The sequence below is a fragment of the Alexandromys fortis genome, unplaced genomic scaffold (assembly GCF_014885135.2).
Source record: "Alexandromys fortis isolate MF-2015 unplaced genomic scaffold, M_Fortis_MF-2015_v1.1 scaffold_149, whole genome shotgun sequence".
Classification (NCBI taxonomy): domain Eukaryota; kingdom Metazoa; phylum Chordata; class Mammalia; order Rodentia; family Cricetidae; genus Alexandromys; species Alexandromys fortis.
The window spans coordinates 2,136,128-2,204,500 of NW_026068025.1; the positions used below are offsets into that span (position 1 = coordinate 2,136,128).

The 68,373-nt window shown below is 50.7% G+C and overlaps 1 protein-coding gene across 1 annotated transcript; it reads left to right on the top strand.

Annotated features, from left to right (window-relative positions):
* The first annotated feature begins 13,830 nt into the window (after positions 1–13,830).
* On the top strand, positions 13,831–59,371 carry Kcnj12 (potassium inwardly rectifying channel subfamily J member 12). The gene is made up of 2 exons (XM_050163728.1): positions 13,831–14,063; positions 56,973–59,371. The coding sequence occupies exon 2, from the start codon at positions 57,029–57,031 to the stop codon at positions 58,313–58,315; it is 1,287 nt and encodes a 428-aa protein (XP_050019685.1). The 5' UTR covers positions 13,831–14,063; positions 56,973–57,028; the 3' UTR covers positions 58,316–59,371.
* Positions 59,372–68,373: the final 9,002 nt, after the last annotated feature.

Below are 68,373 nucleotides of genomic sequence, written 5' to 3' on the forward strand. Positions count from 1 at the left end.
AGTGGAAATTAGAAAAAAAGAGTGTGGCTACATTGAGAGAACACATAAAGAGCTCCAGTGGCCCCTGAGTCTATGTTTTGGGTCATGACAGAAGGGTTAGGTTTAGATAGAAAGCAAGAAATATGCATTACTAAGGAATAGTCCCATCCATATGACCCATTACTGCCTAGGCTCAAATCCCCTCCGGAACACTGATGGTTGTGTGAAACCTCTTTATGCAAGAGAATCCCTTTCTGCTTGTCCCAGACTTCAGTTTTTCCTTCTCCCAACATGACATTCCTAAAGAAATTTCATCTGAGGTGGGGAATGGGGAGGAGGCTCTAGTATCTCAACAGTTTGATGCCTTAAGGGAGGGGACAAATACTTATCCTTAGAATATCTTTGTTCCAACCAAGACAGGCTACATTGCTATTTCCATTTTTCGTAGAAAAATCTTGAAGTTTAAACTAATTTGACTTCATGGTTGTGCCTGGTGCTTGAATGGCATCTGGGAAAGGGGATCATGCTGGAGGTGGGGTGGGTTTCAAGAGCAGCAAGAGGTTCCACTTTCTGCTCCATTAAGTTGAGTTGCTAATTTCCCGAGGTCCTGGGCAGGGGGAGGTCTCCAAGGAGAACTGAACTTACTTAGAGCCTCCATCATTGCTGAAAGACACACTAATGGCTGGAGGGACAGGGATGGGAGACAGGAATAGCCTAGCACAGGGGAATAGGGGGCAGCATGGGTGTCCTTGGAGGCCTCCCCACTTTCCCCCCTGCCTCTGCTTGAGGTTCTGAAGCTCAGGAAAGACCTTCGTCTGGGATAGAGAGATTTTGGTGTAGGCAGGAGTGCTGGAAGTGCCCAGAGGCAGAAGAGCAATGAGTTGCCACTAGAGGCCTCTCTGACGTCCTTCACACAGGAGCCACAGTGCCCAATTCATAGGTGAAGCCAGGGTACTGGGAAGGACATGTGAAGAGTTTGCCACCAACAATGAGTGGACGATGGGGATGGAAGGGTGGGTCGATGGATTTGTGGATAGCTAGGTGGGAGGATGGGTGGGTGAGGAAGAGGGTAGGTGGAGAGGCAATTGGTAGGTGAACGAATGGATGAGCAAACAGGTAACGAGCAGGATGATACAGTACTTGCTCTGTGCCTTCTTATGCCCTACTGCAGTTTTCCTAATCTACCTTATTTAAAAGTTCCTACAGTCTTAGATGAGGCTATTTCTGTATCCATTCGCAGATGGGGAAATGGCATCAGGGAGGGATGAAGAAATCTCCTTGGAGGCTTCAGAGTTTAGGAGCAGGTGAGAGCAGGTTTGAATCCAGATGAGGTGGTCTGTCCTGAGAGGCTCTGCTGTTCCTGGAATCCAAGGTGACGGCGGGCTTAGGACATGACTTATTCCATGCTTTCAGCCTGGAAGGGGAAAGGGACAGATTAGAGAGACAGTCCTTAGTGATGAGCTATATGGAATCAAGTGGGAGTCTGAGCCGAAGTAAAAGAAACAAATAAGAAAGAAAGCGAAGACCCTGACTTTCCTCCTGTGTGTAGTCGTCCGTCAAGATGACTGTGGGCATCAAAGATTTGCTTTGTCACAAATCAGTTTGGGGTGCTGGTTATATTCCTTCCTTTTAAAATGGGGAAACAGGTATGGCATGGTGGATGAGGATGGTTTTAACCCCGGCAATGGGGAAACAGAGGCAGATGGATCACTGTGAGTTCAAAGCCATTCTAGTCTATATAGCAAGTTCCAGGACAATCAGTAGGTACAGAGTGAAGTCCTGTCTCAAAAATAACCCAACCAACCAATAACCAACCAACAAAAAGACAGAGTAGTCAGATGTGATGGTACACACGTTTAAGCCCAGCACTCTTCTGGCAGAGTGTAAATCTTAGAAGCCAGCCTGATCTACACAGTGAGTTCCGGGCCAGCCAGAGCTACAAAGGGAGACCCTGTCAAAAAAGAAAACAAAAGAAGAAAGAAAATAGAAAAAAGTCAGGAAATAGGGAAGGTCTTCCCTTGAAGCTTCTTTGTGAAGACTCCGTTCTGACTCCAGTTATCCTGGTACTGATTTAGGCACCAGGGACACAGCAGTCAATACAACAAATATCCCTGGCTTCCTAAAGAAAACTGGCAATTAACACAACAAATGAGGAAATTAGACACCATGTCAGGTCTGGATTAGTGAGCTATAGCAAAACAAAGCCCTGGAAGGAACACAGGGCAGCAATGATACAATTTTATATAAAGTATCCAAAAGAAGCCTCCCCCTGGGAGGGGATGTGTGAGTCATTCAGAAGTCTGCGGTGTGCGGTGTGTGGAGCCGCTGTGAACGCAAAGGCCCTGGGGTAAGGGTCTATGTTGAGAAGACACTAGAAGGGCGAGAAGGAGGGGACGAGGGCCTCCAGGTTGTGGCTAAGCTGGTTTTTTTTGGGGGGATGGGGTTGAACTCAAGGTTACTTAGGTCTGACCAGCATCTCCAGACACAAGGAATAGAGGATTCGGTGGGCTTCCCCAGCCTGTCACATTCCGGGAGAGGCTGCTTGGAGCAGTCACTTCTCATGGTGCTTGGACTCAGCCTGCCCACCGCCTCCCATGTTCTCACCCCTTCATGGCTGTTGTCTCACCAGGTCCAGGCAAGCGCCTGGCCTTAGATGGGCTTGTTTGCTAAAGTGGGATTCCAGCTCTAAAATGAAAGGAGATGGCAAGACGGGCACAGAGGCTACACTGTGGAGTGTGATCAGGGTCCTTGCTGGCCTTCTGAAACCCAATTTTCCATTGGTAATTCTGTGGTCAATGTTTCCCACAACTGGAGTCCCCAAGGGCAGGCACAGCATAGCCGGGCAGAAAGTGAAATCATTCAAAAGCAAATTGACAAACTATCTCCCTCAGTCTCCTGCTGCCCTCTCCAGCTATGGAGAGAGGAGCTGAGGGGCACTGGAGAGGCCGGAGGGGCAGCCTGCACAGTGGGGCTATGTGCTGACACAGCCCTGAATTCCTCATCTGGCTTTGCTCATTGCACTCATTTTGTGCCTAAGCCCTTGCATGGCCAAAGGCCCAGGAGGAAGCCTGGGACAATGGCGCTCAGTTGGTCTCTGACCTCATAGCCCTACCCTGCCTGCCTGATCGCACGATGGCCTCACCCCACATGCCTTGACAAGCTGCCTGGAGCCCCCCCCCAGACCCCGAGACAGAGTCCTGGCTATTGGGACCCTCCTGTAAAGTAGCACTCACTAGCCCCCAAGCCAGCTGTGCCTGGCTCTCAGTTTTTATGTCCACAGGGAGACTGTGTGAAACCCTACCTCAAAATGAAATGGCTTTTTAAAAATTAAGAAGGGTTGGGGTGTAGTTCAGTGGTAGAGAGCTTGCTTGGCTTGGCTTGGCATGTGCCAGACCTCGGGTTCTGTTTCCACACAGCTGCAACGACGGGGACCATAGAATCTGTCTGAGTGTGCACAAGCTGGTGTCTTGTTCCCCAGACAGTATCAGCCGTGGTTCACACAGCATTCATGCTGTGTTCAGTATTGTGTCCATGGATAGACGAGCACACATTTTGTACAAATTCTGCCCTCTCTTCTCTCAGGCAGCTGACACCTGAGGGCTCGGGAGTCCTTGAACGGATCCCCACTGGGCTTCCGGCATCACACAGCAGAGGGCTTTCTGAGCATCTACTTTGGAGGTAGTGATTCCATGGCTGTGCGGCCCTGGGCTTAATGTCTCTGGGCCTCAGTTTCCACATCTTTAAAATGCCATGGCAGGAACGATCTGGTGACCTGGAGAAAATCAGTGTGCTGGCAGTGGGGGTGATCAGAGCTCCATAGGGTTTGGGGTCACCGTGAGGAGGGATGAGGGACCAGGTTCAGCCCGGTCACCAGCTCTGCTGTGGGTGATAGCTACTTCCTCCAGACTAGCTTTTGGCTTCATTCCAGAGTCCTTTCCCTGTGGGTGACCCTGCTGAAGGACCCAATGGAAAGGACCTCACGGATGTCACTCTTTGCTTCTCCTTTGTTCTATGAGTATCCGTTCTGAATACATGATGTGTGTGCTGGGCGGGGGGAAGCTGTTAGAGGGGACTCTGGAGTGGCCAGAGGCATAAAAAGCCTGGCTAGGATGCTGGGGTCAGGCTAGATACTGAAGACTAGATCCCAGACACAAGGTCGGCAGAAGCTGCCTGGCCCCTGGGCTTAGATACGCCCCTCACCCAAGTTCCATGATAGCTATAGAGATTTGAGGGCTTATTCAGGGGGATCTCAAGATGCACAGGAAGATAGACTGACTTGGGTCTTGAAGCACACAGTGACAAGGTCAGGACCAAAGTGGTGGAGTCTGGGCTAAGGGCATCATGGTCAGTGTGTCCAGCACCCCAAGGCTATTGCTTGAGACATTCTGTTCTTTCTCTGTGCTGTTGGCCTTTCTGCAGAATCCTAGTTATCAAACAGTCCTTGGGACTCTAGAAGAGGCCAGGTGTTCATAGGGTTTAGAAATGTTTCTGTAGCTGGTATGGTGGCACTGGCCTATGATCCCAGTTGCACCAGAGGCTAAGACGGGGTATATGAAGGTTTAGGATAGATTAGGCAGATTTCTGAGATTCTATCTTGAAATCCCAAGTAGCTGAGTGGTGAGCACTTGCCTAGCACGTAGGAGGCTCTGGGCTCTGTCTTAAGTGACACATGTATACATACATACACACTCACGCACACATGCACACACACTCACGCATGCATACAAGAAAGAGAGAGAAAGAGAGAAAAAAGAAAATACAGACCCTCTGGGAATGGCACCTTCATCGGCATGTGCTCGGAGTTTGGCCACCGTGAACTGGAAATGAATATGAAGGACATTTGGAATCTACCAGCCCTGGGTAGGTCATGACTTCACTAGGTGGTAGTACCAGGTGCTGCTGACCCTTGGGGCTTGCCACTTTGGTTTATAGTTGGATTTCAGCTTAAGGTTCATAGTAGAAATGATGGAAGCCCCTGGGCTCTACCCTGCACCTCTCTCCAGAGCTTCCTAACCAGAATATCCAGCAGCACCAGCAACTCCACATGCAGCAAATGACAGCGATGGAATAACAGTTTATAGAATTTATGGAGACTTGCTACGTGCCAGCTGCTGGACCCTGCTTCCCCTTCATATGGCCCTCACCATAGCTCCGTGAGGCAGGCACTAATATAGCGTAGTCTGTCTAGCAGAGGAAAACAATGAGACAAAGTGAGGCCTAGTGAGTCTTTGTAGGTCACACAGTTTGTGAATGATGGGGCTAAGGTTTGAACTCAGTCTCCTGGCTCCCAGAGCCCGAGCTATACCTTCCTAGAGGAACAGCTCAGAAGTGGAGTATAAGAGATGGATATGATGACACTGGCCTGTCTAATCCTAGCACTTGGGAGATGGAGGCACAAGAATCATGAGTTCAAGGTTGTGTGTCTACATAGCAAGTTCAAGGCTAGCCTGGGTTCTATGAGGCCGTCTCAAAAAACAAAGCAAAACAAACAAAAAAGAAAAAAAAGAAGACATATTTGACCTACTTACTTGTCCCTGCTGAACCCTTCATGTACAACAAGGTACGTTTCATCTCTAGGTCCCATGGCTCTTTATTCCATCTTTATCTCTAGCCAGGTTAATGGGGTTCAGGTTCCCCCATGCTGTAGCTGGGCCAGCTTGAAGGAGAGCCTCCTTCATTTCAGGAATCCTCAATAGTCCTGTGATCAAAAAAAAAAAAAATCAAGATGCCAACAGGAAGAGCATTTGCAGTCTGGGCGAAAGGGTGGTGGCACCTTGAGTATCCCTGAGGTGAGCAAGCCTCCTGGTCCAGGGGTGTGGGACAAGGGCATCCTTGAGAGAAGACACGGGCTCCCTGGAGTTCCTGTAAGATCCAGGCCATTGTTGTATTTATTAATCACCGCAGACAGGATGGGGACACACAGCTGGCTGCTCCAGGACTTGGGGAGTAAGAAGCCACCAGTTTACGGGGGGCTGGAGCTTGAGGCAAATCCGGGAGGTGAGGCCAAAAGGAGAGACTTGGCTAGGCAGGGAGGACAGAGGAGACAAGTGGAACTGTAGAGGGGTGTTTCCCAAAGCTCTGTGATGGTGGGACAAGCAGAGGGACATGCTGCGGCCTGAGGGCATGTGGGGCCACTAGAGACCACCAGCTGAGGTTCTTCACCAGGCCCTGCTGCTAGGCACTTAGCTGGGGCTTTGGTGTGGTGTCTTCTGGTCTCTTTGTGCTATCTACTCACTTACCCAGTGAGTGGTCAGAGCACTCGACCACTGGGCAGCACCAAAGTACTGGGGTAATGCAGGGACCCCACGGGCCACCACGTCTGTTCTATGGCTGAGGAAAATGAAGCTGTGAAGAAGGCAAAGGCTTGGGCCCTGAAGTTCCATCTCCTTCCTTCCCAGGTCTGTTCCTTAGCCCAGACCAAAGATGCTTATGCAAAGACCATAAACAGGAGCCTCAGCTGGCTCCTGGGACTATGCCTCGGAGGGCCAACTGGCACCTAAGGGGAGGGGTCCTGTGAAGTCAACTCTGACCCAGTTTACGACATCTGTGTTCAAGATAGCTCAACTGATCACCAGCCTCCTTGGACCGTCACAGAGCAGTGGCCCCTCAGGAGGTCAGCCCCTGGCACACTGAGGTCCAGAACGTAGAGGTTCAGAGCTAGCTTTCCCTCCTAAAGCCCCAGTCTGTCTCTAACACAGAGAGAATCACCCTCCGAGAGGGTCCCTGCAGGAGTGGCATCAACCCCCTATTAAAGCAGGGGTTAAGCTGGTAGCCAACTAGCCTGCTTCTCCCCTAAAGATTGCCAAGGCTGTGAGAAGACTGACCAGCCCTCCCAACTTGTCCAGCTCGAGCCTGACCAGCCCTCCCAACTTGTCCAGCTCAATGGAACTCTGCATGCTTAGTCCAGATCAGCTGCCGTGTGCTGTTTCCTGGAGAGAGGTGACCAAAGAGTTCTACTCACAGTGGCTGGGACTCCTGAATAGAAGAAAGAACAATTCCACCAAATCCATGTTGGCGGATTGGTTTATTGGGGTCACCTTCAGGACCATGAATGATTCAAAGGTGGCTGTATCATTAAGAAGGTCCACCCTAGCTGGGCGGTGGTGGTGCACGCCTTTAATCCCAGTACTTGGGAGGCAGAGGCAGGTGGATCTCTATGAGTTTGAGGCCAGCCTGGTCTACAAGAGCTAGTTCCAGTACTACAGAGAAACCCTGTCTCGAAAAACTAAAAAAAAAAAAAAAAAAAAAAAAAAATCCACTCCAGCATGGTGGCAGCTTCCCTTAAAGGAATCTCTACTCTCCAGCAGTTGCTCTTCACTTGTACAGGCTTTGGGAAGGGCCCTGCGAAGCTTGGAACCTTCTAAGAAATGCGCAGATTGCTTCCACTTAGCTGGTTTTAGGAGCCTTTGCTCTCCCAGGGGGAATGTTTCAATATGGAGCAAACAACCCCCATCTTGGGGCACGGACACAAGACTGGCTTTTAGTCTTCCTGGTCCCTCCAGGAAGATTTCTCTCTTCCCATCACTGTTCTATTGGCCTTTATTTCACTAGTAGAGTCACTTGAATGATTAAAAAAAAAATCACTGAAGCAATCTGTGTTCATCGATATCAAATCAAACCAAACGGCCCTGGAGCCACAGGATGTGCCAATGTGTCCTATGCCTGTCACCACCCTGCCCCTCCCCTTTCCTGGCCAACTGAATGAAGCCTATGGGAGGACACCTCATGTGGCAATCCTATCAGTACAATAGGTTCCCATCAGGCAGGTCTAAGTCCAGAGCCCTTAGGAAGAAGGTCAAGACGCAGAAGTGAATGGAGTCAAGGTCCCCTCCCAGGACAAAGTCACGGACACTGGTGTCTGTGAATACGTAGACTTTCAGTTTGCTAATGCAGCTGGACCCCAGCAGCCCCCAGTCGGCCTCCCATCTTCTTCCCCAGGGAAGCAGAGTGTTTTGCATCACCCTCTCCTCATGTCAGGACAAACACAGACCTCTGTTGGCCAGGCCTGGGTAGACTTACCAGGACTTCCACCCTTCTTGAACCCACGCTGAGGAAGGAGGGCCAGGGTTCAGCTGTGGGGGTAGGGGGCACATTGGGGCAGAGGCCTATGTCCTTGGAATGATGGCCCCATGTGGGGACCACCTGGAGGATAGCAAGGAGGAGGCAGTGCCCATAGGGTGGAGAGGGGCTGGATAATTGGCCAGATTAACCCGCAGGAGGCCTCCTCGGGAAGCTATTTTTAACTCTGAGAGACTGAAGCCACTTCCCTCCCTCCCTCCCTTTATTGCCCTTTATTTCTGTCCTCCTGGGGCCTGAAGGCCTGGAAGCTCGTCCCTTTAGAGGAAGAGAGGAAAAGGGAGAGGAGAGTCAGCTCCTCACTGGATCCCTTGTGACTTCATTGGGTCTGCACCTCTCACTCCTTGTAGAGGCAGAGGAGGGAAAGGAAGGAGCGAGAGTGGGAGGGGCCTTTTGGAAGCCTTGATGCTCTTTGCAAACCCATGGCTTCCACAGTCTCTTGAGAATACGGAAACAGTTCCTAAATTAAAGCAGGGTTTTGGTTCACATTCAAAAGCCCAGGGGTAGAGCCATGGGGCTCAAAAGACCTATCTGGAATACAGTTCCTCTCAGAGTCTCGACTCTGCTTTTCTCAAGGTGTGTCACTTCAGGTGGTAGAAGTGTCCACAGCAGCTCCCTGCTCCCAGCAAGCAGCCCAGGATACAGGGCCCCTGCCCTCTGGCACCTGCTACCTATCAGCAGAAGCCCTGGGGTGGGTTCTCTTTTGTTGGCTTCCAACACATGCTGTCCCTCAGCCAATCACTGTCGTGCTCACTGCTGGCCCTGAGGATGGTAGAGGAAAGCAGGAAGTGGGGTGTGAGGTGGGACTAGACAGAGCATGAAGGCTCTCAGAAAGAGGGGTGACTCTAATGGAAGTAGGTAGACTGGTGGCACGTCTTAAAAGTGTCACAGCCTGGACAAGAAGAGGCTTGAAGCCCCTGCCTTTTGATGCCTATGAGTTTGGCTCAAACACGGTAGACAGTCCTGGCTATCAGCCTGGCCCCTGGCTGCTGCATCCTGGAGAGGGGCAGGAGTAGGGCTTAGCCCTGCCCAGGGAAGCAGTCAGCTGCCAGCTCTGCCAGCTCTGCCAGCTGATCAATGTTAGCTTCCGGACAGGTGGGAGGGGCCGTGAACTCAGTGTCCTAGTCTCAGTATAGTAATGGTTCTGAAGTCCGGTGCCTTAAATCAATGCTTTTGGCTCAGCCAGAAGTCCACCGGTACCCAGGCAGGGGAAGGGCGTGTGTGTGTGTGTGTGTGTGTGTGTGTGTGTGTGTGTGTGTGAGATGGCATGTAAGGTTCCAGCCGTCCCCTGTAGCTCTCCTGGAGACAAGACCTCTGTCCCTGCTGAGCTTTACCCGTCTAATTGGGATGGTACCTACCTGCCCATCACCTCCAGTGAAGGTTGGTGGGTGTTTACCTCTACCGTGTGATGCCTGGCAGACAAGCAGCTGGCACTGGCCAATATACACATCACTATTATAGTTGTCAGCAATGTGCATCTTGGGACAAATGGTGCTGAAGAGAGAGGCCAGTTTAAGGGCACAGCTCTTGGGCCTGGGCTCTACTCTGTGGCTCATAGCTGGAACGACAGGCCTCTTCCCACTTGACTGATTGCCTAGACTGTGGACGGGGCTCAGGCAGAATGCGCCCCCCCCCCCCCGTGCCTCTTGACTTCCTGCCCATGGCTCCTACCACAAGAGCTTATCCTGAGGCCCACAAGCACAGTTCTTTCTGACTTCTTAGAAGGTTATCAATCAGAGGCAGGATTAATATTGGAGTAGGAGGCCAGGTGTGTTCCTCAGACAGTCACACACACACACGCACACACACACACACGTACAGTGTCTATGCAGGTGATTTAGATGTGTTTATGAGCACTGGGCAGAGCAGACCTGTCCAAGAGTGGGATTCTCCACCGTGTTCATCATTCTTGTTCTGAAGACATAGCCACATGCCCATGCCAGGTGCCTGCCCTAGTCGGCACAGGAAGCCAGACATCTGGGGAGAAGGCAAAACAAGTCAGGGGAAGAATGGATGTCCTAGTGGTGGCTTTTCCCAGGGGAGTCCTGAGGTGCCCTGAAAGAAAAACAATGGAAAAAACAGCATTTCTGCCTGAAATGTGAGCAGGTGGCCAGGACAGGATCAGGCGGGTGGCTGGCCAGTGTGCCGGAAGGGAGAATGGAGCAGGTGGAGGGCTGAAGGGCAGAGGTTTGGCAACATCTAGGATGGGTAGAAGAAATCCTAAGTGGGCCTCTAGGAGAAGGTGTTCCCCGGGAGCTCCAGGTGCTGCCTGGCCAGCAAAGACACTGAGGGTGGACCATGAGGATGGACCATGAGGATGGACCATGAGCATGGACCATGAGGATGGACCATGAGGATGGGCCGTGAGCATAGACCGTGAGGATGGACCGTTTGGTTTCCATAGGAGTTGGTTGTTAGAATTACTTGGCAGAGAAGCCAACGTTCCAGACTGTTGTTACCTCCTATGGGGACAGCATAGCCAAGCCTTTGGGGCTTTTCTCTGGATGTCTATGATGTTTTTGCTGTCCTCATGACAAGGAAGGAGTCTCCAAATGACCTGATGACTTCCTTTGACTGTCTCAGCCTGAGGCTCTAAGGGTATAGGGCTTGGGACTGAGAGAACAGACAGGGCCCAGATGTATGCGTGCACAGGAGGATTCTCTTAGATTAAGGACAACCAGACAAGGCCCTGGGAATACCTGCAGGCTGCATGCCACGTAAGGCAGAAATTGTCTTCTGTGCTTATGGACATCTGTGCTTTACAGAGAAGGAAGGGGGACATGTGCCCATGGTCCCTGAGCTGGGAGCAGTCTAACTGGGACTGGGTACATTCTTGAACACTCCTCCCCTCTACTCTGGAGGAAGGCAGGATGACGTGTGTGTGTGTGTGTGTGTGTGTGTGTGTGTGTGTGTGACTAGGGATGGCATCTCCACACTTAGAACCCTGGTTAGAGAGAGCCTTCCTGTGTGGCAGCCCTCTCTCTTTGAGCACGGGCGTGCTCCCCATGGGGAGGCTGTGAACATGAGCCTGGTAGAAGACTTGTAACATTCTAGAAGGAGATGTGATTTTGATGAAGAAATGAAGTTGGTCCCTGTTCATAAGCTAGAGGGCGGAATGTGACATCTACAAGGCAGTAGCTATGGAAATCAGGGCCACTTCTCTGGCAGGTGGTTGTTTTTTTTTTTTTTTTTTTTTGGATGACCATGGGCAAGACTCTTGCCCTATACATGAAATGTATCTGTTAATAGGTCCTGGGGGAAGACCCCCAGCACTGACTTTACACAGGCTTCCCTTGTTTATATAGCAGCATCTATGCAGACCCCCAGCACTGACTTTACACAGGCTTCCCTTGTTTATATAGCAGCATCTATGCTCCAGCGTAAGGCCCTCGAACTCATTACAGGAGCTGCTCAAGGTCCTAGACCTGAAGTCAGGCGTGGTGGCGCACGCCTTTAATCCTAGCACTCAGGAGGCAGAGGCAGGCAGATCTCTGAGTTCAGGGCCAGCCTGCTCTGTAAGAGAGTTCCAGGACAGTTAGGGCTGTTACACAGAGAAACACTATCTCAAAAAAACAAAGATGCTAGACCAAGGGAGCATCATAGAGCTCTGTCCATTTTTCTGTCCACCAGCATGCTGTGAGCTCTTTGGCATGTCTGTGGTGGAGTCCCCTGGGTGTGACATGTGTCTGCTCTCCCTGAGAGGGCAGAGAAGATTGTAGGCAAGGGAAGTCTTCTCCTTACTTCTGCCTTTGGCTTCTGTTTTCTGGGCACCAGGGCTGGGTAAAATGGAGCAGGGGGACCTGAGCCATTTTCCTCCTTGGTCACTCAGGAGAAGGTGGAAATCAGGACATCATATGCCTGTCCAAGTTAGGTCTGGGAGCCTGGGAATGGAGTCCCTGGGAATAGCCATATTCTCTCTGTTGTAGTCTGGACAGTTGTTGGTGAGACAGGGAGGCATGGTCGTCTTAAGGATACATTTGGTTTGAGACTCCCTCCACCAGTCTGTCTCTCTGACTAGAAAAGCAACTATCCCTCTGTGCCTCAGTTTCTTTATCTGCAAAGTGGGTCAATGGTTGTACCTTTCAGGGGCACAGCAAAATAACTCCAGCCTTAGCGTAGAGGCCAGCATAGATTGAGTACCCAAGACCCACAAGCTGTTTCACTCAGCCCCTCTCCCAGGTTAAGAATTGTATACACACCGATCTCATTTAATCTTCACTGCAGTCCTGTAACCCAGTAAGCCCATAACATCCACGTGAGCGCAGGGAATCCTGACACTGAGTGTTGAAGTACCTTGTGTGGAGGATTGCTCCGTCAAGGAGGTCGGATATGCACAGCCTGAGGTGGGAGAGTTCTCTGGGGACTCTGGGACCTGGATGAGACATTGGCTCCCTGGAGTTGGGCTGGTGGGTTCTGCAGAGCTCTGGATAAGCCAGCAGAGCCTGGGCATCTGGGTGGCCAGAAAGCCATGCTTCTTGGCTAAGATCCTGCATCTAATGTCTCTGCTATTCAAATGCATAATTCTATTTCACATTATGTGGGAGCTGGAGACCAAGGGGCTGGGGAGTTTTGTGAAGCTTGTGTTCTGGTTGTAGACCTGCCTTCTTGGCCAGATTCTTCAGCCTTAGGGTTGAGCTGGGGGTCAGCCCTGTGTTAAAATGGGATTTCCCTGAGGCCAGCTAAGGCTGATCTGTCTGCCAGGCTGAAAGGTCCAGGCCCTGCAGGAGGCAGAGATGTGAGGCCCAGACAATAGGCTCCAGGAGCCTGGGAGAGCAGAGTACCAGGGGTGCTTTCCAGTCAAGATTGGTCAAGGGGAGGGGAGACACATGGAATAAAATCAGTGGAGAGGCCAGGGGGAGGAGCACGCAGGGGAAAACAAGAGACGAAAGCTAAATACAAGATGGAAAGAAGAGATATGATATTAAAGAAGGCAGAGTATGCATATGACCCCGTGCTTGGTGTGCAAGGGGAATGCATGAGCTTAGAAGCCTTCCTGTGTGGATATGTTGACTGATCCCACTCCACACGTGCATATGTAACTATGCGTGCACCTGTGCACCTTAGCCACTGTGCTCTTCATCACATGCATTTTGTGCAGGTGACGCCTGAGCTTGGTATCCTGCTGCGTGCAGCCGGTCCAGATTCCCTTGCCTGTGTGTGTGTGTGTGTGTGTGTGTGTGTGTGTGTGTGTAGTCTGAGTATATGCTTGCCATGCACCTGTGTGTGCGCGTGTCCCCGAAAAGATGTGTGTGTGTGTGTGTGTGTGCCCCGCGCGTGCGCGTGTATGTGTTCGCGCGCGCGCGCTCCAGTGCGCAAGTGGCTGGTGCGTGTGGGGGGCAGCTGGGGCCAGGAGGGGCCACTGGGCCAGACCAGGGCGGTGGTGGGCGGGATCAGCGGCGCCGCCGCGCAGGGCGGGCGTGCTTTTGGCGGAGAGTTGGAGAAGTTGCCGAGCTGGGCTACTGTGGCAGCGGGGCGCGGAGCTGGGTGCGCGCAGAGCTTCTGCCTCCCGCCGCCTCCTCGCCCTCCATTCCTCGTTCCCCGTCTTCCCCCGGCCACGCCACGACTGCGCTGCCACCGCCTCCCTGGGAACGGTCGCCGGGGGAGGGGGCCCTGTGCGGTCGAAGCCCGTTGGGAGGTGCAGGACACCCACACCCGGTGCAGGGGAGCGCGCCCGGCCCTGCCCGGGATCAGATAACTGCGGCGGGGGAGGGGGTGGGTCGGCGGTGCTTGCCGCGGGACTGAGTGACAGAAGCCAGCGGCGAGCCCGGAGCGAGCGCCGAGTGGCTGGGGGCGCCGTCTGGGCGTGCGCCCCCAACCCATGGCTGGCTGGTGGCGCCCGGCGCCCGGGAGCGACGCGCCCCTCGGCGTGGAGCGCTCCCAGGGGCTGCGCTGAGGCGGCGGCGGCGGCAACGGTGGCAATGCAGCCAGCGCAGCGGCGGCCGGGACCGGGAACGGCCGCGCGGATCTTGGAGGACGCGGGACGCGCCGCGCCCCGGCCACTGACCGAGGTAAGAAGGCGGCCGCGGGCGCACGGCCCACCCGCTCGGCCCCAGCTCTCAGCAGGCAGCTTCCCGCCCCGGGTGAGCGCGGGGTGGTGCAGCAACAGGAAAGGTGAGGCAGAAGGGCTCCTTCTGTTCCTTTTCTTTTTCTCTTCTCCGGTGGTGAACCACCAGATGAAATGCTGACAGCGAGCTTTTCTTCCACTGCCATGTTTCGGGCTACAGCCACCAGGGAACTTTGCTCCGGGCTAACCTCTGTCCCGGGGTATGTGTGTTGCGGGGCAGGGGGGACACTCTGGGAAACTTTGAGGAGCTCTCGATCCCCCTCCTCGGCCGGCTTGATTGAGGGGGCTTGCTAGGCAGCGGGCGGAGCCACTTTTGCGCGCAGCATCGGTCCTAGGTGTGACCTTACCGGAGAGACCTGTGATCAAGAAGGGGTACGGAGTGGGTGCACAGGCATGACCAGCGACCTGAGAATGCCCCTTGCTAAGACCTGGATCTTTGGAGTCATTTCTTTCCTGCCGCCTGTGCTGTCATGGAGTAAAAATATTCTGGACGTGGTTCTTCACCATCCAGTCAGTCTGCAAGTCCAGGGGCACCTTTTGCTTCTTAAAGTCGGTCTTGAGAAACCAACAGGGGGCTCAGGCCAGAGGAATTTCTCCTGGACGCACAAGTCTATTCTGGTGTCCAGTGGGGGACTAGACCCTTTGAAAGAGGCAGCGGAAGTGGAGAGCCCTAGACAGCTTTGTAGGAGGGCCGGAGAGCTGAGGCCCTTGAGACAGCCCCTGCCTTAGTTTGTGCACACGTCTGTCTGAATACCTTAGAATGCTGGGAATGGAGTTCAAAGGCAAGTGTCTCTTTGGTAAAGGCCTCAAATTCTGGGAGGTTCTGCCTCCCTACCGCGTGGACCTGGTGGGATTTGGGGCTGCCCTTCTGCCAGTCCCCAGAGTGTGGTACAGTCTTTGGCCCTTTTCTAGTTGCTTCCTCACTACCTGTACCCAAGCCCGAACCCGGCAGTAATGATCTGGGGACTTTCTGGCCCTGGCATCTGCCTCCCGAGCCCTGGTGAGGCAGCTTCGGCTCTCCGGATTGCCTAGGCGCCCACATGCCACTGAAATCAGCTGCCGCCTCCTCCAAGGTGGGAACCCAGAAGGCTTAGCCTCCCGGCCTTAACACACTTTCTGAGAGATGAGCAAAAGCCCGCCCTGGCTGCTGTCCCTCCCGACTAGATACTAGCTTGGCCCTGCACCAGGTGGCTGATTTGGGACCCCTCACCAAAATCTGCCAGCGTGAAAGGAGAGGGTGAGGGAGGGGAGATCTGAGTACCAGGTTCCTCCTTGAAGACCTCTTCCTCTGTATTCCCAGAATTGTCCCCCCCCTCAGGGCTTGTAGGGGGACCGCCAAAGAGGCTTCTCAGCAAAATCATCCACTGTGTTCAAGAGGTCCCTTCAACTAGCCAGGAGACACAAAGTTCACTGTCATAGCAGGTGACCCCGGATAGGCGGAGCCACTTGTGAGAATAAATGCATAGCTGGGGCATATGGCCCACTGGACCAGCCTCAGCATAGTGGGAACGGGGAGAGGGTCAGACATCCTTGGGGAGAAAGTAGGTGGGACCATCTTCTCCAGGGAGACACGGCTATATGCATGCAGAAAGCCTATTGTTAATGCAGCGCTGGTACAGGCCCAGCATGTGTGAACTTCAAACCCTTGATCACTTAAGAATTCTCCTCTCTCCTGGGTTGGGTGGGCACCATGGGGTGGCGGCTGAGTCCTCTGCCACCAGGCTCCTTCGGCAGGGTTCCCTGTAGGTGTGTGCCTAGTGGAAGGCGAGGTTCAGGAGACCGCTGTACCGGGAGAGGTATCTACAGCAGGTGCTTCCGAGCCATGCAACATGTTGGGCCTCAAATCAAAAGGCCTTGCTACCAGCACTACCCTGTCTCTGCTCTGCCCCAGGAAGGACCAGGTAGCACTAAGTGGTCCTTTAGCGGTGAACTAGCGATGGCAGCAATAACAGTAACAACACTGGTCACAGTGGCACCTCTAGGCTCTGCAACACAGGCCAGTGCAGCCTGCAGACAGTTTCCTCTGGCTCAGCCGGGCTTCCAGTGCTTGGGGCCATAGTTGGCACAACCAGCCGTGGCACCCAAAGGCCTTGGCACATAGCTAGGGTGGAAGCAACTGCGTCATCACTCCCAGCAATCTCTGTGGTCCTTGCCAGCCCCCAAGTAGGTCTGCTACGATGCCGCAAAGCTTGTGCGATAGTTATTCTCAATTCTCTGCTCTCAACTCCTGCTCTGGGCAAGACCCTTCCTGCAACAGATGCAGCTGGTCCCTGTGGCTGGGCCTTGGCCAGGGCTTTGCTGTGAGTGAAACATGGACACATGCCCCTCCCCTCTGGCCTGTCATTGGAGCCCTGCCAGGGACTGACACTGAAGAGAGACAGACAAGGGGCAGCTCACAGACAGCAGGAGGGGCAGGCAGAGCCCACCCCTTAAAAGGGTTGCTGGTGAACAGTGGGTGAGGGGGGCAGGCAGCAGGAGGGTCAGTGGCTAAAGCAAGAATGAAGGGGGCTGTCTGGAACTTCAGACAAGGCCGCAGATACTTCAGAGGCGCGGTGGTGATGATGGGGCTTTTCCAGAGGAACTGGCCCCAGGAAGGAGCTGAGGGCCCAGAGATGGACCAGCTAATTTAATTTGCTAATGGCCTGCCAGTGCAGAGGGCTGTATTGGCTCCATTATACGGATGGGAGTGGAGGCCAGAAGGCTGTGGGGCTTCAGTGTAGCCTGTGTGCTTCTGAGCCAGAGCCTAGGGCTCTCCCAGGGACAGGCCGCACCTCCTGCCACTCACAGACACATTTGCTGGGGGCATTTGTGTGCTGAGCTGGCCTCCACCCCCCGGCAGTTTCCACTAAGCTCCAGGGCTGGCCTGACTTCCTAGCTCCCAGGAAGCTGCCTGCCATGAAGTTAGTGTTCCATAAATGTCCCCTGAGGCCTCAGTGGTGGTGTTTCTGTGATGTAGCATGAGCTGTAGTGGGTGTGATCTGGAGTGTCTAGCATAGACAGACAGTAAGTGACTGTTTAGTAAGTAAGTTTGTGTAGAAAATGTTTGGTTCGAGGGCAAATAGGGTGGTACTAGGGAGGTTGGTGGAGCATCCTGACCTCAGTTTTGTATCCATTAAGTGGAACTGAAGCCCAGGGTATCCCAGGATGGAGGGGCAGCCTTTGAACATGCCTCTAAGAGTAGCGTAGGCTCGGCAAAACTGGGAGTGTTCAGAGGAGACCACATGAAGGAGAATGGTGAACCCTGTGCCCAAGCCTTGGGAATCTCATTGCAGCACAGTCTTCCTTTGGCCTCATGGGAAACTGGATAGAGAGAAGTGGGTTTCCATGGAAGTAGCCTCAGATGCTGGCCTACTACCCTAGGCTGGCCTTTATGTCCATTCTTATCCACAGTGATATCCTAGAGCTCAACTTGTCCTGCTTGGCTGCTGAGGTGACAACCACAGAGGCAGTGTGATGCTCTGGGGACCTAGGAGACGCTGGCCCTACACCCCCATTAGCCTTTCGGCCTCTAGTCCCAGACACAAGCCTGGCTGGCAGGCATAGGAATACTTTTCTCAGCTGCCCTAGGAGCAGCTTTGCTCTTGCTGGGTATCAGCTGCTTCTTGGGTTGGTGGATGAAGCCTTGTGGGTCTGTCTTGGGAGCCCCCTAATGTCCTCATGCAGGCTTTGGGCAGCTGAAGGGTTCTTTGTGCTCCTCACCTGAAGCCTGGTCTCTTGGAAGAACTCAGACTTCGAGATGGCTAAAGGATAGACCGTAATAGGTGTGGAGTGGCCGGCCATTGCTGCTTGAGAACCTACTGTGTGCTCGCCCAGCCGTGGTTCCAGTCCAGCCTCACTCCCTACATGCTCTTCCGTCTGCTTCTCTCCCAGCCCTCCTTGCCCTGCTTTCCACAGGCCAGGCCTGTCCTACATCAAGGCCTACTAGGCACGTATCATTTCCCTATCTGGACCGTTCCTTCCCAGATCTGTACATGACTCTTTCCTTTCCACCTCCATGTGCGGCCCAAATGCTACTTCTTTGCTGAAGCCCCCCGACGCCCGGACCCACTCCTCACAGCAGCAAAGTCATGCTGCTCTCCCCGACCTTCTCCCAGCTCCACTGTTTTCTCTCCGTAGAACTTAGAGCCATCTGCCCCCAGTGTTTTACTTTTCTATTTTTTCTACATTGTCGGGCTATCAACTAGCGTTCAGGGGTTTGGTCCTGTTGTTCCACAGCTGTGCCCCCGGGGCCTGTGGCAATAGTCAGTGGACAGCAGGTGTTCAGTGCATGCAGTGGGCGGGTGTGTGGTCTCAGCTGTGTGCAGCTTTGACGTGCTGGGTTTGTCTTGTAGTGGCAACTGTGGTCCATCTATCTGCAGGTGAGAGTTCAGAACCCCAGGGGGTGCCAGCCTAGTTCCTGAGCTTGTTGTGGAGTTTGTTGAGGCTGAGCTGGGATCCAGAGCTTTGCTCTGAGCCCTTGCCCTGACATCCTGTGCTGATCAGGAAGAGTAGAGTCTGGACCTCTCTGGCTGGAGCCTTTTTTGCTCAGTCTCCTGTATGAGCCTGGCAGTCTCTAGCTAAGTATATCCCCACCCCAGCTACTTGGGAGTAGTCTCATGAGTGTGAGCACTCTGAGGCCAGGAGAGGTGGCGTTTGGCTCCTTGCTGGTCTCTTAGATGATGGGTCTTGCTGGTGGGCCTTCTATCTGCCTTCCTGTCCAGCCTGGCTTTGACCAATGGCATGAGAATATTGTTTCCCACTGGCCTCTGGTTTTTGGGCAGTGTGTCTTGCTTTTCCATTCCAGTCTCTTGAACATGACCTCCATATTTCCTCTATGTTTAACTTCTCAGGTTTTCAGTGCTCAACTTTAGGAGTGTCTGTTGTGAAGAAAACTCTGTTTTCCTGTGGTCAGTGCCTGGCCTTTCTCTTCTCTCCTGGATGTCCCTATGGCTTCTGAAAAGGCCAGGCTTGCAGCCTCTTTAGTGACTGAGTGGGTGGTGCCTGGGGTCCTGTCTTCTGAGGCTCACCTGGAGACAAAGGAGGGATCAAGTCAAGGTTGAACTGGAGCCCTGGGCAGCTCTCCCTGCTTTCATCGTGAGGGGAGTATTCTGGTAGGAAGACATGACATCCCCATTGTGGGAGTAGATCCCCTGAGGCCAGAGAAAGCTTCTCATAGCCGTTAGTAGTGAGTTGGGTATCTCTGCCCTCCATGGCCTCCTTTTAGCTGTATGGAGACTTGGTGATGGGGTGGGGGCGGGGATGAAGGGAAACTGGGGTGCTGGGTTTTGTGGCCCAGTGAGTCTGAGAGGACAGTGGAGAGGTCTAGAGGAGCTATGGGGCCCAGGCCAGAGGCATGCCTTCACCCCTGCTTACCTCCTCCTCCTTCCAGCTGCAGCTCAGGCCCCCCTAAGCTGGCTGCTCCAGCCCTGCAATTCTACAGCACTTAAAGCAAAAATAAATCACCGCCAGCAGCTGGCGTTCTGGGTGGCAGCAGCCGCACCACCCCCCTGCCCCGACCTCTGCCTCTGGGCTTCTGGTTCCAGGCCAAGGCCAGCCTTCCTCTCAGGCCTGTGAGAGGATGTGGAAGCCTGTGGGGGCTTGGCATGGTCTGGTGAGGTCATATGGAAGGCAGAGGCACTGGTGGCCCCTGAGGCTCGAGAGTCTCCAGCAGGAGGGGGAGGTTCCATTTCAACTTGGTAGAAATTGACCTGGGAGGGCTAGGGCAAACTCAGGGTGACCTGGTCACTTGCTGGTCACAGAGGCAACCTCGTCTCGTAGCCACTGCTCTCTGGGCCAGCTCTGGGCGTCTCTCTTCTTTCTCTTCCATCCCTTCCTTTCTCAGAGAATCCTAGAGGTCTTGACTTCTCAAGTGCTATGACGCAGGCCCTGAGGATGTCAAATTTTAGCATCGTTTATACTTTCGACAAATAGCTTTGGGCGCACGCACGTGCTGTGCCCTGTGCCGGGAGGCTGGGGCTGTGGATGTATACAAGCCTTCCCTTTGCCGGGGCCCCCACGGGGATGATATCTCTGAAGGTGGGGGAGTATAAAACAGACAAGCCAAGGAGAAATCATGGACTTGGTCATATTCCTTTGTTAGTTATTACAGTCTTTAATTACAGGAATGTTGCATGGTACAATTAAATAGTAAGAGTAGAAAATGAATCCCTTCTCAGCCGTGTTTCTCTCTCCCCAGAATGTCTCATGTTCTCTGGGCGACTGTCTTTCCCAGTGCTTGTGTGAATGTAGAGGTTCTCTCCCCTTCTCTCCCCTTCCCCCACCCCTGTGTCTCGATCCTGGCCATGTGGTGCTCAGTGCCCACTGGGCCCAGGGTTCCATTCCTGTCTCCAAGACGAGGGCTGAGTCACCGAGTCTGTGGATCCTGGCTGTGGAGCCTTTGAACTCGCCCAGCCATTGACTTCACACATCATGGGTTCTTTGTGAAGTTTTACCGGTCTGAGGCAGGGAACCTGGAATTGCAGAACTGGAGCAGCTTAACCCCCAGAGAAGCTCTAGGGCCTTGCTGGAGACCTCCTTCCTGGGATCCCAGGGGGTTTAGACCATCTCGATTCCAAGAATTCTGGTTCAAAGAGTGTGAGGTCTATGTGTTTTCATTTCCCCCAATAGCTCAGCTCTAGCTGTCCAGCCCCCCCCCCCCCGACTGTGAGATCTAATCTATCTGCGCTGTGGAACTTACTGACCAACTCCCTCAGGACAGAACAAACCTTGCTTGGACTTGAAGGGGGAAGTGCCCAACACTTTTCCTGTTTCCCTGTCTGCCCCTTTCTGGACCTTCCAGAGGAAGGGCCACCCTGATCTTCAGGCAGGGTCCACCTTCTGCCTGGGAGAGGGCCACCTCTGCTGTGAACTCTTCCTCCAGCTGCTCGCCACTTGCTTGGTCCTCTGCCATTCTTGAATCCTGGTTTGAGGTGAAGAAATTTTATGTTGCCCTGGTTCCAGGAGGGGTGATAATGGCCATGCATGTGCTTTTGCTCTAAGCCTCACTTTTCCCTTTTGTGAAATGGGCACTAGAGTTTCCCTTCTCTCAAGATATCATCCTCTCCTGCCCTTTGTACTTGGCTCTGTGGTCAGGGCAGGGCAGGGCAGCTTCCTCTCCTTGTTACCCCCTCCACTGTGCAGCCGGAGGTTTGGCCGTGCCAACTGCTACCTGCTGGGTCTCAAGCTGTTGGCAACACCTGTTTGGTCAAAGCAGCCAGGCCCTTCTCTGGGACTTAGGAAACCTAAAGACCACTAGGAGGGTCCCCGGGAGCCCCTTTGGTATTTTTAGAACGTTCCAAGACCCCAGACCTATGTGACAGAACATACCCACCATCCCCTCTCTTTTGCTAAATGCGAGCTGGACTAGGTCTGGCCAGCACAGCCATAACCAGTCAGGGTCCTGGCCTTAACCTTGTAGTAAATGCCTAGACCCACAGTACCAGGCTTGGTCCTCTCCTGACCCAAATGCCTCCTGCTGGCCTTCGGCCCAGCTGTAGCTGGGCAAAAACCCCCTAAATAGGTACAGGTTGTTAGGGAATAGATTTGGGGAACAAGGGAGTGATGGTGATCAGGAGTTCTGGGAGCCTCAAAATCTGCCTCTATCCAATGGGAACACCAGAGCAAGAAAGGCATTTGTGCCCACGTACCTGGTGTTCTGTCTGGAGCGGGGTGAGGTCTAGAATGTGGACATGGTAACAGTAGGGAACACAAGACCCCGAACTGGTTCGGGTGCTGCCGTGTTGGGCATTAAAACACTATGGCCAGAGCCTCTCGTCCAGAATGCTGAGATTCAACCTGCATTGAATTTCACAACTGGTTTTCAGGTTTTAGAATATATGTGATGAGATATCCAGGGAAGGGACCCAAGCCTAAATATGAAATCCATATATGATTATCTATAGCTTATATATAGAATCTGAATATGAATACATTATCTTTAATAATTTTGTGCAAGCTTTTGTGATAGGGAATGTTCTTTGTCATTCTAATCTCTTTTTCTCTCTCTTCAACTGGGAACAGAACCTAGGGCCTCATGCATGGTAGGCAAATCTTCCTGCACTGATCTCTACCTCCAGCACCAGAAAAATATTGAAAAGAACAAAAACCCGGGCAACAAGATGGGTCAGTTCATAAGGCACTTGCTATGTAAGCCTAGCAACCCGAGCTCAACCCCCAGAACCTGTATAAAAGTGGAAGAACAGAACTGATGACTAAAATTTGTCCTTTGACCTCCAGGTGTGTGTCATGGTACACACTTAAACACACACACACACACACTCCATCATTTAAAAAGAAAGAGAAGACGTACTTTTTGGATGGTGTCCTTTGGAAACACATGGTATTAGAGTTCTATTTTAGTTTTTCCCATGTGTGAGGCTTTGGCAGGTGGCTCTGCTACTGTGTCCAGTCTCTTCTCTGAGGCACAGAGATGGTAGTGGTCCTTTCCTTCTGAAGTGGTTTTGAGCAATCTGAGTTCACACATAGCCCGGGCCCATGGAAGGGTGTGGGAGATGTTACTTTCTATGGCAAGATGGTTTTGAGATTTGCCTGATATTTCAGGCAAGAGACCGAATTTCTGCTTAGCTAACTTGCTCGTTCTGATGCATTAAAACTTCCTAGATCTCTGTCCAGCCCTAGCCATCGCTGTGCCCGGGCCCTCTAAATAGGTTCTACATAGGCTGAAGGGGCTATAGATGTCTTTATGATTTTAGGAGCTCCCCATGGTGTCACACAAGTTTAGGGACACCGCAGCAGAGCCTGTGTACCATAGCCAGCGGATGCCTGTAGTTGACAATACCACCTTTGACAGCAAAGACTTTCACTTCCCTTGGTTTAGATGTGAGACACTGTCCAGGCTGGTATCTTCTTGCAGCTCATGCCGAGTTCAGCTCCTTTGGGGAGGGTGTTCTCAGATCTCTCTCTTACCCCACTAGTTGCTCAGTGAGCCAAGTGGTTAGTGTCTGCCACAGTGTGTCTTTTCCTGTCCTTCTGGATCTTCTCAGCTGACCCAAAGGACAGGGAACTGCTACTTCTCTGCCGGCTTCAAAACCAAGGTGCGGTGAGGTTGTGCGGGGACCAGTCTGTTTCCATCATTCTGTGTGCCCAGAGCCCAATGGTGGCATCCATAGCGTCCGGGTTTCCCCAAAAGCTCATTGTCTTTGGACCTGTGGCCTAAACTATTTCCTCGTCTACCACCAGGCATGTCCCTGTGGAGGTATGCTTATTTGGTGATACCAGTGTCTATGGCCTTCCCCCTACTCCAGGAGGTTTGGGGGGACAGGGAGTGCCAGTGCTTCTTGAGAAGTGGTATGACATCTCCCTGAGATTTGGCATCCACAGATAACAATGAAATGACTGTTACCAGGTCTTTTGGTGCTGGGCACTGTGCTTGGTGCCTTCCAGAAATTATCCTATTTAATTCTCAAAATGTCCTGGACAAGAAAGGGATGAGCAGTTGGGAGGCAGGGGCCCAACCCAGATGTCAATCGATACCCCAAAGCCATGAAGTGAAACCTCAGTGCCCTAAGAAAACTGTGGGCTGGTGGAAGATGCCTGGCCTGAGATCTTCTCCCAGGAGATGGCTAAGGATCATGGGAATAGTGCCAGCCATCAGCACCAGAAGCCGTATTGGCCCAGATTTAAGTGGGGGCTGTCCCTTTTCTGTGTGACTGGAAGGTAGAGTCATCTCTCTAACCCTCGCTTATGTAACTCTGAAAATAGGGCAGAAGCCCTCTTTCACATGAATTGTTCCAGATGAGCGCTTGGCCACACCTTATAGCTGCTTAAAAGCTCTAGATGGCAGAGGGCCATTTCACAGGCAGATAAACTGAGGCTTCATGGTAAAGAGACATGGTCAGGATTCATACCCAGCTTGAGTGATCTGAAGCTTTCTGTCCCCCTGTGATTTCACCTTGTGAATATGGACCGGTCCAGTCAACTTCACCCTTGCTCTGGACCAGGTTGGAGGACAGACACACAGTTTCTCGCGTCCTTTGGAGCTGGGATCCTGGGCAGGGCCGTGCAGGTTCTCAGAGCGCCTCCTCTCTCTATTTTATGTGCTTGACTCTGACGTTTTCGTTTGCTCCATCCTGGGAGCCATTTGGCATTCACAGCTGTGCTCTTCCTAGACCAGGTGGGTGCAGAAGATGGCACAGCAAACTTCTCAAGCATTTGGTCACAAGTGTGCTAGGCTGCTCTGGAACGCTGTGGGGTGGGAGCTGCCCTGCTTGTGGACAAGGTTTCTTCACACTTTTCCCACTTGTGGTCACTTTTACCCTGTGACCCTGGGTATAGAGGTATAGAAGATGGTTAATTAAGCATTTACTGGTAGTAAATCATAAAGAAACTTATTTTATTTGATTATTTTATTTTTGTTTGTTTTTCAAGACAAGGTTTCTCTCTCTCTCTCTCTCTCTCTCTCTCTCTCTCTCTTCTTTCTTTCTTTTTCCTTTGGTTTCTTTCAAGACAGGGTTTCTCTGTGTAGCTTTGGAGCCTGTCGTGGAACTCGCTCTGTAGACAAGGCTGGCCTCGAACTCACAGAGATCTGCCTGCCTTTGCCTCCCAAGTGCTGGGATTAAAGGCATGCGCCACTACCGGCTAAGCAATTTATTTTAAAGCAGCTCTTTGATATGTGTGTAATTTCATCATTTAATAAAGATGAAAAAAATTTGCTTACTAATGAACTGGACATACTACTTTTTACACAAATAATTAAATTTTAGCTGAATATCAGATACTCTAGGATATAGAGTATCTAGTACATAGAGTAACATTTTCAGAATTGATAATATTTTGATTTTATAGCTGTCAAGAGGTGAGAATGTGTTTTTGCATAAATACATAGTAGAAAACGGCACAACTATGTTTAGGGTCTTTTCAGGAATGATTGAAAAAAAATCTGCTCTGATCTCAAACTGAAATTCATTGAACTTTTTAAAAAAATAAAATTCAAACAGCTTTATTTGAAACAGTTTCACTATGCAGCCCTGACTGGCTTGGCCTGGAACTTGCTATAGACCAGGCTAGCCAGAGATCCATCTGTCTCTACCTTCTGAGTGCAGAGATTAAAGGTGTGCATGACCACACCTGGCAACAATTTCTTTTTTGGGACAGGGTTTCTCTGTGTAGCTTTGGAACCTGTCCTGGAACTCACTCTGTAGACCAAGCTGGCCTTGAATTCACAGAGATCCACCTGACTCTGCCTCCCAAATGCTGAGTTTAATGGTGTGCACCACCACCGCCTAGCCTTGCAACAATTTTTGAAGAAAAGATTTATTTTTATTTTATGTGTATGAGTGTTTTGCCTGCATGTATGTATGTGTACCACGGGTATACCTGGTACCCTTGGTGGTCAGAAAAGGGCATTAAATCCCTTGAACTGAAGTTACAGACAGTTGTAAGCCACCCTTTGGGGACTGGGAACCAAACCCAGGTTCTCTGTAAAAGTAGCAAATGCTCTTTAACCGCTGAACCATCTGTCTGGTAACAATTTTTAAAATCAAACATTATTGATTTTATATAGCATAGCACATATACATATATGTGTGTTATATATAAACACATGTGATATATGCTTTATAGCACACACATATATGTGTGTCTATATATATACATATATATATGAAATGTTCATGGTACAATATGTTTTAGTTACTTCTCTGCTGCTGTGAAAAATACCAGGACCAAAAGCAATTTAAGAAAGAAAGAGTTTGTCTGGCTTACATTTTTAGAGGGCTAGAGTCCACAGTGGTGGGGAGGGCACAGCATGGCAGAACGGAAAGGCGAGAGAGAGCGAGCGAGCACACGAGCAGGGAGTAGGGTGAGGCTGTAAACCCTATAAGCCCACCCCCAATATTGTATGTCCTTCAGCAAGGCTCCACCTGCTAAAAATTCCATAATCTTTCAAATACCACCACCAATGGTTGGGCCACGTGTTCAAACATGAACCTAGGAGGGATATTTCTCATTCAAGCCACCATACAATCCAAATATATAAAATACTTATATGCTGAGAAATATATGTTTCTGTAAGATCAGAACATTGTGCGTGCATTAAAAACACCGCAGTTCGTAACATTCATTTGAACCATGATGTTTCAGGCAATGTTTGTTGGTGTTGTGTGGCTCAGTACAGAGTGGGCATGAAGTGTTCAGAATCAAGGCTACAGTGATGTTGTGCAGTACGAGGCAAAGCACTGCCTAAAATGCATGGGATTCATGACTGCTGACTTTGCATTGAGTTTTGATTATTGCCTGTTCAAAATATTTACCGTTGGCAATTTTTGTGACCCATATTGAGTTACCATATGGAGTCACATATGCATCCCGTACTATATGTAAATCTATAGTTTAAGAATCTGATACTTAAGGAAGCATCCATCCATCTATCCACTCCCCCATCCTTCCTTCCTTCCTTCCTTCCTTCCTTCCTTCCTTCCTTCCTTCCATCTATTCATTATCCATCCATCCATCCATCCATCCATCCACCTATCCATCCATCCCTCCATTTGGCTTTAGGGATTCCAGGTCCTGTGGAGAAGCAATTGCATTCACAGACTCCTGAGACCCGATGAAAGGCTCCAAGGTGAGTGTTTCTGGGTCCTGGCTTCTCAAGGGCTACGGTGACATCTGTCTTCTCAGGGGAGGGTTTAGCCCAGGAGGGCCCTTAGAGTACTCTTGAGAGCCATCTCTGGGCTCTAGACAATGAAATTCTTAGTTGACTGCTACCTAAGTCCCCTGGGACTTGCAGAGAACAAGAGCCAAAGGATCCAAAGCCTAAACACAGTTGCAGTCTGCTGTGGGGCAGCTGGCCAACCACACCAAACACTTCTGCACCTGCCAGCACCCATCCTGAACCCTCATCTCCCCAACCATTCCTGAACCTGTCTCTCATTTATGATCTAAGTCCTTGGTGCCTGTCCCATCCTCTAGACCCTGAGCCCAAGCCTCCCCAGTAAAGCCTTAGACTTTGTGGATAGTTTGATTTGCTGAGAAAATCAAAAGAGAACCCACTGGCCTATGCCACAGCTGCCCATTTTCTGTTCTCGGCTCTTTCCTATAAATGGATGAACACCCTCTTGTCTACAGGGCCTTGTCCCTTCTGGCTATCTAAAATCCATTGCTATAGGATATATCCAGGGTTCTCTTTTGTCACTGGACTCTCTCTAGACTCCATAGGAAGGAGTCCTTCCAGAGGTGGTAAAGAGTCTATAGCCTTAGGACACTGGGTGACAAAGCAGCCCTGCTCCATGGAACTTGCATGTCAAGAGGAGAATGACCGTGGACTCCGTGTGAGCAGAGACCGTGAAATCAAGGAGTGAGCTGCAGGTGTCAGAGAGAAGATGGCAGGAGAGGCCAGAAGTGGTTGCTGCTGGACTAGTTAGGGCAGAGCAGGAACAGAGCAGGAGGGCCCTTCTCTGTTGGGTCTACAGACTGGGTCATTGTCTTAGCATGTGCGCCAGCCTGTGTGCACGGGGTACTGCCCGCTCCAAAGGCCTGGGCTCCTCAGAGAAGGCTGGCCTGGCTGCTGTAATGGGATGCCAAGGAAATGACAGATGGACAGATGCCCAACAGGGCTTTTCTCTCTGGGCTCCACCTTCTACTGCAGCTGTTTTGGGGGGCGTACAGCCCTAGCTGGTCCCCACCCTCTTTTAGCTCGTTTGGCATGAGGACTGACAGGAGCTTCCTCCCCCAGGGCAGTGAAATAGGCTGGATTTGGAGGGACTCCAAGCCACCTGTCTTCCCTCAGCCTAGGGGTGCTGATGTGGATTGGGAAGATGGCCACAGAACCATGCCTTCTTCACAATCCAGCAGCCTCAAACAGAGGATCCCAGATCAGAGAACTCAAAGGTGGGGGCCTTAGATAGGCAGTGCAGATAGGATCAGACTCCCTACACGGCAGACACTGTGCAGTGTGCGCAGAGGTAGCTGGATGCAGTTGGAGGGCCTGACGGTGGTGTGAGCCATGGGAGGGTGGGTGCTGGGACTGCACGTCAATGTTTCTGAACTTAGGAGGCTGGGAGCGTATGGCACTGTACGCACAGACAGCCGCAGGAGGAGAAGGCAGTGCTTATGAATCCAAGGCACAAGGATCCCAGTGGAACACCATTCCCCTGGCTCGCTATATAACTTCTGCCTTGCCAAGGCAGCCCACTATTCGGACAAAGTTGTTCCTCTGAGACCAGGCCTATAACCCCAAGTCCATGTGTCTCTGGGGTCTTTTATATCTTCTCTGTAAGTCTATACCTGCTGCCTCTGGTGTCCAGACTTTTCCAGTTCACCTCTACTCCGGCTATACCCTGGTCTTCTGGGCCCAGAAAGCCTACAGAGTGGATGCTTACACGGTCTTGTTCGTACATGCTGACACATTGCACCTACATTAAGATGCTGGAGGATGCTAGGACTCTATTCCTATCCCTGGGAGGACGCGGACTTACAGAGGCTTACAGGATTTTCTGGGGCCTCTGATGTTCTCTTGAGCCGGGATGGAAGGTCCATCCCTTCCATTGCTCCCATGGTTGGCTACACCCCAGGGCTGGTGGTTTTGATCTCTGTCCATCCTGGGCATCCTCCCTGAATGTGGCCTTTCCTTTCACACACCTGTCCTGGGATGCAGGCTCTCCCTAGATAGAAACCTCTCTCTTCATAGGCTCCTTCCCACTTCCACAGCCTCAGCGGCTCCTCCTTTGTTCAAATTCTTCCCTTTGCTCGCGTGTTCATCTTACAGATCAAGCACTCTCCAATGGTCTAACCCAGGACTACAGTGGCCCTGTCGGGTGCGCTGGGATCTGGTGGACGCGGGCTGTGAGGAGCCTCTCTTCCTTGTCATTTCACAACTGATGCCTGACTATTGTTTGTTTGAAGGCACTGGGCCTGAGCAACCAAGTCCTGTATTTCACAGATGAGGCCACAGTGGCCAGGGGGATACAGTTTAGTTTCTGGGTCTGTCTCCATGCCCACACTGAGCAATGGTACCTTAGGCAGAGGACATTCTCTCAGGATTTCACTTAAGCCCTTCATTCCCAGAATGTGGTTTCTCCAAGCTTAGGGTTAGCATCCTCAGTGTGGGCACAGTGACGGTCTTTGCTGCCCTGCTGACCGTGCTGGGATAGAGAGGGTGAGGACGGGGCTGTAGTCTACCCAAGCTCTCGAGTATCTGCAGGCTGTTTCCCCAGAACCCAGTTTTCCTGTCTGTAAAAGTATGATGTCTGTCTCATTCTGCTCTTTTTTGTTTGTTTGTTCATTTGTTTTTCAAGACAGGGTTTCTCTGTGTAGCCTTGGCTGTCTGGGAGCTCTCTCTGAGGACCAGGCTGGCCTCAAATTCACAGAGATCTGCCTGCCTCTGCCTCCTAAGGATGTGTGCCACTGCCCCGGGATCATACTTCTCCTTAAGGCTTCCTGAGGGAGTAAGGTTTGGTGTCTGGGAGCAATCTCTAAATTACTGTTTTGCAAACTGTCAGGGGCCCCTGGTGGGCCTTCACTGTGTTCATGTCAGCACCAGAAGCTTAGCTGGAGGCTGAATGGTGGGAAGGGGGAAGGCAGTGGGCAGGCTGTGGACATTGGAGAGGGATGGCCTGTTAAGAGCGGGAGGCATGGGCTGTGGGAGCTTGTGTTGTGAAGGGGGAGCCACCGGAAAACATCCATCTGTTTCTCCAGAAACTTTTGACACCCCGTTAGGCCTGCGGCGAAGTATGTGTCCCCAGTGTGTAGACAGGATGGTGGCCACTAGGATAAAGATGGTGACATTTCTCTACGCCAGGCTCAGCACTAAACTCCTTATGAACCTGGCGATCCTCGCACAATCATGCCTACTTGCTGCTTGTTACATGTGGGCAAGCAGAGGAAGGAGAACCGTGACCAAAAGGCAGAACTTGGAGCAAAAGCTGTGAACTAGCCAAAAGAGGAAGAGAGCATTGGGTGTCTGGTGGAGGCTGGGGAGTGGTTGAAACCTCTCTGCGGAGTGGGTAAAGCCATCTCCAGAGTGTGGTCTGCCTTCTTGTGCTGTGTGACACAGGAACAGCTAGGCGGTTGGCCTAAGTAGCCAGCCCCAGATGTCCACTATTGTGTCCGGATCTCTGCCCTAGTGTAGCTGCTCTAGAGTCCTGGGAGGTAGGCAGAGGCTGAGGTCACTCAGAGATGCCCACTGCCCTGCTGTGATGCCTCACTCTGTCAGAGCCCTGAGAGAAATGTCCAGCAGACACTGGGAAGACAGGCTCAGAGAGGGCCGTCTGGGGACCTAAGATCACACAGCCAGGGAATTCAAGGGTTGGTCTTCAAAGCCGGTTGCATGCTCTGCCGCCTGCTCTATGAGCAGTCTACATGATGGTGAATCCTCATGGCTACCTCAGCCCTCACAGGGGAGTTAGTCCTCACGGGCAAGGTGGCTGTAGCCCTGTGAGAGTAGCCTGGCATTCCCATTGGTCTCCAGAGAAGCCAGCAGGATGCTCTAGGGAACATATCGGGGCGGGGCTTAGAATGCTGCTAAGCTAATGTTGACTTGCAGAGTCTGTGCTGGCCTGAGTGAGGGGCTCTGTTTTGGGGAATGGTCACTGCAATTTCCACCCAAAGTTGCTGCTCTGTGACGTGGGTCCTTCACACTTGTCCTGTCTTCCTCCAGGGCTGGTGGGTGGGCTGTCCCCAGAGGCAGGTGACTTCCCAGGAGAGGGCACCCTCCCTGGTTGTGACTCAGACAGCAGTGGAGGCTGACTACCCTGAGCAGTTCTCGCTCCCAGGCAGGTGTTTTTGTAGACTCTAGTCCTGGGGTCACAGTTCAGGGGGCTACCCAGGGCCCACATGGGAGCCCATTGTCCATCAAAGTCACCTGTCTACTTCCTTTGGTACCTGTGTGATTTCGAGAAAACTCTCTAGTCCTCTGAGCCTCAGTTTCCCCATCTTTAAAGTATTATAATGGTGGCAGCCCCACAGGAACACTCAGAACTGAGCTAGGGAGGCTAAATGATGGGGCCTTCAGGATATGGGCTCTAAAGCCAGTGGCTCTGACTCTTTTGGCTGTCTAGCCCTGAGTGAGTCCTTTGCCATCTCTGAACAGCAGTTTGCTCTCTATCAAGCGAGACTAACATTACAATCTTCCCTGCAGGCTGTGCTTTGCACAGAGGGTAGCAGTCTGGAAACATTTCTGTTATTGTGTTGAAGATTCCAGCCATGGGCTCTTGAGCAGTGGCCACCTCTGAACCCCAGTTCCTCAGATATGAGAGGAGGCATTTCCCAGCTGTCGCTCGCTGCCAGACTGGAGGCTACAGCTGCCACTGTCTGCAGGGAGTGGCTCGTCCCGAGCACTCTTGGCTGATGGAACACAAACAGCATGCAGGGTTTTAAAGCAAGGCCAGGGAAGTGTCTGCCTCCATCTCAGCCTCCTCACCCAGCAGAGGCAGCTGAGGCTATGAGCTAGGGACGGGCAGGAGCTGGAAGCTCGTGAATAAATCACCACATGACCTGGGCTAATGCACCGGCTCTGGACAGCATGCACAATTAGTGTGTTAATTGTCAGAGCTGGGGACTTTTGTGCAGGCATGGCCCAGCATGCCTGTGCTTACAGAGTGCCAAATGCCTTCTGAGGCTCAGTAGCCCTGGCATCATGTCCCCCCACCCCCACCCCCACCTCCAGTAGCATTACCCTAGGACACTTATCCCCTGATGGCTCTCCCCTGTGTAGGCTTCCCAAGCCTCTGAAAGGACCCTATACCCAGGAACTCAGCTAGGCCCACTTGGCCTGGGGCTGCTTGGGGTGACACCCTCACCCCCAACTCCTTTTCTTCACGCAGCCTCTTTTTGTATTCAGTGCTTGGATATTTTTTTCTTTTGAACCAAAGCTGCCCCAGACTAGCTAGATACTGCCCGTTGCCAAGGTGACCAGACCATCTCTCCCACCCTGCAGCATTGCTTAGGCTGGGTGTGTGCATCTGCCCTCTGCACAACCCTGAACAAGGTGTGTGTGTGTGTGTGTGTGTGTGTGTGTTTGTGTGTCCGTGCCTGTGTATACACATGTGCAAGAGCAGACACAGAGTCTTGGTGCACACAGCACCATGGGTGTGACCAGATCTGCTCTCTGGGAAGGCACACACATGGGAAAACAGGCTGCCTGCACGGTGACAGCTGCACGGAGCTATCTTGACCTCTGTATGAGGCCAACTGTGCCAATTATTTCGTAGGCTCCGCCCTGCGCCCCTTGTAGCGCCGTAGCTGCCTGCATACACAGCTGTGGGCTGAGTGTACCGGCTTGTGGCAGCTCTCAGTACTTGGTATTAGGCCAGGCCACAGCCCTTGACACCCATGGCACCCTGGAGGCCCTCCAAGGGTCTTCCTAGGCCTAGTGTCTGGTGCCCCCTTGGGGCCGTTGACCATGTTGCCGTCTTTTCCTGGCTCAAATTCCCTGTCTAAGCTTCACAACCAATTCCCGAATAAACTTCTTGCCCCCAAGCCCTTGGCCTGATCTTGGGGGAATGTTCAAGGAGAACACGCACCATGCCTTAGGCCATGTGTGAGTACAGATGCCACATATATCAATGGCGGTGTAAGCCCTGTGTGTATGCTGCCTGCTGTGCACGCAGGTCTGCTCTGGGCACTGAACACGGAGCAATGTCATTAATCTTCCACCTGCTGTAGTAGGGAGGCAACATGCCCATTCTAAAGATGTGAACTTGGAGGAGGCAAAGGTTAGTCACACATACCGTGCTTTTGAGGTGGAAGTGAGCAGGCTACAGCAGGCTGCAACCAGGAGCAGATGTAGAAAGAGTTGTGTCGTGTCCCATCCCCTCCCCAGCCTAGCATCTTCCCAGAAGGTGGAGCTGGTAGGAAGGCAGACGTACTTACTTGTGAGCCTCATCGGCTGCTCCAGCAGTGTGCCCTAGTGACTTCACCCAGATACCTAGCCCAGGTCTGAAAATGACTAGCTTGCTTAGTTCCCCGGGAGCCTCTCTCTAAATGGAGGTTTCCCTTTCAGAGCGGCAGGTTTCCCAGGAGTGTCTCTCAGGTTGTCGAGAGGCACAGGCAGTAGGCGAAGAACGACGTTCTCACTCTACTGAACCAAACAGGAGCAGGCTTTTCCTGGGGTTCTTGTAACCGAGACCTGCTGGTAAAACCCCTGCTCCACATAGATGGACCGCTTTCTTGACCACTATGCTTATGGGCTGGGGCATCAGGGGGTGGACATCAAGTCCCGAGGCACCAACTCAGGTACCTGGCAGCCCCTGCTTCTTCATGGCATCAGTTAGCTACCTAAAACCCTTGCTAAGAGGCACACAGTTAAGGATTCCTGCCAGTGACTCTGCACCTCCGTGTTTGCAGCTCTGGAGCCCCAATTCCCTACCCATGCTGTTCCAAGGACTGGCTAGCTGGCGGGCTGTGGGCATAGCACTTGCCCTCTCTGAGCTCTGAGTTCTCGGCTCTGTAAAAGGGTGGTGGCATATGCTGCACTCTGGTGTATAATGTCACCTCAATGGGTTTAGAAAGCACAGTGTTAAGAGGCTGGGGACAGGTACGTGGAGACAGAACCTCACGAGGGGACCCACTTGTCACCTGTGGGTGGTGGGGTTCCCCAGTCTCATCTTTGACTGGAGCCACCAAGAGCAATACCATACCAGGACTAGACAAGGTGCTGTTGATACCCCTTGTTCACCTTCTGGAAACCTCCTCAGTTTCGTGTTCTTCTTGGGTGCCCAGCCTGGGAAGGGCTTTGAAGTAGAGGTGAGCACGCTAGACCTCAACTGTGGATTTGATCTGGGAGACTGAGGATGGTTCATGTGTCCAAAGGCAGGGCACCAAGCTGCCTTCCCAATGGGCCCCTCAACTTCCTACCCCACCCCCACTTTTTCTCTCCACCCGGGTGGCCATCTAGCACCTACCAAAGCCTTGTCTTATGCACTGGTGACTTTATTCTAGAACAATCCCACCCCAAACATCAAGAGGACTGAGCCTTTCACTCTATTCTTTCTACACCCTGCATAGGTCTAGCGCTCATAAACATGTCTTCAGGGTCAACAGGTGAAGGGATGAGGCCATGGGGAGCAAATGTGGGTCCCTGACTGCCCCGTGGGCTCATGAATTGGCATTGGTCCCTACCCTTTGCTTGGTCGTGTGCTGCACTGTTCCACGGTCAGGGCGCATTTGCCACCCACTTATTCAGCAGGATGCTTTTGCTGCGAAGGTAACTAGGAGCAGCGAGGTCTTTCTTGAGATGGTATCTGCAGGTGTGGATAGGAACTGCCTGGCGCCGCCTCAGCTAGCAGTGATGGGGCAGGGAGGGAGCTGTGGGACCGTCTATCCCATCCAACACAGATGGGGCCACACACTCTTCTGTCCTTTGTAGTCAGGGCTCGGAGGCAGAGCAATAGAGAGATCCTGACTGGCGTAGTCAGGTGAATAAGTAACTTTTCTTGGTGCTATGACAAGTTGTCCATCAGAGGTGACTTAGAGGAGGAAGGGTTCACAGTTGGTCAATACCTTCCGTCATGGTGGGAGGGGACGGTGGCAGGAGTGGGAGACAATGGGTCAGGTTGGATCCTCAGGAAGTAGAGAGGTGTATGCTGGTCCTCAGCTCGCTTTCTCCTTTCACATAGTCTAGGACCCCAGCCAGCATTAATTCAGTGTGGGTCTTCTCTATTCAATTAAACTTCCTAGAAACATCTAGATACACCCAGAGGTGTGTGTCTGTGGTGAGTCTAAAACCAGTGATTAACCACTGCACCAGGTAACTGTGTGTGTGTGTGTGTGTGTGTGTGTGTGTGTGTGTGTGCAAGGATTAAAGTGGAGGGAAACTTGGGTGCTAGGCATGCTTCAGTTGACTGGGAAATTTCTCGTGTCTTGGAAGGTCAGCTAACAGTATGAGAGAAGAGTCTGAGTAATCCCAGACATGGGTTAGGGTATTCTAGAGACCAGGCAGGCATGTCTAAAAAGGACTGGGGAGCTCAAGATGGGCGTGTGGGAAGGGAGTATTTGTGGAAGGGGGCAGCCAGCCAGCCAGATGCCCCAAGGCTGGACAGTGGGAATGGAAAGAATGTGGTGTGGGGAGAATTCTGCTGCTGTATTAAATGCCACCCTCGGGCATTATTGGCATAGGACAGTGTCCACCTTCCCACCCCTGCTCGGGCATTATTGGCATAGGACAGTGTCCATCTTCCCACCCCTTCGTGGGCATTATTGGCATAGGACAGTGTCCACCTTCCCACCTACCCTCCTTTTGCCTCCCAGGTCACATGTTGGGGCCCCTCAGGGGAATCAGACCCAGGCCTCATCCTCAGGGGTGGCCCTGGCCTGCTAGGGCAGCTTCGGGAACTTAGGCTGGCCTGGTCCTAGTGACAGAGGGAAGTACAGGGGATGGGAACTGAAGAAGCTGTAGGAGCTGGAGAATAGAGATGAAAGGGCCCTGGGTAAGGCAGTAAGAACACGGCAGGGGAGGACAAGGAAGCAGGAAGCTCAGGTATCACTCTGCGACAAGGATTATACATTAATTGCTTTGGTTCGTGAAGAAGGGAAAGCCAGCAAGCCCCGTGTCCCCACCCGAGTCGCTGTCTTCCATCCTGTTATCCATTGTGCTCTCAGCTTCTCCTCCATCTCTCCAGCATGCTCAACTTGGGCATACCACCACTCAGATTCCTGGGACACACCAGGCCACTGGCTAGCCTCAGGGCCTCTGTCTGGTGTGCCCACTTCGGCATGCGTCTGTGCCCGATTCCCTCCTCTCTCAAACCTGCTTGGCCACCCACCTGGAACTTTCAGATACACTGAGCAGAAGCAAGGCCCAGGGTACAGCCCGAGAGACATGCAGGGTGCTCTGGACGGGTGCAGGGGAGTCGGGAGACCTTGGAAGACAGCAAGGAGGAGGCATCTCTGAGTTGGAAGGACTCACTGCGCTCTGACCAGCAGAGGAGGGCATTGCGCCGTGAAGGGCCTCTTGGAGACTGCATCATGTGGGTCTAGAGACATGGCAAGTCATGTGACCCTCGTTGGTTGCCTGCTGTAGGCCTCAGCTCTGTGTACTCTGCCTATTGAGCACAGGAATCATTTCTTTAAAAAGAATATTCAGCATTCATGCTTTGAAGGCTTGGTGCATGTATATGGTGTATTTTGATTGTATTTACCCCCGACCTCCCTCTCAACTTCTTGTCTGCTTCTGTTCGTTATTATTATTACTATCATCATCATCATCCTTGTATTAATCATCTCTTTAGACCAGTTAGTGCTGCCCATGAGCAAACTGGAGATGGACAACCTGCTAGCAGACATATCTCTAAAACGTGACTCTTGCTCCCTCAGCAGCTGTGTGCAACAGCCATGTCATGTCTAAAAGAGAGCATTTGGCAGCTTCCCTCTCTATCTCCTTTGACTCTTGCATGCTTTCTGCCTACTTTTGGACAAAGTTCCTTGAGCCGTAGACGAGAGAGGTGGACATAGACATCCATCCACAGCTGAGTGCTCGCAATTACTTTTTGTCTTAATTACTCTTCTATTGCCGGGAAGAGACACCATGACCAAGGCAGCTTATAGAAGAGTTTATTGGGCTTACAGTTTCAGGGTGAGTCCATAACAGTTAAGGTGGGGAGCATGGCAGCAGGCAGGCAGGCATGGCGCTGGAGCAGGAGCTGAGAGCTTATATCTTGAGATACAATCAGGGGCAGAGGCGGGAGGGAGGGATAACACACATTGGTAGTCCTTTGAAACATCAAACCCTGTCCCCAGTGAGACACCTCCACCAACAAGGCCATACCTCCTAATGCTTCCCAAGGAGTTCCATCAACTGGAGATGAAAAATTCAAGCATGAGTCTATAGAGGCCTTTGCCACTCAAACCATCATATTCTACCCCTTGGTTCCCAAAGACTTTGGAACATAACTTATCGCGAAATGCATTTAGTCCAACTTCAAAAGTCCCCTAGGCTTTCATAGTCTCAAGACAGCCTGAAAGCACAAAGTATAAAGTCTTTTCTGAGACTCAAGGTAATCTCTTAATTGTAAACCTGTAAAAGAAAAGAAGTACGTTACATACTTGCAACACACAATGGCACAGAATACACATTACCATTCCAAAATGGAGGGGCAGGGGCATAGTGAGGAAATACTGGACCATTTAGTAACCCGTGTCTTCTGGGAACAGAACTGTTCAGCTGAACAGTGTACTTCTGATTAAATTATTTAAAAAGTATTATGTTTTTACTTAGCTTACAAACCCTGAATTTAAAAAAAAAAATTTTTAAACTCATGTGTCTTTGGTTTTGTCTCACCCACTCCTTATGCCCTCCTGTCTACCAACCACACTTAAACCTTTCACCTGGAGGATTTTCCCATGATTTCCTGTCCCCTATGTTTTATCCCCTTCAGGTGTGTTGGATTGGTAGCGCGGTTTCCTCTGGTCCATCTGCACGTGCTGACCCACCAAGTGCTAGTTAAATCCTCGTGAGATAGGGACCGTTGTCATTCTTCACCCGAGTGAGGAGATCGCTTGTTTCTAGATAGCTTTTTCATGGACCTTCCACTCTGCTTCACCTTCCTGACTTGTTACCCCACCCCCACTTCAGGTTGGAACCTCTCTACCTCCAGTATCCCCACTCTGTGCTTTCCTTTTGCCTATGTTTGACTATCTCCCCTCCCTTAATGTGTTACCCGCCCCCCACAGGCTTGTTTCTGTTTTTTTTTGTTTTTTGTTTTTGTTTTGACCATCACATAAACTTCAAGTGAAATATACAAAACTAAAGGGTTTGAAACCAGATGAGAGAGAACATGTGGTGTTTGTCTTTCTGGGCCTGGATAAACTCACTAGTATAATTTTTCAAATTGTATTTATTTATCTGCAAATTTTATGGTTTTTTCTTTTTTCTTGAGAATTTCATACATGCATACAATGAAATATGATTGTATTCACCTCTGTTCCCATCTGACTCCTTCTGTATCTCTCTCAGCAACTCCCTTCTCAATTTCATGGTTTTTTTTGATATTTCTGTCTGTCTGTCTGTCTGTCTATCATCTATCTATCATCTGTCTGTCTGTTTATCATCTATCTATCTATCTATCTATCTATCTATCTATCTATCTATCCTATCTATCAATCATCTGTCTATCTATCATCTACCTATCTGTCCTTTCTATCAATCATCTACCTATCCATCCACTGTCTGTCGGTCTATCTATCTATCTGTCTGTCTGTCTGTCTGTCTGTCTGTCTGTCTATCTGTCTATCTGTCTATCTGTCTGTCTGTCTTTTTACTAAGTCCATTTATTGCTGCTCAAATGTACACAGGTATAGAGCATATGGGAGTTCAACCAGTAGCCACATCCTCAGAAAACAGTGGTTCTCTCTCCTTCAGCAATGACCCACTGCCAATGGCTCCTCAGTCTGGGGTGGGCCTGGAGGTAATTTCCTCTGTCTGTGCTAGAATTTTGGCTTAACTGTATACAAGTAACCACAGTATCTGTGAGTCCATGACAGCCCTCCTGGCTATAAAACAGTATTTGCGGCACTCCTTCCCATCCTTCAGCTCTTGCCTTTTTTTGGCCTCCTCTTCTGTGACGTCCCTGAGCCTTGGTGGTGGGCATGATGCAGGTGTCCTGCTTAGGGTTGAACACTGTCTCTTACTTTTGACACTGACTGGTTACTCATCTCTGCAGTGACTGCTGCCCCCTGCATAATGACCTCTGACCCAGGCTGAAAGCACTGCAGTCTGTGTGTGAACATAAACAGAAAGCAATAGACAGCATGGCCATTTAGGAAAACAGCAATAGCAGGTCCTTTCCTAGAGTCCGCGACCTTCTGAGCTAGGGACTTTGGATCCGTATTTCAGTTCCCGGCATGAAATCCCCTCCTGTGGAGCAGGTCTTGTATCCCACCAGAAAGTGATTAGTTAACCCATAACACTTGTACCACTACTGCACCAGTAGGCATGTCTTGCTGGGAAGGTTGGTAATGCATCATACAAGGTAAGCCCTGGGTAAGACTGATGTCTTTCCTCCTTCCACACCTGCATAGCACCTTACAGCCCTATGAAAGCTGACCAGCAGGGAGGAAGTCTCCTGGTCAGTTTAAGGTTGCTTTTTCTATGCCCTGCAGCCAAAGTTTGCAGTTTCTTCAGTGATAGGGTCTTACTCCATAGTTATGGAGGATAACCAAGAGCCATGGCAATAGCTTGTTTGCTTGTTTGGAGATAGGATCCCACTATGGAGCCCTTGGCTATCCTAGAACTTGCTGTGTAGACCATGTTGGCCTCTAGGAGATCTACCTGGCTTTGTTGAGATTAAAGGTGTGTGCCATGGTGCCCAGCTAGCCTATGTGGTTTAGAAGCTCTGTGGGGCTTCCCTGACCAACCACTCCTAGGGAGGTATCCTGTGCCTTGCACATTTCCACCCATGCAGGGTTATTCAATTTGAACTCTTTTTTTTTTAAGTTGTGTTTGAAGTTAGCTTAGAATAGTGGATTTTCTTGAGGCTATTTCATGCATCCTTAGTTAGGGTTATTCCTCTCTCCTCCACTTTCTCACCCTTATCCTGGCTTAATCCTTCAAGCCCCAGCAATCCCCTCTTCACTATCCCTCCAACTACTTTTGTAGCTGGGTTGGGAGAGGGCAGGCTTCCACGTGGTTATCCGTGAATCTTCCCTCCGGTTGGTCTTCCTCTGCACCCCTGGTTTCCCTATGCTCCCATGATCCTCCTCACTTAAGTCTCTCAGCCTCCAGACTCCACCTCTTTGTTTTCATCTGCCTATGCTCTACCATCTCCCTTTCTCATTGTACTCCCATCGAGGGCTCCTTCCTCGTTGCCTGGCTTGTGCTTCAAGTTAAACACACAGAACAAAAGATTGAAGATCCACAAGTTAGCGAAAGCACACAAGTTTGTCTTTCTGGGCCAGAGTTACCCCATCTAGTATTGTTTTCACAGTTTCATCCATTTCCCTGAGAGTTTCATGGTTTCGTCTTTCTTTACAGCCAGGTAATATTCCATTGTGTCCACGTCACACGTTTCTCTTATCCATCCACCTGATGATGGACATCTAGGCTGGTTTCATGTCCTAGCTGTTGTAGACAGAGCAGCCATGGCCATGGACCTGTGAGAGTCTCTGCTAGGGTACAGAGTCCTGCAGGTATATGCCTAGGAAGGCGTAGCTGGGTCACATGACAGTTTTAGTTCCTGATTTCCGAGAAATCTCCAGAATGATTCCCAACATGGTGGCACTAGTTTCCACTGGTTGTGTGGTGGAAACTAACAGTGGGAAAAACTCTCCCTTCACCACATCCGTGTCAGCGTTTGTCGTCATTTGTATTCCTGATGATGGCCATTCTGGTTGGTGTGAGATGCAATGTTTTATTCTTTTGAAATTTTTAATTTTTTTGTTTGTTCAGTTCCTTGAATTTTTTTTTTTTTTTTTTTTTTTGCCTGTTATAAGAAAGAGTCTCTCTATGAAGCCTGGGCTTTCCTGGAACTGCTAGTAGACCAGGCTAGTCTTGAACTCACAGAGCTCCTCTTGCTTCAGCCTCCCAGTGCTGGGAGTAAAAACATGGACCAACTTACCTGGCTTGCCTATTTTTCCATTGGGTTGTTTCTTTTCTTAATGTTTAGCTTTCCGAATTCTTGATTCTAGACACAAATCCTTTGCCTCTGGAGAGGCAGGCAGGTCTGAGATCAATCTGGTCTACAAAGGGAGTTCCAGGCCAGCCAGGGTTACCTAGAGGGACCCTGTCTGAAAAACAAAGCAATCAAATGTATAGCGGGAAGCATGCCCTTCCGTCCTGTGGCTGCCTCTTCCCTTGGCTGGCCGTTTCTTTTGCTACAGAAGCTGAGTGGCCCCAAGAGACGCCCTTTGCTACTGCTGGTCTTCTAGCCTGTGCAAAAGTTCCGCCCTGTGCCTGTAGGTGGCTTCCCCTCTGGTAGTTTCAGGCTATCAGGTCTTATGCTGAGGGCTTTGACCCATTTCCTGTTGAGTTTTGTTCAGGGTGAAAGAAGAGGATGAAGTTCACTTTTTTTGCATGCTGAAATCCAGCTCCACCAGCACCATTTGTTGAGAATGTCCTTTCTCCAGAGTGTGTTTTTGGTATCTTTGTCAAGGAATTAGGTGGCTGTAGTTGCGTGGACTTATATCTGGGTCTTTAATTCCATTCCATTGATCCATGTGCCTGTTTTTGCCCCAGTACCATGCTGCTTTTATTACTATGGTTCTGTGGTGTAATTTGATCAGACACTGTGACACCTCCCACAGTAATCTTTGCTTTGCTTTGACTGTCTTCAGGCTTTTGTGATTTTTACGCAAATTTTTGAATTGTGATTTTTATATATGTGGAGAATGGCACTGGGATTTTTATTTGGATCACGATGAATCTGTAGAGTGCTTTTGGTAGGGCGGTCATTTCTACACTATGTCTTCCAGCTCGTCAGCATGGAAGGTTATCTGCTAGTGTATACGAGTGTTTTCCTTAATCTCTTCCTTCAGTATTTTCATCACAGAGGTCTTTCATGGCCGTGGTTAGATTTATTCTCGGATTATTTATTTATCTATTGTTTGTTTTTGTAACTATTGAGAACGGGATTTTCTGATCTCTTTTTTAGTCTATCATTGGCATGTAGGATCCTTTTGTGTCTATTTTGTATCCTGCTACTTCACCGGACATGCTTATAAGCTCTATATTGGAGCCTTTTGTTTTTTTGTTTGTTTGTTTTTGAACAACCTTTACAGTCCCTTATGTATATAATACATCTGCAAACAGGGATACTTTTGCTTCTTCCTTTCCTGTTTATGTCTACTTTATTTCCTTCTCTTGCTGTTGCTCTAGCTGAGACGTCAAGCACTATACTGAATAACAGTGGGCCTCTTGTCTTGCTCCCAGGGATCTTAGTGGGGATGCTTCTCATTTTTCTCTACTTATTGCGATGTTGGCATAGGTTTAGCATGTGTCCTTTATTATATTAAGGTTGCTTCTTCCACCTCTAGCCTCTGTGTGTTTTTCTTTTTCATAAAGGGATCTTGGATTTTGCCAAAGAGTTTTTTCTATGTCTATTGAGATGATCATGTGATTTCTGTCATTTAATCTATCTAGGCAATGAATCATATTTATTGATTTTCTTATGTTGAACCATTCTTACATCACTGGGGTAAAGCCAACTTGCTCACGCTGTTGTCTTTAAAAGTAAAAGCAATTATTTTATGTATGTGGATGTTTTGCCTGCATATATATTTGTGCACCCATATTTGTATCCAGTGCCCACAGAGTCCCAAACTGGGCATCAGATTCCATGGGACTAAAGTTACAGATGTGAACTGCTGTATCAGTGCAGGGAATCAAACCCCAGTCTTCTGGAGGAGTAGCCAGTGCTCTTGGCTGGAGAGCCATCTCTCCAACCCCATAAACAATCTTTTTGATGTGATTTTGAAATTGGTTTACAAGTATTTTATTTAGGATTTTTGCATCTATGTTCACTAGGGAGATTTTTCTATAATTTTAATTTTGTCTTTATCTGGGTTTGGCATCAGAGTAATACTAGCTTCATAAAAAGAGTCTGGAAGCTTTCTTTCCTTTTCTATTTTATGAAATAATTTGAGCAGTATTGATATTGATTCTTATTTGAAGTTCTGGTAGCTTTCTTTCTTCAGTGACTCCATCTGTTCCTAGGCTTCTTTTAGTTGGAAGACTTTTTATTACTGCTTCAATCTCATTGCTGGTTATAGATCTGTTTAGGTTATTTATTTCCTCTTGGTTTTATTTTGGTATGTCAGAAATCAACCCATTTTTAAAAGTTTTCCAATTTGGCAGAGTGTATATTTTAAGTATATCCTAATGATTCTCTGGATTTCATTGATGTCTGTTGTAATATCTCCCTTTTAATCTCTAATGTTATTGATTTGAGTATTTTGCTCCTTTTAGTTAATTTGGCTAAAATTTTGTCAATTTTGTTTATCTTCTCAAAAAGCCAGATATTTGTTTCATTAACACTTTTTAAAATTTTTTTTTATTTGTTTATATGTATGTGTTTGTGTGCATGTCTGTGGACACCTGTGTGAGTGCCTGTACTACAGGTCAGTAGAGGGGCTCAGATCTTCCTGCAGTAGAGGTACAGGCAGCTGGCAGCTATCTGATGTGGGGCTGGAATTTGAACTGTGAGCAGCAGGTGTCCCAAAACACAAAATATTTCTTTAGCCCTCTGGTGTGGGAAGTCCTACTGTCTATGTGTTGCTTTTATTGGTTAATGAATAAAGAAGCTGTTTCAGCAGTGACTTAGCAGAATAGAGCTAGGCGGGGAAAACTAAATGGAATTCTGGGAGAAAGATGGCGGAGTCAGGGAGACACCATGGAGCCACCAGAGGAGAAAGATGAAAGTCACCAGCCGAAACCTTGCCATGAGCCTCGTGGTAAAATATAGAATGATAGAAATGGGTTAATTTAAGAGATAAGAGTGAGCTAGAAATATGCATAAGCTAATAGGCCAAGGAGGGATTTAATTAATACAGATTCTGTGTGGTTATTTCAGGGCTGAGCAGCCAGGAACAAACAAGCAGCCTCCTACAACAAATTGGCATGCCAATGTGGTCGACTAAATCCACATAAAACCTGAGAAAGCTTAAAAAGGAATTCTAGATACACACACACACACACACACACACCCAAAGTTAAGCATTTTCTTGGGTGGGCTCTTTTGCTAGAAGCAAGCAGAAGCACAATTCTTTTACAAGAAGTTTTCCTGACTAAGGGGTAGCAGCAAAAACCCTTGTGGTTTTTAAATGGCGGCTTCCTGGTCCATGCTGCCAGCATGAACTCTGACTCTTTTGGGAGGTTTGGCTATAAAGCATTTAAATGAGGTTGTGAACCAAGTGCTACAGCTTCTTAATAGCAACGCAGGCCAGCTGTGACCGGACCCTGGATCTGGGGCAGAGAGAATGGCTCTCAGAGGCAATGAAGGGACCTCTGACCTGTAGGACTGGGTGGAGCCAAAAGGCAAAGCAGGCTTAGTCCTAGTCAGGCCACAACTTAGCATTTTAAGAAGCTCTCCAGGAGAAAAGAATCACAGACACACAATAGGACAGATTCAGACATGAAAGACCTCTAAATGAGACACAGTGTGTTTAAAAAATGCACATAAGCTTCAGAGAGAGAAGAAAAAGAGTAAAGAGACAGTAAATGTAATATAAAAGAGTTCAGACAGCCATAGATTAAAGGAGTAAAGATTATAAATTTTAAACTTGTAGAAAAAGTAATAGAGTAAGAAAAATAAGCCATGTAAATATGAAAAATACACTGAGTATGAATTATGTATATTATTGTGTTTTCTTTGAATTTTTTGACTGTGAAGGAGCTAAGTACAGAAAGGCATTTCATTGTATGGGCTGCTAAGCTAAACCAGCATAGATATTTTAAAGGTATCATGTCTTCAGAATTTGGATCTAAGGATTTGTTGCTTTGGAAAAAGAGGTTCTTCTTTTGTTTCCACAGAGGATGAGAACCTGTGGATATCTTCCAGACTAATGTGGTTTGATAGACCAAGATATCTTGAAAGGTCACCGTGAACTCCCCGCAAAATACTTTGCCCAACAAAAGTCAGGAAGCAGTTTGGAGATAACTATGCTCAAATTCCCTAAATGATTGTTTATAAATGTGTGTTTGCATTTAAAGAGGGATATACTATAGAGATTTGCTTTGGTATGGATCTTGGTTTATTGATACAAATTATATATATTATATGTGTGTGTGTGTTGTAAGGAGGCCACTAGTTAGTTCCTGATTGCTCAGCCCCAAAATAATCACATAGAAATTATATTATTTAAAACACTGCTTGGCCCATAGCTCTAACTTCTTATTGGCTAACTCTTACATCTTAATTTAACCCATCTCCATTAATCTGTATATTGCCACGTAGCAGTGGCTTACTGGGTAAAGTTCCCAGTGTCTGTCTCTGGCAGCAGCTCCATGGCTTCTCTCTTACTCTGCCTTTCTCCCAGCATTCAGTTTAATTTTCCCGCCTAGCTAAGTTCTGCCCTGCTACAGGTCCAAAGCAGTTTCTTTATTCATTAATGGTAATCACAGCATACAGAGGGCACTCCCACATCATATATATATATATATATATATATGTGTGTGTGTGTGTGTGTGTATAATATATATATTTCTGCTCTTGATTAAGGTATTGTGTTTGTGCAGCTCATTTAGAAATGTAATATATAATTAAGAAATATAAGTTAATAATCTATAGTAGTCAAACTTGTAGTCATGTTAGTTAGGTTTTCTAGATGTATAGAGATATATTTCAGTTAGATAGATAATCTTCAAACCTTTCAAAGACCTACAAAATGTGGCATTTAAAAAGTTTTAATAACTTAGGACTTTTCATGACATGAGACACATCTGCTCCTGGTAGTACCAATCTACTTCAAGAGGAAGATGGCCATCGAAGAGGCTCCTCATGAAGTTTGATAACCATTTGTGCAAGAAACTGCTCTTGCCTAGATTGCTTGAAGGTATGCTGTGTGAACTGAACATGCAGGGACACACAGAGAAATGGCTGCTGAACTTGCCTAAAGGTGAGACGGTTCTTCAGGGTTCCTCCTTCATGAAAAAGTTGCCAGACATTCTGCAGGACACAGAAAAAAGTGACTGACAAATTGCCAATATAGGCAGAACTGTCTTTGAAATTTCCTACTTCATGGAAAAGTCTGCCAGATACTATGGGCTTATAGACTGAAGATGGATGCCCCAACAGTACAGAAGAACTTTGGGTGACTGTCCAGGTAGCAAGATGTCTCTGTCAATTCTAGAGTTCTGGAAGTTGCTTACAATGCATTCACTGTTAATTTAGGTAATATTATATCCTTCTGGAGTCTTTGATGGAGTTGAAGAATAGATAGTTGTAATTATAGTTTTCCTTACTTAAGATAAAAGATAAAGTAGATATAAATATTGTAACTGTAATTCTTGCTTGATACTGTTTTGTTATATGTAATTTTACTATGTTAAAGTTAAAACTTTCCTTTTATTTAAACAGAAAAGGGGCAATGGTGTGGGAAGTCCTTCTGCATATGTTTTGATTTTATTGATTAATGAATAAAGAAGCTGTTTTGACCAGTGACTTAGCAGAATAGAGCTAAGCAGGGAAAACTAAATGGAATTCTGGAAAAAAGATGGTGGAGTCAGGGAGCCACCATGGAGCCACCAGAGTAGAAAGACACAAGGTGCCAGTCAGAACCTTGCCGGTAGGCATGAGCCTCGTGGTAAAATATAGAATAATAGAAATAGGTTAATTTAAGAGATAAGAGTGAGCTAGAAATATGCATAAGCTAATAGGCCAAGCAGTGATTTAATTAATACAGATTCTGTGTGGTTATTTCAGGGCTGAGCAGCCAGGAACAAACAAGCAGCCTCCAACAACAGCTCTCATCTTGCTAATTCTTTGTATTGTTTCTGTTTGTTTCTATTTTATGAATTTCTGCCCTGACCTTGCTAATTTCTTCCTATCTATTGCTCAGGGTTTGATTTACTCTTGTTTTTCCAAGGCCTTAAAATGTATCATTCATTTATTTATTTGAGATCTTTCAAATTTTTGATGTAGGCACTGTTGCTATAAACGCTCCATGTAAGACTGCCTTCACTGTGTCCCAGAGATTGTGATAAGCTGTGTTTTAATATTCACTTCATTCTAGGAGTCTTGGATTTCCTCCCCCACCCCTCCAGTGACCTATGCCTCATTTACTAGTGTGTTGCTCAGTTTCCACAAGCTTGTGTGCTTTCTGTAGTTACCCCTGCTGCTTTAACTCCAAGCTTTAACCCATTGTGGCCAGGTCTAGAATACAGGATGTCATTTCAATTTTCTTGTATTTGGAGCTTGTTTTGTGTACATTAATATGTGGTCAGTTTTAGAGATGGTCTTATGGGGCCCAGGTCTTGTCCTGTGTCTGCTCAGGCTTCCTGCTTGGGTCTGCAACTTTCACTGAGTTGAGGAACTCCCCGCATATCTGTGGCTCTTGTCCTCAGTCAGCTCTTGTCTCCTCCTGGGCCTACACTATTTCTTGAAGATGCCACATGTGGAACTTCCTGTGGTTCCCTCATTTTCCGTACAGCTAAGTGATATTCCATTGTATGTTTATATCACATTTTCCTTATCCATTCATCAATTAATGGCTATTTATCACTTGCTTTTTGTTTTACTGTGATAGGTTTGATAAGTAACACCATAAAAGTTTTTGAAGACTTATTTATGTGTGTGTGTGTGTGTGTTTTGTGTGTGTGACATGTGTACTGGTGCCCAAAAAAAAGTCAGAAAAGGGTGTTGACTCCCATGGTGCTGGATATACAGGCAGTTGTAAACCACCCAACGTGGGTGATGGGACTTGAACTTGAATCCTCTGCAATAACAGAAGATCTTAACTGCTGAGCCATCTCTCCAGTTCTGATACACTTTTTTATGTTGGCAAATTCTCCAGGCTTCTCCTTGTTATATCTGGCTGCTTCTTCTTCTTAAGTTCTTGCTCCTCTGTGCAAGCTCCTACAAGGTGCTCAGGAAATGTCTGAGACTTAAGATTAGTTGAAGTTTGAAAAGAGACACCAAGGAAACTAGACATTGGCAGGCCTTTGTCCCCTGGGCCCCTCTCTTGGGGTTCATACCCATCCGGTTATCTGATCCTCCTTCCTGTGACAGGGGTTGGTCCATGCCCTACAGGGCCCCGTGAGCTTCCTGGGCTGTGATAGGCAGGGTGATTGGGCAGGAGGTTTTCCTGTGGGCAATCCCCATGGGCTGACTCACTGAGAGCCCATCCCAGCCCCATGAGGCAGGCGCTATTATTAGTCCTGTACCGGAGGTACGAGAAATGATGCAACTTGCCCAGGGCTACAGTGGAAGGGGCAGGAATCCAGTTCATATTGCTGAAACTTAAGATTTTCAGGTTCCATCATGGCTCTCGAGATCTGTGCAACTCGTGGGATCAAGTCCAAGCTCGTCAGTATGACATGCAGCCTTCTCTGGCCTCTGTTTCTTTCATCTGTTAGTGTAACCTTGGACCAGGGCCTGTTTCCTTTGGAACTCTCAATATAGCTTCACCTTCCCTGTAATTAGGTTGACAACAGTGTGCTCCATTAGACTTTCTCAGCCCCAGGTTCTGTAGGCTGTGGGACTGCTGGGTCGGAAGGCCCCTGGGTTTACTGGCAGGCTCAGGAAAGTTCAGAGGTGGAAGAGCTTGCCAAGGCCCAGTGTGAGAGAAGCAGAGCTGGATTCTGCTCCCAGATCTGGGAGACTCTGAGACTTACACACACCTCTGGCTCCCTCCTACCCTTGCTGTTGTGTTGGCCATCTCAGGATGGATGGTCCCTGTGACAGTGCACTTCTCCTAGGCCTAACGAGACTCCCCTGGAAGCTCCTGAGTTCTCCACCACGGGCCAGAGCCTTCCTAGGCTCCCAGGGCTCTGTGTCTCTAATCTAGCTGCCTTGCTTCATCCCTTGCTGGTAAAGCATCCAATGAAGTCAGAGGTTCACTCTGTCTTCTTCAAGTTCCCAGTTCTGAGCTGGCATTGAACAGGCCCTGTGGAAAAGTAGCAGAAACATGAGAGAGGAGCAGAGATCTGCTTTTCTGGACACACAGCAAGCTGGATCAGAACCCAGGGACCCATGAAACCTAAATACTGGCCAGGTGCTCCTTACTCCAGGATGGGGCCTTGCAACTGTTGCTGTCCTGGCAGAGGATACTCAGAGGTCCCTGTTCTTTGCTACTCCCAGGGGCCTGGAGCCAAGGACACTCTGTCCCCCAACTCCCAAAGGATGTTCTCAAGATAAAAATATCATAGAAACATTCTCTGGCATCTGGTGCCCGTTGTCTACCCTGATGGGGCCACAGCCTCTAGTCCTGGCCTCAACTTCAGGCTTCCAGAGTGCTGTCCACTCCTCCTGGCCATCTAGGACAGCATGTCACTGGGGTTAGTGTGTCTCCCTCATCCCCAACTCCCTCAGTCACATCTGGCTGAACACTGAGACTCAGGTGCCCTGGTTATGGGGAACAGGGGACTGAGTGTACCCTGAGGAGATGCTGGATGTCTCCCAAAAAGTGTCCAGACACGCACGTGGAGCCTCTTTTCTGTCCTCAGCTGTCCGGGTGGGGTGTCACATCCTGAACCAACACTCTTGAACACTGCCGAGGACCCTGATTTGCCGTGTGGCCGCTGCTGCACGCCAGGAGAGCTAGGATTCTGCTCATCCGGCAGCACCTGCTGAGGTGTGTGGAGTCGGAAGCCAGGGAAGGGGCCCTCAACAAACTGGCATCATTGCTGACATGCTATCTTCTACTCTTTGCTGGGCCAGGCCCCAGCCCCTGCGCTGTGGCTGGCTCTCACTTCCTGGCGCCGTGCTCAGTTTCATGGGGATATTGGCTAGAGCCTGGCATGTCACCTGAGCCTCAGGAAGCGCCTGTCTCCTCCAGAACTTGGCCTTCCAGCCTTAGCATGAGAAGAGGCCTGAGCCAGCAGAGCATTTCCCTCACTGGCTGGTGCCTGTTTGGGGCCCAAGCCTCAGATCTAGAGAGGCTTTGCCCTGTACGATCAGCCTTCTCATCTGGGATGATGTCTGCTCCTGTGAAGATGCTCTTGCTGAGCCGAGGGGGCAGCTTATTGGTAAACTGTTGTAGCTGCTGCAGGGTAGGGTAAGCTAGGGGCCCTGGACCATATATCTATAAATCCGCAGCCACCACCCGGGCCCTGTGACCTTGGGTGAGTCACTTCTCTGTAATAAGCCCGTTTCCTCATAAAAAAGAGGAACGATTGTTGGAGTTTTTGGACTGGAGCTGTGGGTCTGGGGGAAGCCCCGGTGAGGAGTCAAACTGAGAGAGCCTGGCCGTAGCCGGGTGGCCAACAGGAAGTGGGATGAACAAATTATTCGCAACTCTCAGCCCTCACTCTTCTCGGGAACCTTCTCTAGCTTCTCTGCACAGAGTTCTGACCTGGATGACTGACCTCTTAGTCTCAGGCTCCTGCTGTGCCCAGTGGGAGGAGCCATCCGTCAAGTCTGGGTTGTACTGAGTAGTGCACATAGGTCCAAGCCCAGTCTGGACTCATCCACAATTCACAGGCAGGCTGTCCCTGCCGTGGACGATCCCAGTTGTGTGACGTTTGGCCCTGCCTCCCGATTCCTGGTTTCTTAGAGTAAACGAGCTGAGGGGCAAACATGGGCACAGATGGCATTAAAGATGACAGTGAGGGATGAAGAGGCTTACAGAAAGGGGAAGTAACTCCCCGAGGGCCACACAACTTGTAAGAGGAAGAGCCCCGCTTTGAAAATAACTCTGCATCTCCGAACCTGCCATTGTCGCTTGCCCCAGAGGCTTAGAATGTGGGGGTGACTCACTGACCATTTCTTTAATCCCAACCAGAAAAGCCAGTGTGACAGAACTGACTTGGGCGTCCCCGTGACCTCTGCCTGAGAGGTGGGGAAGGTGACAACATCTCAAGGTCCTGGCCTCCAGGGAGCCCTTCCCATCATCCTCTCTCCTAATCTCTTTGACAGATCGGTCAGGAGGTAGGGGCCCCTTTGACAGATGGAAAACTGATTCTGTACCCTGTCGGGTGTGTGTGTGCAAGCAGGCACACTCCTGTCTGCACCTTTGAAATGCTATTGCCCCCTGTCCTCTGTTTGCTCACCTACACACCATCCGTGGGAATACTGCCTATCATACTATCCGCCGTCTGGGGGTGGCACTGGGGAAACCTGGCAGGAGTAACTAGAACACAGGCATAGAGTCCCAAGCTTCTTCATGACCCTGGAGACATTGCTGCTTCTCTGAAGAGGGAAGGGTAGTCATTCCAGACCTGTGGCCCCATGAGGATTCTGCAAGAGGATGTGTGTGAGGTGTCTACTCTGTGCCTGGAGAGCACCACGACACTTGCCATCATCAGTGGTGACTGTCTTGTTCTGCGCTGGTCCAATAACTGGAGGTCCCACCCCTCTCTGCTGGCTTTGAGTGATGGCAGCAGCTGCTTGGGTATTTCTAAAGACAGTGGCTGCCACTTGGCATTGGACTTAGCGACAATTCCAAGTTGGTGGGGGTGAGGTCCTGATGTGTACTTGTGTAGCTCATCATCCCGCAATGGATGCTCACTGGTGCCTCCGCTCCCCCCCCCCGCATTGGTCTCTTCCACCCACTTAGTCGGCTGTTGCTATCCATCCAGTCGCTCCTGACGCCCCGTCTATCAGACACGCATCCTCTCACCCCCACCTCCCACTCTCACCTGGTTCTGCTCCGCACCCCGCCGACTTTCCCCACCTCGCCCCATCCACACACCCATCCGTCCATTCATCTGACCACCAAAACACCCACCTGTCAGTCATCCGCCCTGAAGTGCTAGTTGCCCGTCCCATCCGTTCATTACTCCATTTCCTTCACCCATTCATCTGCTCTACCATCCACCCGCCCACCAAACCACCCATTATCTGGTCACTCCTGCCCAGACACCCACACATCTGTCAGCCCGGTCTAGCCACCCATCTGCTTGACCACCCGTCTGTGCTTGTCTCTGCCTACTCCGTCACGGCACTGCCACCTCCTTGCTTCGGGAACACTTCGCGGTTCCTGTGTCAAGGCCCGCACCAGCCCGCCGGGCCTCCAAGGCTGATCCGAGGTGGGGCTAGGACAAGAACCGCTTTCAAACAGTGTAGAAGCAACTTCTGGCCCTGATGGGATGAAACTAGGACAAGAGAATCCAGAGGTCCCTGGGCATGGTTGTCTTTAATCCCAGCACTCAGGAGGCAGAGGCAGACAGATCTCTGGGTTCGAGGCCAGCCTGGTTTACAAAGCAAGTTCCAGGATGGCTAGGGCTATTACACAGAGAAACCCTGTTTTGAAACACACACACACACACACACACACACACACACACACACACACACACACAGAGAGAGAGAGAGAGAGAGAGAGAGAGAGAGAGAGAGAGAGAGAGAGAGAGAACACTAGAGGTCTTTATAGAGTGGGTAGGAGAGGAGAGAGCACGGAGGACATCTTGGAGAAGAGGGGTTGTACTGTCTACTGAGCTCATCCTGGAGAAGGGGATATTGGAATTCAAGGAGGCTTTGCAGATGTGAGACACTAGAGGCCCCATGAGCAGAGCCAAGGGACAAAGCTACCAGTGTAGGGAGCTTCATGTGAGACAAGCTGAGGAAACTCAGAGAGACAAGGCAGAGGAGGAACAGGTAAGGAGTGATAAAGACATGCTATTGATAGGGTTACTGCTTGGAGAGGGGTATGTGATTGGAGCTAGAACAAGCTGGGGATCTAACCAGTTGGAGGATCCTAGCTGAGGACCCAGCCAAGGTGACACGTGGAACATAGACTTCAGAGCTGTCTCATGCCAGGGGCAGGGAGTGGAGCTCCTGGTGGTTTTGGTTCCCAGCCTGCCCTGCCCATGGGCAGAGTGTGCTTTAATGGCCAGAGAGCTTTCAGGCAGAAATGTTGATGTGGTCGCTAGAATCAGGACAGGGACTGCAAAGCGGTGAGGCCTGGGGGTGGGGGCCAGCACTGACCTACCCACCCCAACATGGAGTGGCCATTGTTTCCCCAGCATAGGGAAACATAAACTTGGAGCAGGAGTCCAGCGTGTTCACTGACCCTGAACGTTTTCCGGGGAAGAGGGCAAAGGTTGTCTGAGGATCTGACCAGGGAGTCTGGATTGGGAATCATCGTCCCAGATTTAGAGAAAGAAATGTCAGCCCTCTCAACTTTCCATCCCCTGAACAGCCTTACTTAATTTAACTCTCGGCAATGAGACCAGCTTCCTTTCTGGTCTTGTGTCCCCTAGCTCTGGCAGGGCCATCTCTCTGCCACAGGTTTGCTCTCTGGGCAGGGCCTGGCCTAAGGGAGAACTTTGTGCCTTATGCCTGCCTGGTTTCCCATTTCCTTTGTGGCTGAGGCAGGGAGCCCTCGTGGAACCTCTCATGCTAAGACTTCTGGGTAGCGACTGCATTGGCTGCTCCTGGCTACAGTGGGGACAAGGCTCTGTGTTTGATGATTGACGTCTGTTCCAGGCACAGGTGAAAGGAACAGGCTCAGGCGGGTCACACGCGTGCCTTCCCTGCACAGATGACCTCCAAGGAGTCTTTTGATGTGGGAGCTCCAAGAGTCCCCTGTCCCTTAAAAGTCTGCTGTTGACTGCCAACTTGGGGACAGTTAATAGTGTGTGTTTTATTAACAGATGGGTAAGAAATGGGGTCTGGAGAACTGGTAGTGGAACGTGATGCCCTGCAGCCTGCTCTTGGAGGCCGGAGTGATGGATGTTTTCATCCCAGCTCTCCAGAACAGAAAGTTGGAGACTGTGTGTCCCTTGAAGAGTGACTCAGACTCTCTGAGCTTTAGTTTCCTCCCTGGAAAAGGGATTAGTTGTCACGGTCATTACAGGGATTACCTGGGCGAGCATGTCAGAGTTTCAGGAGAGTGTCTGGGAGGTAGCAGCAGTCGATAACTTTTGACACCTTTGCTCCTCATCCTAGAGGAGCCCAAGGGAGAGGCCTCACCCGATGCTCCTTTTCCAGGGCCGGTTTCTTTGCAGTCACTATCCAGGCGACATCTGGGACTATGGGCCCAAGCCTTGTCCCAGTTCCTCCCGGATGTTAGCGAAACCTGAGGTGTCCCAGAGCCTTGGAGACTGACATGGGATGTCCTGCTCCATCCGGAGGAACCTCCCAGTGACTCCCAGGCCCCACCCTAGGCTAGGTGGCAGCTCTTTTCACTCAGAGCTCCAGTCCTGGCCCTCCCTGGCCAGTGCTCCAAGCTAACTGGATGCCGAGAGGCTGCGCCTGCAGATGCCAGGGCAAGAATCTGGTCCAGGACAGGTCATTTCTTCCTGCGGGTTCTGTGGCCTCTCCTCCCCACTGTGCCTGGTCTCATTTTGAGCGCTGTCCAGTGTCGACTCTCCTTGTCTGGTTCAGGTACTGTATTCCACTGAGCCTCCCCGTTCCCTCCTGGCAGTGTTCAGAACTGCCACTGGCCAGCTTAGGCCTTGCTAACGTGGTCCTCAGTGTTGGCTTGAACATTGTTTTCTCCTTTGGCTTCCGTTTCCCCACCTCTGAAGTGGGGTGCTGGCCTCTTTTCTTGCTTAGACCTCTTCAAGTGAAACAAATCTCATTGATTTTCTTTCCTAGTCTCATGACATGCCCATTGAGCAAGAGCCTGCCAGCTTGCATGACCCCGGCGGAGGCTCTGCCTCGTGTTTCTTAGAGATCTTTAGTACATTCTTGTTGTCTAAGCCTTGGTGTGGGGGTCTCCTCTTGACCTTTGGCCTTCTGTGGCACTAATTCCTGCTTCTGGGTCCTCCTTTTGGGTCTGTCCTCACCATCCTCCACGTGAGGGTCTCCCACATCTGTCTGCTTCTGTTGCTCACGTACATTCTCTGGGTGTCTGGGGACAAGGGACTTTGCTCACCATCGGTTTCTGGCTCAAGGTACAGAACAGGCATACACTTGATGAAGTTGATTTTCTCTGTGGTTTGGGTGGAATATCAGCAGAAGTGGGAGTTTCCAGGTCTGTGATGCTGCCTAAATGATTCCAGAAGTGGCTGCCACACTCTCAGCTCCATGGGGCTGGCCAGATGGAAGGCTGCCTTCCTGGATCAGGCTTCTGGATGGGGCTCCCCAGTCTTTGATGCCTGTGATTCTGTTCCCTGCAGGTCAGCTACTGCTCATAGTGGGAGCCAGAGCCGCCATGACCCGCTGGACATCCCTCAAGGCCTCTAGGTCACACAAGCCTAGCTCCTGGGATCTGGCAGCTTCCCCCCGGCGTCTGAGTACCCCAACCTTGACCACCTTACCCTGGAAGACTCAGAAATCTGGGGCTGAGATGTCTTCCCAGGGTGGTCCCCAGGGTCCTCAGCCCCGCCAACCCTCTGCCTCCTGGCCCAGACAGAAGCAGCATCCACCATTACAGCCCCAAGCCTCAGCTACACAGACCCATGGTGAGGTGGTCAACTGACGTAGCCATAGGGGAAGATGTCAGAATGAGGACCGATGGCCCTGTTGAGCCTAAGGTCACATGGCAGGAAACTGTGTTAGACATGAGGTTTGGATCTCAGCTCTCCTGATTGATGCCCATATGTCTTGGTTGGGAGTTCCTTTCCTATTTGAACCCCCTATGGCTGTTAGAGGAAGACTCGAAGATCTTGGATGTGTTTCTCCCCATCCTAGTAGGGTTTCTGTGGTTCTCAGGCTTCATGGCCCTGTCTGTGTCTGCCAGGCTTCAGGGACTCAGCAGCACTGTGGCTTACGGCATAGACTCGGAGAGTGCTTCCTGATCTGGCTGGTCTGATGGTCTCCACCCATACCACTGTGTTGCTAGCAGAGTCTGCAGGCTGTGTCCCTCTGAGCCTCTGATGTAGATGTGGCCAGGGATTGTGCTGTCCAGATAGGGCTGAATTCTAGCATTGCTATCTGTGCCTACAGGCACACTGGGGGAGTGTCTTCCTGTTCTCAGCCCCCTTGTCTGAAAAAATGGGCAGATCTACTACCCTCAAGAGTCCAAGGGCAGGAAGCTCTGATAACATCTAGCCTGCCCTAGGTGCCCAGCTCCCATGGGATCTTCTTCTAGAATCTCTTTGTCTTCCTAGTGACATCAGGTGATTGAGGGCTCCAAGGCTTTGTTGGGCTCTTGTCCAGCTCATTAATGTTCTGCTACACCAGAGGACACCCACTTTCTGCTCAGCCCAGCTGAGATAGGCTAGTGTCTCCAGAGGCAGACAGGGCTACGATCCCTGGCTTAGCCTGCCACTGGTCCTCATGGATCAATCGGGATGTGCAAACCTGGGTTTGCTCTGCTGGCCACGGTCCCTTTCTTCAGGCCTTCTCTGAGAAGAGTGTGTGCTAGGCTGGCCTGGAGATACGGTGCTCCCTACAGGAGACCAAAAGTGGTAATGGAAGCAGGTGATGCGTGTGAGTCTCTGGACCTGTAGTCCTCAGCGGAGGCGTGGGAGTTGCCTGTTCTGAAGTTAGGGAAACCTAAAGAGACCCAATCTGGGTGTCTGCTCTAGGGCTGCCCCTTATACCGTATAACCCCATGATAGAAAAGTCATGGGTGTAGCCTATGGGTGCTTAGTGGATGCCGTGGACTTCGTGAAGACAGGCAAAGTGAACATAGAATGTCAGACACGATGAGGTTTGGGCCTCGGCAGACCTGTTCTAGACCTGGGGTAAGACAGTGAGGGGCGTAAATGACCAGTGTGTGTGAGGGAAAGACAGGCCAATGTCACAGCTTTTATGGTCGTTGCTACTGCTGCTCTACACGAGGATCCGTGGTGGCTGGGGTGTGCAGTGTGTGGGTCAGAACCATGTGTGCATTTCTGGGGCACGGGGAGGCCTGCCCTGGCAACATGGGAGCACAGTCTGATGTACAGCAGCACTGATCTGGGAGGGTGCTTGTCTGGGGGAGGGGGAGCAGGTGGGTGAATAGCATGCACACACACGTGTGCACATATGTGTGTATGTGTGTGTGGGTAGTGTGGGGGGATGTGTGTGTGTGTTCAACCAGGCAACAAAGCTATGGGACTGCCTTACAGACCTTGCAGCTCCAGGGCCCACTGGCTGTGAGAGAAGGAAGGGTGGGATCTAACATGGTCCCTTTCAGGGACTGAGAGTAAGGGAGACAAAGTGAGGCTGGGGAGGTGGCCCCTGCCTTGGTCCAGGCTGGAGGTGACCAGGACTTAGGCTATGAGGGTGGGAGAAATAGAAATATGTTTGAAAGCAGAGCCCAAGATTTCTGGCTGGAGCGGCACTGCTGGGAGCCAGGGGGGGCCTGTTTTCCAAGCTGAGAAGGTGGATTTGAGGAGCAGGCTTTGAGTGGGAGGGAAGACGGGATCTGTGGTGACTAAACGGGGGCTTTGTCTGCCAGCTACCGTCATGGGCCCTGGCTGCCTGCCCAGACAGACCCACTGTCCTCTCTTTTGCAGAAGTGCCCCTGCCTGGAGTCAGCCTGGGGGCAGGCCAGGGTCCACCAGACCCCGGGATGACCACAGCCAGCCGGGCCAACCCCTACAGCATCGTCTCATCAGAGGAGGACGGACTGCACCTGGTTACCATGTCCGGCGCCAACGGTTTCGGCAACGGCAAGGTGCACACAAGGCGCCGGTGCCGCAACCGCTTTGTCAAGAAGAACGGCCAGTGCAACATCGAATTCGCCAACATGGATGAGAAGTCACAGCGCTACCTGGCTGACATGTTTACCACGTGCGTGGATATCCGCTGGCGCTACATGCTGCTCATCTTCTCCCTGGCCTTCCTTGCCTCCTGGTTGCTGTTCGGCATCATCTTCTGGGTCATTGCTGTCGCCCACGGAGACCTGGAGCCAGCCGAGGGCCGTGGCCGTACACCCTGTGTGCTGCAGGTCCACGGCTTCATGGCGGCCTTTCTCTTCTCCATCGAGACACAGACCACCATTGGATACGGGCTCCGCTGTGTGACTGAGGAGTGCCCGGTGGCTGTCTTCATGGTGGTGGCACAGTCCATTGTAGGCTGCATCATTGACTCCTTCATGATTGGTGCCATCATGGCCAAGATGGCCCGGCCCAAGAAGCGGGCGCAGACTCTGCTTTTCAGCCACAATGCTGTCGTGGCTCTGCGTGACGGCAAGCTCTGCCTGATGTGGCGCGTGGGCAACCTTCGCAAGAGCCACATCGTAGAGGCCCACGTGAGGGCTCAGCTCATCAAGCCCAGGGTCACAGAGGAGGGTGAGTACATCCCACTAGACCAGATCGACATTGACGTGGGCTTTGATAAGGGCCTGGACCGTATCTTCCTGGTATCACCCATCACTATCTTGCATGAGATTGATGAGGCCAGCCCTCTGTTCGGCATTAGCCGTCAGGACCTTGAGACAGACGACTTTGAGATTGTCGTCATCCTAGAAGGCATGGTAGAGGCTACGGCCATGACCACGCAGGCTCGCAGTTCCTACCTGGCTAATGAGATCCTGTGGGGCCACCGCTTTGAGCCAGTGCTCTTCGAGGAGAAGAACCAGTACAAGATTGACTACTCACACTTCCACAAGACCTATGAGGTGCCCTCTACCCCCCGCTGCAGCGCCAAGGACCTGGTGGAGAACAAGTTCCTCTTGCCCAGTGCCAACTCTTTCTGCTATGAGAACGAGCTGGCCTTCCTGAGCCGAGATGAGGAGGATGAGGTGGCGACAGACCGGGATGGCCGCAGCCCTCAGCCGGAGCATGACTTTGACCGACTGCAGGCCGGCAGTGGTGCCCTTGAGCAGCGGTCCTACAGACGGGAGTCAGAGATTTGAGTGCCCTTGACTTGGGTACAGCACCGCCCTGACCACAATAGGTCCCAGGTCCTTTGGGGACCTGGGTTTGAGCAGAGCAAGCCAAATCCTCGGGCCACAAACTCTGTAGCATCTTAGTCTTTCCATGTTCTTTCTGCAATAGCCTGGGGAAGTTGGTGAGAGAGCGGGTGACCAGAATGAACGGCCCGTGGCCTCAGATGTATATTTATGGGCAAGGAGGTGGTGACCTCTTGGGGTGGTGACCTCTTGGGGTGGTGACCTCTTGGGGTGGTGACCTCTTGGGGTAAGGTGAACAGCAGGGGTAGAGGACTCTTCTGGAGGCCTCAGAAGCCGCTCAGGAGAGGTCCCAGCCCTGATGGGAGAAAGTTGTGTGTGCACACCTCATTGGTTTTTAACTTGGATAAGACTGTTTACAAAAACAAAAAACAAAACAAAAAAAACCCCACAAAACACAAGAAAACACTAACATGTGGTTGCATTTTTTTAAAATCTATGGTGTGGGGACAGTTAGAATTCTACTCCCAGCTGCCAGGCAAGCAGCTGGATGGAGAGCCCGGAAGGTTCTCGGAGGTCTGGTGTCTCCCTTACGTGTCCTGCTCAAGGGTGAATCAGGCTTGTGACCATGTTAACGATTCTAATAAAGTGTCTGGATGTCTCTGGGGGTGGGGGCCCACTAGGATGAATCTGGCTTGATCATTTGTGTTTGCCTTTGTACCTCAGCTGGATCAGGGCTGGGTTTAGGACCCAGGGGAGGTCCCCTTCCGTGCCCCTGTTCCTCACTCCCTGTCTGCCCGAGGGTCTCCACCCCTTGCGGTGAGGGCCTGTAGGAAACACCAGAGTGGGTGCTTCTTAGGAAAGGACACTCAGGAAATTAGCATGGGGTCTGGTTCCCACGTTCCCAGGAAGTGGGTCAGCCCCACCCCCGTAGGACTCACAGTTTGAGTTGTGCCTTAGACACTCTGGTTGACTGGCTTCAGTCTTTTTGGTTTTATCAGACTTGTCCAATCCTTCCCTTCTGCCCCTAACTCCACTCCTGACACCCAGAAAGCCCCTCCCCGAGGGTGCAGACTGCACCCCTCCTGTCTCACAGCCACCATGTCCTTACCTGCTTTTCTCCCACACTCCTGGGGCGCCATGAGGTAGCCCAGCTGGCCCCAGCCAATCATCTGCTGCTGGAAGGCAGAGTCCAGGAAAGGAGAGGAGAGGAGGACCCCTCCCCAGTCCCCACCCTGCCCCTACCACCATAGAGATGACCAGAGAAATGTCATAAAACAATTTCTGTGTAGCCTTTAGGGGCCTGTGATGGAGCTTTCCCTCCCCGAGGTCCCAAACCGTGAAGTCTTCCCATCATGCCCAGTTAGAAAGACCTGAGGTGGGCTTGCTCCCAGGCATCTAACTTAAGAGTTCATGCTATGTTCTAGCCTAGGAGTCTGCCTAAGACCTGCTGCAGAGACCTCAGCTCCTTTGTGTTCTTGGCCTGGCCTCTGTCCTCACATCTCACTGAGTTTTCTAGCCTTGGCCCTGGGGCTTGAGGGTGCATTCAGTGTAGGGGTGCTTGGCTCTCACCCACCTCTGTGCAGTTGTCAGGCTGCGGGAGGGAAGAAGGGGAGATCCCGGGCCCTGGGTACCACTGTGGGAGCCCAAGCACCTTTCTGAGTACGTGGGCCTGCATCCAGAGCAAGGTCTAGGGGCTCCTGGTCCCTCAAGGCCTGCTCCCAGCTCATCTCAGTGGCCTGAAACATTCAGCACTCTGGCCCATCCTCCTCCCAGGCCCAGGTCTGCCAGAATGGTCCAGTCCCTGGGCTCTGCTGGAGAGCAGCTCAAGCTGCCTTTCATCTCTGCCAAAGGCAGGCGGATGCTGTATTTTCAAATTCTCCTGCCCTCTTTTTTTTCTCTTTCCCTGTATTTATTTATTGCTTGTGCTAAAGACCAAACTAGCCCCTCTTTTTAGTGCACCTAATGGGGGAGGCCACTGAGAGGGGAGCGTGTGCCTGTGCCAAGCAGGAAAGCTTGGCCCCTGGGGAGTGCGTGAGGAAGGAAGCCAGGGTGTGTGTGCCTGCGTGTACAGATGTGCTCACATGATTGCCTCCCTGTGTGCGAGTCTTGGTATACTGATATATGGTATACACAGGTGTTTATGTGCAAGTAGTCCGTGTGTGTCTGCCCACAGGTACATGTGTGCTTGTTTTTTTATAGGGGTAAGGTGGGTCTGGTGCTCACTAACCTGAACTGGTCAGGTTGGGTGCTGGCCACAGACACAATCACAGTCCGACGTGAGTCCCTGCCCTGCCCTGCCCTGGTTATGCAGGCTGTACACAGTGTGCAGCAGTCTGAGGAGTCCGGTGGTAAGCTTTCTGCACCAGGTCCTGATGGAGGCCATGCGTGCATCTATGCATGCAAACATGTGTGAGTGCGTGAAGGTCCCAGGGTGCGTGTATGTGAATGTCAGTGGGGTGGGTGCTGTGTGCAGCGTGTGAGAGCTGCACAGAACGAAGCGGCTGCCCTGAGCCCATGCTGGTGCTGTGCCACCTGGTCCTTGTCCAGCTGAGGGCCTGGGGGCAGAAGGACACACCACAGGGAGGCCCTTGTATGGGTGTCTGCCCTGTGTGAGGTCATAGAATGTTAAATCTATTTTAAATGGTGAAACTGGAGAATTTTCATGTTATTTTCAATACATAGCGGTATCTAAAGATGTAGGCAACGAGACTAGACCACATTAAATGCATTTTGATCTCTTTGAGTGCTACTGTGTTGAGATGTGTGTCTCATTGTCCTCTGCCTGCCTCTGCCACATGCCGGGCATTCACACGTCCTCTGGCCCCTGCAGGCTGGACCATAGCACTCCCTGGGGCGGAAGCTCATCTTCAGGGACAGAGTAGGACATGGCAGCAACATTGCTAAGAGACAGCATGGCCTCTGCTCAGACCCAAGGGTAGGATTCCAGCCTTTTCCGTGGACACTTCCCACCCCCTCCACAAAGTACCTCTCTGCCTCATTCTTTGGCTCTTACTGCCCTGCCCTCCTTCCTTTCCCACAGGAAGCATCCATTCCTACAGGTATGTCCTGGACCCTCCCAGAACTCCTTCGGATAGAGGTTTCCTGGCCCTGAGATGGGCAACCATGTTTCCTTTGCAGAAGGGAGAGGAGGACCGTGGACTGAAAGAAGCCCTTCCCCAGCACAAGTCAAACTGGTGACACCTGAGGCCAGGGTGAGGCTGGAGCTGAGAACAGAGTGCAGACAAATGCTCTTGGTAGGATCTGTGTTGGTTTGTTTTCTGGAAATTGATGTCATTGTGCCCAGGGCTCAGACCCTGGGATCTCCATGACCAAAGCCTGTGCAGGAGGAATCCCTTCCTTTGTCCAGCTTTCTTCTATGAGTGGACAGATCTCTAACCCTCTGCCCCAGCACAGACCCAGGGGCTCCTCATCCCGCAGATGTAGGTGGTTCCAGATGAGCAGAGAAGGAGCGATGTGTTCTCTAACCCCTGGTATGGTGGTCTAGGGACGTTCCACCAGTGTTTTCCTATAGTGGGGTCTGCAGGAGCGGAGGGGGGAGTGCTTCAGCTCCTGGTTTGGTCTGGTAGGGTGCATAGCCCTGCAGCTCTTCTAGGATTCTTCCACCAGGATCTAAGCCAGCTGGGGCCCAAGTGTTGTGACCTCGTTTTTGCACACAAGCCTCCCCTACAGCACTGACCAGCAGGTCTAGGCCCTGCCTGTGGCTACACTTCACAGTTGGTCCTGGTCGCTACATACCACTTGCCTTTGGTGTCCTCTGAGTTTGCAGTTTCTCGGCACCCCCTCTCCTGGCTTAGGTCAGATTTCAGGCCACTCGATTGCCAGGGCACTCATGTACCTGCTGTCTCTCCATCAGTTAAGATGGCACTGCTAATGGCCAGCTTGCAGACATATTGAAAGCATTGGGAGGTAGAAAAAAAACATTGTGTAGCATTAAGTTTTGTGATTTATGCTGGGGCTCTGGGCCCTGTGCTCAGTATACTTGAGAGCAGGGACGACAGTTGTGCCTGAGTGGTCACGGGACAGCTCCCTTTCCTGCACTATCCGGGATGAAATTCCTGCCCTGGGAATTTGCATTCAGACAGGTGAGACTGCCGTGGCTGGCCCTTGGTCACGACGAGGGACAGAGTGCCTACTAAATTCAAATGCAGTGCCTGGAAGTCTCTCTTGACGCTAGCCATGCCCTGGCAGGCCAACCAAGAGGCATCGTTTCTCTGCATTAGAGGAAGTTTGTCAAGAGGATTAGGACTTGACCAAGATCATCGAAGGTCAGTGATTTGAGATGGGATCTAGCTAAGCCTAAGGCCCAAGCCGTCTTCATGTTGGGTCATTCAACCCAGACACTCCACACTCGGCCTGCTGGTGGCAAGGGCAGAGGCCAGAGTGCCTGTCAGCCGACGAACAGCCTGGTGAGTAGTCTGCCCTTCTCATCCTGTCTACTGTGGTAGAAGTCCCTGGTCTTGAGGGAACAGCGCATGGTGCCTCCTCAGCACAAGGGGTCACACTAGAGCCTCTCATGCATTCCTTAACAACAAAGGGCCCCCAAGGACGCTCCATTCCACTGTGATACCACAGTCCCAACATGGTCGCTCAGCTTCCTACCACACTGAATGTAAACTCTCAATTGGTCCCCACTATCCCATCCTCCATGGCCCCTGATTCCTGCTCCCACTCAGTTCTCCCTCCCATCTTCTCCTGCCCAACTGCCCCCGACTTCCCACCTCCCTTTGGTTCCTTAGACCTTTGCATGAACTGCTTCCTTTCCAGATTGCTTTTTAAAGCACTTCAAAATTATATTTCTTTATGTATTTGTGTGTGTGCGTGTAGGTCAAAGGACAACTTGAAAGGTCAATTCTTTCCTTCTGTCAGGTTAGTTCAGGAGATCAAGCCCAGGTTATTGGGGTTGGTGGGAAGTGTCTTGGCTGGTCCCCCTCTCTCATCCTGACAAGTAAATGAAGTTCCCCCCTCTTTTCCAGAGCAAGAGCTCCCTCTCTTGCAGCTCCATCCAGCCATCTTGCCTTGTGTTACTGGGAAGACCAGGTTTCCTGCCTTCTGGTTCTTAGTCTAGAGACGGACTCAGAGGGGACTTGAACATTAGTTTATGAGCATTTGAGAGGATAGCAACAGGGTAGACGAGGTGTAAATGCCAAAAGCTTCCAGCAGAAGGGAGAAGGAACAAAAGGCACGCTGTGTAAATGAGGGTAGCTTGTTCAGTGGAGGACAGCAGGGAGCAGTCACATGGTGGATCAGCAGGTGCATGATGGGAAAGGGGTTGGGGAAGAGCGTCCCAGACTGAGTGAGAAGGTCTAGAGAGTCAGGAAAAGCACTCGCAGGCTTTGCCCATTATCTGAGAGAAAGAGATCGAAGAGAAGGGAAAGTAAGTTATGCTTTTCTGAGTAACCCTAAAAAGTTGGCGGGCTCCATGGCGCTACGGGGTGGAAGCTCTGTGAGGAGGAACCCCCACTCAGGGAGGGGTTCCCGGGAGGGACACACACGTGATCTCGTTAAGGGGATAATTGGTTCTTTCTTCCTCTTAGGTGTCTTCAGGTGAACCAGATTTCTTGGGGTGGGGCTGGGTGGATACCTGCTTAGGTGAATAACAAGCCCAGCTGGATTGACTCCTAGGGGAGAAAACTATACTATATAGTGTTTGGGGAAGCTTAGATTGCCAGGTCCCCACACTAGGCCAGAGGTAGAATTTAGATTCTATTCTGACCAGGAGATAAGAGTTTTGCCTCAGTGGGCCTCAACAAAATCCAAATATGGCCACCTTTTCATAAGGTAATTTAAATCCTAAAAGGTGGCAAAGCCCATGTTTACCTTTCTGAGTTACCAGGGAAACGGGATATGGGTCCTAAAGTAGACCATGATGAGGTGGGGTTCATCCTCAATGGCCTCTGAGGATGTTAACCTATAGTACCCGGGCTGTTCACTGGTCTCCCTGGGTCCCTGGGGCCAGGAGAGGGTACAGTGCACCTCTACATGTAAGTGAGTGGATGGATCGTGAGGCCTGTAGGCTTCCTTCCCATCTACAGAGAGGGCTCTGCAGCCCCTCTTGTGGCCCAGCCTGGACAAAGCCTGGCCACCAGTCACCAGAGAAGGAGTGGTCTTGCCCAAGGCCAGAGGTGGCTGAAATCTGAAGCCAGAACCTGAGGTTAGGGTTGGGATGGAATGGGTGGGCTTTGTGCTGGGGGAATTTGGACTTAGGACATCTCTGGACTCCTGGCCCATCATCTTCCTTAGGAAATGCAGAAGGGGCTCGCTTTAGGCTGGCAAGGACTCAGAAGCCCAGATTCTGGGCTCAGTCCTGTCATCTGCCTGCCACTCTGGGCACCGACCTCTCTATACAAGAAGTGAAGAGGCCTGGCCATCCTTCCCACAAGTGTTTGTAAGCTGCCACTCTCTGTCAGGAAGCAAGCCAGGTCCAGCTCCTGCTGTCCAGAGCATTCCATTCGTGGGCCCTAGGAGGCAGATGCTGCACTAGAGTCCTGGTCCAAGTCCCCTAGAAGTGAGAATTCTGACTAAGGGAGTGCTCTCCACAAAAGGGAAAGGTGGACACACCGGATTGGCAGGAAGGCACGAGGGCCCCAGAGGGCCCCATTTGGACCTCATGGATTTTGTTCCATGGCATCCCACAGAGCCTCGTGCGTAGCACTTGGGTTCCTGAGGGTACTCCAGGAGCCTCCATCAATGCTATGTAGAACACAGGATGCCGAGGGCAACATGCTGGGCCCAGCCTTCATCCCCACCACTCAGCCCTCCACACACACACACACACACACACACCATGGTTGCTTTGGCCTCTCAATATGTCATTGTGCTTGAGGGCAGGAACTTCTTCCTATTCGTGGCTGTGCCTCAGCACTCAGAAAAGCAGGCGCCTTTCACCTGAAAAGTGCCCTATCAGAGACAGAAAACAACCACAGGAGAGAAGTGGTCGGCTGAGGTGAGCTCCTGTGATGGGGGCGGGGAGGGCCAAGAGGATCTTGTGAAGCTGGTCCCAGGGGTGCAGGGGAGCAGCTGTACAGTCAACGCTAGACCCAGTTTAGGAACTCACTGCTGAACGCTTTAGAAATGTCCTGTGCCCTGTGCCATCCTTTTAGAATAACACTTTGAAACACATTACGTCAAAGAGTACACAGGCTTTCAAGGGAGACCCACGTTAGTGGAACACGTTTTTAGCATCTGATGAATACGCTTGCAGTGAACGGCATTTCGTCACTAACCGTTGGTCAGCAGGGCCACACTGGCCGTTGCCTTCCTCAGTGGCAAACACAGCCTCCCTTCTGAAGCATCCCAAGAAGGCCCAGGGCATCTGGGTGCTTTCTGCTCGGTGGCTGACAGAATTGTAGGTACCGCGGCCGTCAGTGCCTATGTCTCGTGCCCCAGCCGAGCCAGCGAGTGAGCTTCTCTCTGCCTCTGTCTTCTTCTCTGTGACGTGCAGCTGATGATCAGAACACAGCCTGTGAAGACCTCACGAGGGACCTGCCCTGACTCAGAGACCCTGCTGGTAACTGTACCCAGCACCCAGAGGACGGCATTAAGCAAGGCTCCAATGTCCCTGGCAGGGTGGACTCGAGCTGGTGTGCAGTGAGTTTGAGGAGCAGAGAGAAGGCCAGCTGACCTGAACTACTCAGAGCCAGCCGTGCAGTCCAGACTAGGAGGCAGCAGGCAAGGGCTGGGGCTGGGGTTTTAAGTAGCTTGACCCGGTCCTGAAGGGTGTTGAGGCGTTCAGGCTGCCTGCTGAATGGCGTGAGAGCCAGGTGGATGAGACCTAGGCTTGGCCAGAATGATGACCTCTGCTGGACGTTTTAAGACATCCAAAAATGGCACCGCCACCTTGGAAGTCAGTTTGACAGCCCCCCCGCCCTTCCATTCCTTCCCCTCTTCTCTCCCGTTTCTTTTTTTTTTTTTTTTCTTACCTCCTTTCCCTTACCCTTCTGGGGTGGAACCCAAGGCCTGCTCATATTAAACACATGCCCTATCACTGAACCACACCCACCTCTGGCTTGTCCTTTCTCCTTCCTTCCTTCCTTCCTTCCTTCCTTCCTTCCTTCCTTCCTTCCTTCCTTCCTTCCTTCTTTCCTTCCCAACGGTTCTTTCTATATCATTATGTTTATTTGCCTATAGTCGAACTACTTTAATGTCCAATAATAATTTCATTTCAAAATTAACATCAGACTTACAGTGTGAGGCGGGAATAACAGTCTGAGGACAGACCTGTATGTTACCATTCAGCACCTTGTTTCTTAGCAAAGGTTTTTTTTTTTCTTTTAACTCACCATGATCAAACAAATGTCCTTGCTCAAGGGGAATTTTAAATGGGCTACAGTTTCTCCATGACTGATTATATTTACAAACACCCATGGGTTTATATCCTCAAGATGAAGGTAACATGAAGAATTTATAAGTGTAGACACACGGCGCAAATATTGAGAGCACATCGCCACCGAGCCCCATCCTGAGCCCCATTTATTTTTAAATTTGAAGTGAGCGCTCACTGTCGGGAGTTGTTTGATGCCCGCTAATGTGGGTCTGTGGGATTTCTCAGTGGCTCTTGGCACAGACTCAGGAGAACCATAGCAGCCTGTTTACTACAGCGCACTCCTCAGTCTGGTGACCTCTTCGGGGTTTTGGTGCCATTTCAAGCTCATCTAGGAGGTGGGTGTCTTCATCCGCAGGGTTTTGCACTGATGTGGATTCGGATGTCACATAAGGAATGCTTCAAGTGAATAGTTTGCTCTGTGTGTGTGTGTGTGTGTGTGACATCTCGCTGAGTTTCTCAGGCTAGCGCTTGACCTCTGGAGTCTTGCCAACCTCGGAGGCTCCACGCTTAAGCTTCTTCTCCACTCCATGGCTCAAATCCATGCTCCTGCCTGCAGACCACTTCAGACTTGGCCATGCGATGCTCCAAGAGCAGCAGGCTGCAGTAGGTGTCCAGCATCACGTCTCTGCAGAGGTTCCTCTGAGGTCCTACCACTCTTGACAGGTGACGTCCACAGCTGTGTCCTCAAATGATACTGACCCCATTTCCAGCTCCAGGGGCACCCAGCATCCTCTCTGTGGCTCTCAGCACAAGATGACAGCAGCCACAACAGAGCCTCCTGCTTGCTCAGCAGAGAATGAATGTGGCAAAAATGTCCAAAATCTGGCAGTTTCTTAATCAACTCAGGCATAGGCTGACTTCTCAAATCAAGTCAGCCTCTCCACAAGCCGTGGCTACTTAAGAAAAATGACGCTGTGCCCATAAACAAGCTCGAGCGGGTGTTTATGGAAGCTTTATTTGACTAGCCAAGATTAGGAGGCACCGTGAGCCCCTCAGCTGATGAGGGAGCACAGGCCATTCTGGTAATGACCCATACCCATCTTTGACCTGAAGGGCATCTCTGCTCTAGAAACCAAATATGAAAAAGGCAGATTTACAAGAGAAAAACATCAGAGTTTTAAATTCATTTGAACGATTTTGTAAAGCTAGGGCTGAACCCAGGTTGACTAAGATATTCCCATACTAGACAGAAAATGATGAATTGTCTACAATGATAGAAATTACACTGTAGGTGCAAGTCAGTGGGTTCCAGAACAGTCATTCATAGGAACTGTGTGGACAGAGGCCGAAGTCCACATAGCTCCAGGTCCATCATAGCCCCAGGTTCCCAGTCTTTGGGGCTAAGATTACTTCTCTCCATTAGTGTGAGGAAGGTACTCTCTTCCTCGAAGTTAGAGGATTCTGCAGCCTGTGTAAAGGGACAGACAAAGCACAGGGTCATCTTCCACATTACAGCTTGATGGTTTTAGCATACCAGGTTGATGTGTGTATTTTATATAGGCATTTTCTTACTCCTTCCTGGCTAACTAGAGTGTGGCCCACCCCAGATGGGATCTTACTGAGTAACAAGAAAAAAAATGGGTACAGCAGGATGTTCTTGAAGCCATGAAGTGGAATGAGAGAAGCCAGACCCAGTGTTCTTTCTGCTGTGTTCCATCATAGGGCCGTCAAGTGATGTTCTGGAGAATACATAGTCACAGGCTCGGGGCACACGCAT

Excerpts from the sequence above, each read along its gene's own strand:
- Kcnj12 (XM_050163728.1), top strand. The coding sequence starts at position 57,029 with ATGACCACAGCCAGCCGGGCCAACCCCTACAGCATCGTCTCATCAGAG.